We start from the raw sequence: 60,948 nt of genomic DNA on the forward strand, positions 1-60,948 counted from the left end.
CACCCGCCCACCTGCCCACAGGAACAAGTCCTCCCTCAGGCAACACAAGATATCCTCCTGCTCCTCTGCTGCTCCCAATTGGAGGCAGGGTGCTAGAGCGCCCCCACCCCCGAGAAGCTACTTCCTCAGCCATTGGAGGGCTGAGCCTAGGGGCTGGCAGTGCCTTGTTGGCCATGTCGCCCCAAAGATGCAACCAGGGCCCTCTGTGCTGATACAGTGCTTAGTTTAAAAAAATAAAAAAATAAAAGGGGTGGTGTTTTATTGTAAATGATCATACCAGGTGGCGCAAAAGTAGGTATACAGTTGTTTAGAATGTTGATGGGAGGGGGAGAGAATGTGTGAGTAGGCGGTGTGTGGGTGGAGTCAGAATGACAGTTGGGAACAGTGAGTGACAGGGAGTGACAGTTAAATCAGTTAACTAAGTTAGCTAAGCTGTTAGTCAGTGTAAATGTAATAAACAATGTAATAAAATGCAAATAAACTATACTGTATACCTACTGTTGGGCCACTCTGTATTTCTGCTACGAAGATGTGTGTGGGGGTTGCCTCTTCATTAAATAGAAAATAGGGGGGAAATGTTTTCCAGTTTACGCCAAACCTCAGCCTAGATCTGCCCTTGGGTTTGGGGGTGCTGATTGCATGGTTCGCCTGGAGCGCCAGTTGCTGGCAGCTAGTCTAGGGCCACCCTTATCCCAAGAAACTATGCATAAGACTGCAAAATGTTAATACTGTTGTGAATCCCAACTACCTTGTCCCATTAATTTCAATAGGAATTTGTAAAATGTTTTGAATAAATAATTGCATATTATTTTCTTGTCTACACTTGACTCCATTTCCCTCCCCTTCCTCTATTGCCTCCATTGTGTCTATTTCTAGATTGTCCTGTCATCTCATTCTTTGTAAACACACACACACACATCTCATGACATGGATGACATCATCATCATCACTACTACCTGGGCATTACAATCAGTGTCAGAGTCCTTCCTCTGAGTGCCTCCTCTGAGGGAAGCTTGGAAGGTGGCAACAAGGGAGAGGGCCTTCTCAGTGGTGGCCACCTGATTATGGAATGCTCTCCCCACTGAGGTTCTCCTGGCACCAACACTGGCATCTTTTCAACGCTAGTTTATGACTGTCCTGTATTCCCAAGCATTTGATGGTACATGATGGGGCATTTGTGTCAGATGTTTCTATCAGGTACTTTATTGTAAATGTTTTAGCTGTTTAAATGGTTTCAAACCACTTGGTTACCCTCAAACTCAGTTCGCAGAGAAAAATAAAATCTAACGAAAGATTTCACTTACAGTAACTGTGTTTATTGAAACATTCAAAGTGTTACATCTTTTATCTTTACAAAACTTCCTGAAATATAATGTTCTTGGTGTAAACTCCACTGCGGCCACTGTAACATCATTGTTCTGGTCCATCAACGACTTGAATCTTGAGGTTTTCCAGTGAGTGCACACAGCTCATGGCAACATTGAATTGTCCATGGCAAAAGACAGGTGTGGGCAGATAGATCCCAACTTGGTCCACAGTCTGTCCTTGGGTCTTGTTGAAGTTGATGGCAAAGGCCAGACGAATGGGGAACTGGCTTGAAAAGCAAGGCATCGGAGTGTTCGTTAACGTGTCAATATTGGTTGCAGGACACATGCCGACAGGCACGGTCTGCCGCCTACACCTGGGCTGGTTTGAGATATTGACCGATGCAAGGCTGGCCAGAGCTTTGCTGTTGTCAAAAGGCCAACAGGTCGCTTGCTTGCTAAAGTGGGCACGGCAGCATCTAGCCAGGGGTGCAAAGCTTCTTCTCTAGGGGCTGGAGGGTTAGAATTAGCATGGCAGCATGAGTAGGGATGCTGGAGAAATCTTCTGTGGACTCCAATAAGGCTAGATTCCCAAGAATCTGACTTCCAGAGTGTGCAGTGGACCAGCACCCTCTTACCTGTGCATCCTTGGATTTCATGTGGGGCAGCTCTCCATCTTTATAAAAGGCGCAATAGGCTAATGGAAGCTTCCATTAGCCTATCGTGGGAAAATTATGGCTGCAATTGGCGTATGTTATGCCATTTGAAGCTGTAAAGCACTTACTTCTATGTAAATTGCAGCTGTTTATCCCATGGCAGACTACAGAGGTTTGGACGTTGGGGCAGTTTGCCCATCCCTAAGCATGAGGTGCATGTAGACTCGCGGTTTGCCTGCCAGTTACTGTTACTGGAAAGCGTCTGACATTTAGGCATGTTAGTATTGCATGGAATATATGAATGTTGTTTTGTTAAATTTAACAGCTATAGACTTCCATTCTGAGCAATAACTAAATTTGACTGGGTTACTTTTAAGTGTAGATGTCTCTTAATCCCTTCATTATTTGTTTACAGGCCGTATGTTACTGGCATGTCATTGTACTTTGGCCTACACCTCTGTTTATAAGGGTGTACAGATATATTTTGTGTTCATATTTCATTTTGCTCCAATTTGCAGCTAATTATGTTTGTTTAATTATACTCGATATTTTTTATATTAAAAATAAAACTTTATAATACATTGTTATAGAACATAGCCTAATTCTTAAAAAAAAAAAAAAGCTTTATGGACATAAATAAACTCCTGACTTTGAATTATAGTGAAAACCACTGTTATTCGTGGAATCTACGTGTCAAGAGCTTTCCAGTGAAGTGTGTTTCATGAGAATCGGTCAGTGGGAAGGCAGTCAAAAAGGGATGACCAACTACTCCCAACATTGAATATACAGTCAGGACCAGAAATATTGGAACAAAGATAACTGTTTGGGCAGTTGGCCTCTGTACACCACCACATTGAAGTTGAAAGGAAACACACCCAGATGGGAGTGAAGTCAGGACTTCCAGCTGTAATTCAAGGGGTTTGACAAAAGTGGGGCACTAACCATTCAGGAAGTACAGCCAGTGGCATACACACACACACATCGTTGGTGGCTCATAAGTAATGGAACAATGGCTGACAAGCAGCTGCACGGCCAGGTGTGGCCTGTTTCTTGGGTAACCCATGACCAATCAAGCATATAAAAGGCCTGGAGGTGGTTCTGAGTGTTACATTTGCATTTGGTAGCTGTTCACTGGAACTCCCAATGTGAGGTCCAAAGAGGTGTCCATGCGAGTGAAGGAGGCCATCATTAGGCTGAGGAAACAACATAATCCCATCGAGAGAGATAGCAAAAACAGTGGGAGTGGCCAACACAGCAGTTTGGAATTTTGGAACATCCTGGAAAAGAAGGACTAACTGGCAAGCTCAGCAACAGCAAAAGGCCTGGAAGACCACGGAAGACAACTAAAGCGGATGACCACAGAATTCTGCTCAGGGTGAAGAGGAACCCTTTCATAACATCTAGCCAGGTCAAGAACGCTCTTGAGGAGGTAGGCATGTCATTGTCAACATCTACAGTCAAGAGACAGCTTTATGAATGTAAATACAGAGGCTTCACAACAAGGTGCAAACCACTGGTAACGCTCAAGAACAGAAAGGCCAGATTAGCCTTTGCCAGCAAACACCTAAAAAAGCCTGCCCAGTCCTGGAATAAGATTCTTTGGACGGATGAAACCAAGATTAACTTGTACCAGAATGATGGGAAGAGAAAAGTATGGAGAAGGAAAGGAACAGCTCATGATCCAAAGCACACCACATCATCTGTCATGTCAAACATGGTGGAGGCAGTGTTATGGCATGGGAATGTATGGCTGCCAATGGAACCAAGTCACTGGTATTTATTGATGACCTGACTGCTGATCAAAGCAGCAGGACGAATTCTGAAGAGTATAGGGCTATACTTTCTGCTCAGATTCAGCCGAATGCTGCCAAACTGATAGGACGCTGCTTCATATTGCAGATGGATAATGTGCCAAGACATACAGCAGAAGCTACCCAAGAGTTTCTCAAGGCAAAGAAGTGGGATGTTCTTCAATGGCCAAGTCAGTCACCTGATCTCAGCCCAATAGAGCATGCTTTTCACTTACTGAAGACAAGACTGAAGGCAGAAAGACCCCCAAACAAGCAGCAGCTGAAGGCAGCTGCAGTAAAGGCCTGGCAAAGCATCTCGAGGGAGGAAACTCAGCGTTTGGTCATGTCCATGGGTTCCAGACTTCAGGCAGTCATTGACTGCAAAGGATTTTCATCCAGGTATTAAAGGTGATCCTTAAGTTTGAAATGATGTTGGTTTGTTCCATTACTTATGAGCCACCAACGATGGGGGTGTGTGTATGCCACTGGCTGTCCTTCCTGAATGGTTAGTGCCCCACTCTTGTCAAACCCCTTGAATTACAGCTGAAAGTCCTGACTTCGCTCCCATCTGGGTGTGTTTCCTTTCAACTTCAATGTGGTGGTGTAGAGAGGCCAACTGCCAAAACAGTTATCCTTGTTCCAATATTTCTGGTCCTGACTGTACATGATAGATAGATAGATAGATAGATAGATAGATAGATAGATAGATATTTTATATTATGTTTTTATATTATGTTTTTGTGTTGTAATGTGTATTTTTTGTGAACTGCCCAGAGAGCTCAGCTATTGAGCGATATAGAAATGAAACAAAATAAATTATCATCATCACTGCAGCTTTTTCTGGAATACTTTTATTTGGATTATGCAGTATTGAAATGGTAAAGCAAGGTTTGGAGCCCCATAAAACTCTTTATCTGGCTGGGTGTTGGAAATGTTTTCTGGTCTGTACTCCGTCATCTTCGCTACTGCCATGGATTGCCCCAGTGGTGGCTGGTGTCCACTGGGATGGTGGGGTAGACGGCAGGACAGCTAATGCTAAGTGGAACCAAGGGATCACAGTAGGCACAGCCAAGGGATTTGCTCACAGCAGGAATCAATTGCACAAAAAGGGCAAACTGGGGCAAGTTAATTTAAAATATTATGAATGCAAAGCAAAGGTTGGTGGCGGGGTGTGTGTGTGTGTGTATGTGAACCTGACCCACACAAGATCACAAAAGCACTCCGTTGTACCCAAATGTCTCTGCTCCACAGCAGGAACAATTGCAAAGAAAGGGCAAGCAGAGGCATGTAAGTGAACTAAAAGATCATGAGTTCAAAGCAAAGATTTGGAGGGGGTGTCTCTGACCCATAGAACAGCACAAAAGCAGTCCTTTTTAATCCATACTTTTGTTACCCCAGCAGCAACCCATTGCACAGAAAGGGCAAACTGGGGTGGGTGGGTTTAAAAATAGCGAAATTTGGGGAAATGGGGAACTCGGCAAAGGGGTGGGGCCATTTAGGACACCTGACACACACCTCACGATCACTGCCATGCCCCCAGTTTAAAAAACAATTTAAAAGTGGAGAAAATGGGGGAAATTGGCAAGTGGTTACAGGTTCATGGGTCATGCCACATGCACAATTGCTCCTGTGCCTCCAGGCAGCCATATATTAAGCGGCTCCCCCCTCCAATAAAAACCCACAAACCATTATGCCTACCTGCTGGCTGCTGCTTCCCTTCAGTCTGGAACAGGTCTCTTTCTCTCCCCCATTCTTATTTTCTTTACTTCTCTCTCTCTCTCTCATACGCACGCACGCATGCACGCACGCACGCACATGCACACTCCCTCTCTATGCTGGTGCTGCTTGGCAGTGGTCAAAAAGGAAGTAAAGTAAGAGGCTAAGTGTCCATACCATGCACACTACTCTCTCTCATGTTCTGGTCTGGTCTGAGCTCACTTAGTAAGTGAAAAAAGAGCAAAGGACCATTACGGTAGGGATGTTACCTGGTTTTGTCCAGGGACATCCGCAGTGGGGGGGGGAGCTCCGTCCTTCCCCCCAAAATTCTCCCCAGCTGGCTCCGCTCTGCAGCGACTCTGCGGAGCCGCTGGCCAGGGCTGCCCGCAGCCGGACATCCAGCTGCTGGGCTGCGCAGGGATGCAAATGGCGGCTGTGCGTTAGCCATGATAGGCTACATAAGTATTTATGTAGCCTATCACGGCAATAACGAAGAAGTGAATGGCAGCCGCCATTTGCGCCCCTGTCTTTTGCCGTGATAGGCTATGTAAATATTTACGTAGCCTATCATGGCCTCCGCAGGGACGCAAATGGCGGCTGTGTGTTAGCCGTGATAGGCTACATAAGTATTTATGTAGCCTATCACGGTAATAATGAAGAAGCGAATGGCGGCCGCAGATGCGGCCGCCATTTGCAAAGCAGCGCAAACGGCACCAGGTAGGTGCTCCATTTCGAGCGCCTTTCGCTGGGTGTTAGGGAGGGGGGCTTCATTCCGCCACAGATTTCGGGGGGCCAAATGCACTGGCATTCAGCCTCACTGAGATCTGTGGCGGAATTCTCCAACATCCCTATATTACAGTCCTCTGCACAGGGACAGGCATAACTGTAAAGAAAATTCAGCACAACTGTTGGTAATAGATATCCTAATGGACATCCTATTCCCAAAGTAAGTGCAAGAGAACCTATCATGGCCGGGTTTGGGAGGAAGATAGAACAGTTCTCGCAGACGCCCTGCCTGCCTCCTCTGCTGACCATAAAAAAGGAATGTTCTGAGCATGTGCATACACTGCGTATGCACAATTGACAGTGGCACTGGAGAGCAGAAGCAAGTGGCAGCTGGTATGTGTACACTGCACAAGAGCTGAAAAAGCAACACAGTTGCGGGTGTGTGTGTGTGCGTATCTAGATCTTGTTCTTAGTCCTGCTCACCTCTTAGTCTCGCTGAGGCCTGGGTCAAGCTGGCAGGGGGGATGCTGTTCTCGCCACACATAGTAACAGACCAACACTGGGTTACCCAACTTTGTTGGCAGACTTTCAGTACTAAGATGGCAGAAGGTTAGCTAAAACAGATGCTTATCTTGACAAACAATCTCAAGAAGCCTCTCTCTCTCTCTTTGGGCATCTCTAAACCGGCCTAAAATACTGCATTTAAAACGGGGCTTTCTGCTTCCGTTTTAAATGCAGGATCACGACGACTCCCTTCTCCCACCCCTTTACCCCGTATCTGAGTCTTCCGTTATCTTTCATTGTTCCCACTCCTCTTCTTGCCGCTTTTACTCTTTTCACAGAGGAAACTGAAGTGGAACACAACAGGGTAATTTGGTAGCTCATTATCTGCGATCTATTTAAAAACAGAATGAAAGGCATTTAGTGCAGGCATGCCTTGGATGATCACGGTGTCATCTAAATAGCCCGCAAACGTCAGTGAAGGAGCAATTTCAATTGCTGGATAAAAGCTCCGTGTAAAGAAAGCCTTTCTCTCTCATTCACACACCTCGGTGACAGTAGGACTGCCATGATGCAGTTGCACCAGTATTGGTGCCACAATGTTTGCACCCAGTGGCAGCAGCTTAAAAAGAAATCCAAGAGGGAGGAGCTAAAATAGTTTGGGTGGGGTAGAGGAAAACTTAGTTTTGCATATATTAGGGAAATGGTACTTGAGAGTGAGCTGAAGAAACAAGTCACCTGATCTTTTCTACCTTTTGCCTTGTGTAGCAGATGATAGAATTTGCCTCTTAGTATTATTCAAGGAGTACCCCACTCCTTATGACAACTCTTGCTTTAAGCCACTTGGGTCAATTACATTGCATTGTGTGTATATAATTCTGCATTGTTCAGTCAGAAGGTATTTGCTACTTCCTCCTTCACTGTTGTTTTTCAATGTGTGCCCAGTGGTATATCTGAAAAAATGATTCAAAATATAATATTATCTTTCTTATGGTTCCCTGAAGGGAACTAACTGATGTACAGCAATGGTACGTATCACCCTGCAGTTCTTTAACTTCATCATTCACAACCCTGCTTAATATAATGGTATTTGTTCTCTGTGTGGTTTCTGTCCAATGGTTTGCTTAGGTTAAAAGCCTCCATGTTGATCGAATAATCGTTAATTACTGGTGCATTAAACTGAGGTGCACTGAGATTCCACCTGGAGAGATGTTATGGGCTCATATTGTAGATATCAATTTTTAATAAGTTTTAAAGAGATTAACGTAGCCAAGCTTTAAAATATCAAAAATCAAATAAAACGTGTGTTTTAAAATGATTGTTCAAAAACATTGTACAGAATATTTTAAAAGGTCAGGTTTTTAGCTTTCCTGACTACCCAAGTTATATTCTAAAGCAAACCTCCTCAACTTGGTGCCCTCCAGATGTTTTGGACTACAATTCCCAGCATTTCTGACTATTGACCTTGCTGGCTGGGACAGATTGGTGTTGAAGTCCAAAACATCTGGAGCACAGCAGTTTGGGGAAAGCTATTCAAGATCATCATTTTTAGAATCCTGTTTGCTGCCAGCTTAATTTTTCCATTTATTTCCATTTATTAAAATATGAGTAACCCACTTTTCCTTACCAAAACGACCCCCAAAACCAGCAGCTAAAAACCTGAATTTTAAAATAATATAAATTGTTAGCTTAATGTTGATTTCAAGTGGACTCAAATTGTTTTCAAAATTAAGTTTTATTGCTTTTTTTTAAAAGTTAGTATTTGTATTTTTAATTGTTTTGTTAACTGTCTTTGGTGCATTCTGTGGAAAGGCCTGATACATGTTTTAAATACATGAATAAATAACAAAAATACTCCCGCAAGGTATTTGTGCCATGTCTGTTTTGTAGCAAAAAAGAGGAATAACTAGCAGACATTTTCCATGAAGCTTTTGTCACAATCTCCTAGTCCCCTTACCACTTACTTTATTTCAGTTACATAAGGATATGTAACTGAAATAAATGCATACTCTTCCTGTGTTTACTCCTACATTCATCTCCCCCATCTTATTGATCACTGTGGTGAGCAGGATGCTAAAGTAGATGGACCTTTGGTCTGATCCAGTACAGCTCTTCTTAAGTTCTTATGAAAAATGTTCACCTGTTCAGTCATGAGGGCTAAAAGCATGTAGACAGACAGGGCTGTGCATTATGAACCCACCCCAGCCCTCTGTGCATGCTGGGACTTACTCCCACAGTTTCCAACCTCTGTGAGTTGCACAGGGAGGTCTAAAAGGGAGTTCTAGACTACTCTTCGGACCTTGCCACACCAGGAACTGGGGTACATTAGGGGCAGGGGCAGTGTGCATGACCTCATCCCTCTCCATACATTTAGCCTTTGTGAGTTTAGATGAATCAACACTTAAAATGGGACAAGTACATTTATGTATGTAGTGAGCAGGGCCTGCCTTAGGGATAGGTGCTAAGCTAAACTTAGTGACTTGGTATTTCTTGAGGGTACTGTTTCTTGAGCGAGCTAAGGCCAATGAAACCATAAGTGTCTTTAACCTCCCCCCCCCCGTGCCCCCAAAAGTTCTATAGGTTATTTGGGTACTAACTATAAAAATGAACTTCCATCAATTAGCTTTGAAATATATTCCTTTTTCAGTTTCCACTTTAATGTCATTTATTCTAGATAAAAATCAGCAGAACATGGCTTTACTTTGAGACAATACTATAAAGTGCTATAAGGGTGCAACTCTATGCATGTTTAGGAAGAAAAAAGTCCTACAATTCCCAGCATGCCCCAGCCAGCATTGCTGGTTGAGAGATGCTGGGAGCTGTAGGGCTTTTTTCTGTCTAAACATTTTATTTCTTCAAAACATTTGTATCCCGCCCTATATCAGGGCAGTGTACAATGGAGGGAGCAATCCTATGGCCACTAGACAGCAGCTAGATGGCCATAGGATATCTGGTTTTCTGGGAACCAACCTCGGAGCTTGTGGTCTGAGGTTGGTTGCCTGAGAACCGACCTCCCCCCACTTCTGTGCTGCCTCAGAGGCAGCGCGGAACAGCCCTGTCCTCCGCACTCGCAAGAGGAGCGTGAGAAAAGGGGCGTTCCAGGGGGCATTCCAGGGCGGGGAGGGCGGAAATGCCTGTACAACACATCCTATGTGTCGTACAGCAGCCTCCTCCCCTGCTCAGACCTCCCACAGCTAGACAGCCACAATCAGCAGTCTAGCCGAAAATGCAGGGCAGGAGAAGCGCAGAGGGAACAATCCCCTCCGTGCTTGTCCTGCCCTGCTTTGGATAGGCGTCACCTCTGAGTTTGGAGGCGGCCGCCTATCTGAATAGGATTGTGCCCTTAAACAGTATAAAACAATAATTTAAATAGCTAAATGGATATTAAACCATTAAGCAAGCTAATACCAATTAAAAATCTAAAACAATAAAACAGTTAAAACAGTGTGCAACTTTAGGGAATTAAATTAGCCCTCAAAGTTTGTGGTGAAAAGCTATGTTTTAAACATACATAGGGTTGCACCCTAAGAACTGCAAATACCATTAAGGACTATAGATAATAGAAGAAATGGTAAGTTGACCAGGGAATGAGCACGGAGGCTTCTTGCCCAGGGCACTATTTAACCTAGGGCCGCCCTGGTAGTGAGATATGGCACATATAAGAGAACTTTGTTTCAGCTATTTTCAGTTCATTAGGGGCAGCAGGTCTCTTAACCCTAGAAAGCCATTGCCAGACAGCATAGACAATATTGAACTAGATGGATCAGTAGTCTTACTTGTGATATAAGGTCGTTAGGAAGCTCTTCTAACTCTTCTTGTGCTCAGTTTGCACTTCACTGATTTGGGAGCCAAACAGTTTAGCAATCTTTTCCCTTGAAATCTAACTACAAAGGAACCCAGCATGGAGTTACTGTCTCTCTGTTTCCCCACGTCTTGGCTAAGATCATGTGAAGAAAGTAATCTGTATTTATCTTAAAAACATCAACAAAAAAGACACTTCAGAGTTTATACTTGGACAAAAGCCAAGACATTGTCCAAAAATGTAAATCTTTGCTAACTTCTGGCATTTGACCTTATTTTCAACCTGTTACAGATTTGTAAGTAAACTGTAGCTTTTTATTAAAGTTAGTCACATATATAGATTTATCTCATTCTAAATGGTTCGTTTTTATTTTATAATGGTTAGTATTTTAAACCAACTGTTGAATAGTTCAAAACTGCAGCTGACAACCCAGCTGGTTTGTACAATCATAGAATCATAGAATAGTAAGGTTGAAAGGGGCCTACAAGGCCATCGAGTCCAACCCCCTGCTCAATGCAGGAATCCAAGTCAGAGCATCCCTGTCAGATGGCTGTCCAGCCTCGTCTTGAACGCCTCCAGTGTGGGAGAGCCCACCACCTCCCTAGGTCATTGGTTCCATTGTCATATTGCTCTAACAGTCAGGAAGTTTTTCCTGATGTTCAGCTGGAATCTGGCTTCCTGTAACTTGAGCCCATTATTCCGTGTCCTGCACTCTGGGATGATCAAGAAGAGATCCTGGCCTTCTTCTCTGTGACAACCTTTCAAGTACTTGAAGAGTGCTATCATATCTCCCCTCAGTTTTCTCTTCTCAAGGCTAAATCATCGTAGGCTAAACAAGCCACGGCGGCTCGTTTAAGCCAAGGTGCATGCCAATGCATTTTGGATAATCACTCGACCAAGTGCAGTTTGCTGTGTCATCCAAAACTGGGCAGCATGTCTTGTTTGAGGGGAAAACAATCCTCATATAACCCAGCAACAGCCCATGGGTTATTTGAGAGCTGTTTCCCCTCAAACAAGCCATGTTGCCAGGTTTGGACAACACAACAAGCTGAGGCCAGGTGGGAGATTATGGAAATCACACCTGGCACATATCATGGCTTAAACGAGCCACTGTGGCTTGTTTAGCCTACAATGATAGTCTGAACCAGGTCACTGTGTTTGAATTTTTTAAAAAATCTGCCTCTCTCTGAAATATATGTGAACCATAGGGATGTGCATTACAGATGCCATGTTCCGGGAAAGGGGTTAATACTGCATTTCTGCATTATATAAATGAAACCATAACCTCTTCAGTGCCTCTGCTTTATTTTACACAAAAGGCCTGTACTTACGAATAATGGTTTGGTGCCCTCTTGTGGACAAGACTATTTGAATGTAAAATATATAAATAAAACTCACACAGTGAATACCTTTTCAGAGATTAAAACTGCACTAAGGGTCTCAGGCGAAGGGTGAAAGTGGAGAGTGCAAAAGCTGGTTTGAAACTCAACATTAAAAAAACTAAGATCATGGCATCTGGCCCCATCACTTCCTGGCATATGGAAGGGGAAGAAATGGAAGCAGTGACAGATTTTTTTTTCTTGGGCTCCAAGATCACTGCAGACGGTAACTGTAGCCATGAAATTAAAAGACGCTTGCTCCTTGGGAGGAAAGCTATGGCAAACCTAGACAGCATAGTAAGAAGCAGAGACATCACCTTGCCGACAAAGGCCCGTCTAATCAAAGCTATGGTTTTCCCAGTAGTAACGTATGGCTGTGAGAGCTGGACTATAAGGAAGGCTGAGCGCCGAAGAATTGATGCTTTCGAACTGTGGTGCTGGAGAAGACGCTTACGAGTCCCCTGGACTGCAAGGAGGTCAAATCAGTCAATCCTAAAGGAAATCAACCCTGAGTGCTCATTGGAAGGACAGATACTGAAGCTGAAGCTCCAATATTTTGCCCACCTAATGCGAAGAGAAAACTCTCTGGAAAAGACCCTGATGCTGGGAAAGACTGAAGGCAAAAGGAGAAGGGGACAGCAGAGGATGAGATGGCTAGATAGCATCACTGATGCAATGAATATGGACTTGAGCTTGCTCTGGGAGACAGCGGAGGACAGGAAGGCCTGGCGTGCTATGGTCCATGGGGTCACGAAGAGTCGGACACGACTGAACGACTGAAAAACAACACAAAAGGTCTCAGGATCTGTAGGAGTATGTTAGGTCAGAGAAGCAATGGAAGGCTCTCCCTTTCAATAAAAAACATAATCAGAAATTACTGAGCTGTTTCTAGCACCTCAAGAGGGATTTTATATTCTGAGGCGAGGGTTCATCCAACCACTAGGTTGTTGTTGTTCAGTTGTTAGGTCGTGTCCGAGTCTTCGTGACCCCATGGACCATAGCACGCCAGGCCTTCCTGTCCTCCGCTCTCTCCCGGAGTGTGCTCAAGTTCATATTCATTGCATTGGTGATGCTATCTAGCCATCTCATCCTCTGCCATCCCCTTCTCCTTTTGCCTTCAATCTTTCCCAGCATCAGGGTCTTTTCCAATGAGTTTTCTCTTCGCATTAGGTGGCTGAAATATTTGAGCTTCAGCTTCAGTATCTGTCCTGCCAACGAGCAGTCAGGGTTGATTTCCTTAACCACTAGGTAATACTATACAACTTGGCTTCAATTGGTTTATCTAGTACACCACCTAAAATTAGTATCTGGCTTTGCTAATAGGAAGACTGTCATGTTTCTCTTTATTTCTACTCTCTGCCCACTCAGGGACCTGTGTGTCTTAGCCAGGGCAAGAGACAGACTTGGGTTATAGTTGGCCCTTAGGTTTTCAGAAATGGGAGTCAGCCATTCCTTCTTTGTCAAAATGCAAGTGTTATCTCATACCTGCAACACCTACCCGTGATTCATTCAGTCCACAACCACCATTTTAGACCTCACGGCCACAAGATCTGACCTAATTTCTTTAACTTTTCTGTTACTTCTGTCACCCTTGCCTCTTATACCACCTAGTCTGATGAAGAGTTATGGAGAACTCAAAAGCTTACACAATCTTTTGTGGCTTTTTGGTTGGTCCTGATAAAGGTATTGCCCAACTATGGGTTTTGGATTCTTTTCGTGGAGTTTAGATGTTTTACTCATATAGAACAGTCTGGCTATCTGTTTCTTATGCTTTGGATCACTTTAACATTCAGTTACTATTAACTTTCAAGGGAGACTACAGCATGAAACTGTAGCAGCCATATCGGGGGTCAGACTAAGTAGCCTCATGCAGTCTCATGCTTCATGTTCTTGCTGAGCTCTTTCTCCCTTGAATATATTGTTGTAAGCTGACGAGACACAGGAATTCCTTATCTTGTCAAAGGTCATACAATTGTATATCTTGTTCTCTGCTGTTCTCTTCTGTTCTCTCCTTATCATGGCTACCCTATAACCCAGTTCTTGTATTATAAACAGTGGTGCTAGGAGAAGAAATGTTGAGAACTGCAACCCCACATAAGAGGGAGAGGAGGAGCCGTTTCCTATGTGTCACAATATCTATAAAAACAATGTGCTAATGAAAATCGGGGCTTCTGGCTCTTTGGAAAAGATTCCAGCCTTAAGCCCGCGCGTTAAATAAAGAAGAATCTCTTTTTCCTTCGCTCCGTGGTCTCTCTGACTCTGATTTCTGCTACAAAACTGCTGAATGAGAATTAATTTTTATTCTATCTGTTTGAGCATAATTGAGGCAATGGTTTCCAGTCTCACTACAGCTGTAGCACAATCGTCCTAGAACCGTTATTTACCATTAGTTATTGCTCATGTGAATTGCTGCAGCACTAATTTTAATTGAATTGTCACAAACTGTACAATTCATTAATTTAGGACTTGAGACCAAGGTTTTTTTCTCCAGTACAAATCTTAAATTAGTATAGCACGGCAATTGTGCATTCTTGTATACATGTGCACAGCAATGTCACAGATTGTTTCACTTGCATTTAATATCTACAGTCAGATATGCATCCGCATCAAATCCTGCTGCATGTTCAGTTCCTGATCTGGTGTCCGGAACAGCACACAGCCATGAATGCAGGAGATTCACGTGCACATCATCCTATGCAGAGCCTGATCTAGAAAGTGGATCTGTATGTGGAAACCTACATGTGTACTTATTTCTATTGCTGGATCAGGCTGGAGAACCACAGAGCCAATTGTCAGCAGAAAAATTGCAGCTAAAAATCTGGACAACTTCCAAACCAGTGAGAAGATCCAGAGAATGACTGCTAGGTGCTTGTTTTTCTGCTAAGGAAAAACACAGATAAAATAGGATAATTTTAAATATTTTCTAGATTCTCTGTATAATGTGAAGCAGAAAGTGATAGTAGCAGTGGGGGAAGCACTGTCCCGCCTGTAATGAGAACTACAGAAATGTCAGTTTTGAGCCAGGGACAAAGTAACCTGAATTCAGTAAAATTCTGCAAACGCTACAAAATCAGAGGTCTAGTTTCACATGAACAATAAGCATAAAATGGCTTTCAATGATACGACTTTTAAAAGATACTTAAATTTCATAGGACTGCATATTTATGGTTTTATTTCAAAATATCTATAAACATATATAGTACATAGCCTATTAGAAGTAAATACATTTTTGGAATTAAATATAAATACAATTTATATCTCCTTTTTAGGTTTGATATCATGGATATTTATTTTGTTTTATGTTTGATAAAAATATTGTCTATCTCAAGTTCAAATACTGTGTTGATACTTTAAAAATATATAAATACTATTTACAAAAATGAGTGAAAAAATAAGAAATGGTATCTTTCAACCAAGTGATGCCTTGTTAAAACCCAAATATTAACAAATACATCTAAAGTCATGAAGTCATATTTATGTATTCATAAAGAGGCATCTGTTTGGATTTTACAAGGCTTGCTGCAAAAGTAAGTTTAATTTCTCAGATTCCTCCAGCTGAGGTAGTGCCCATTTCTTCTTCACGTACTTAATGTCTATTATTCCAGATTCTTTGGCCAGCGCAATCCCCAGGAGACCACTGGGTTTTTCAGGCTCACCCAGAACAGCCATAGTTATAACCCTAAGGGAGGAAAAGAGCTTTTGTTTAACAGAGGAAGGGAAAGAGATGAAGACAGTTGGACTTAGACAATTAGACTCTGAAAAAGCAAATCCTCTTCTATCAGTCCAGCTAGGACCAACTGCCATTTAGTTCCTCCCTTTGCAGTATTACCTCCATAAGATGCCATTCCACTTGCCGAGCAAGGACCCCTCCATTGGCTGCCCATCTGGGACCAATTGCCTCTTGGCTCTTCCCCTCCCAGAACTATCTCTATCTCTACCCTACTGCATCAAAGGGAGAGGAGACACAGTCCTTTCCGTAAGCCTGACTGGAGCAACAGCCGACCGCCTCCTCCCATCCCATTGTCTCACGCAGTGCCACGCCATGGGAATTTGCTTATTTTCCTCTTCTTGCCTTGTCCCTTTTGTATTGTGCCTACTGAACTGTAAAACATTGTTTCAAACTGTAAACCACTCCTGGCAGAACGGCAGGACAGAAATGTAATTTAAAGGAGAACTTTTCTGAGCAAACCCAATGACTGAGAGTTGCAGAAAAGTAAAAGGTGTGTTATAGCACATCTCTTGTTCATACCAATGGGCCCTGTGACATGAAATATTTACTTTTGGACTACAAAGGAAAAAAAATCCTAAGCTTTAATTTTTCAATCTTCCGCAGACTGTCTACATGGGTGCTTAAAACCATCCTAAAAGTCAGCTGTACTGTGCCAAGGTGCGTCCTAAATAGCCAGATATAAAGCCATAAGCAGAAGTATGAGAAAAAAAGGCATCCTGCTAGGAAGACCAGCTAAAAATGTAATTAAAGGTAAACATTCAGACCAAGTCTAATTATATTCCTAATGCTGCCTACCACAATTCTGGGAACTTCTCTCTCTCTCTCTCTCTCTCTCTGGTATATACTTATATAGTATACGACATGGCCCCCGGAATTATGCAGACAGAAGGTATCAAAAGATCATCTATTACTGCTCCTTTCTAATGTAGTGTGATTCTCTGTGATCAAAATTAGCACTTGGCATTAGTGTAGCACTTCAGACTGTTCAAAGTCAAATATTATCTCAATAATCCTTACAACATTCTTGTAGGGCAGACGTAGGGAATCTTGGGACTCCGAGCCAAATCCAGCCCTCCAAGGTTCCCCAGATGGCCATGCCCCTTCCCTGGCCCATCCCTTGATCATTTAGTGGTTTCCTGGCTCTGGTGCAGTATTTCCCCCATTCTAAAAAGTTGAAATGCCTCTCCTAAGGCTTAGTGACTGGCAGTAAGAGCTTTAAGCTACAAAGTGCTGGCATTTGGGTGGTGTGTGTTTTTTAAAGCTGACCCCACTTATTTTGCATTTGGCCCTTCCCCCTTTGCCTTTGGCCCCACCCACCACTAGAATACAGCTTATGAGAGCTTCTCCAAAATGGAATTCAGCTCCTGGGCTGAAAGAGGTTCCCCACCCCTCTTGCAAGGTAAATCAGCATTACCACCCCCAATATTGTGGATAGGAGGTGCGACTTAGGCTGAGAGTCATGGCTTGATTAGGCCACTTAATTCATGGCAGCAGAGAGATTTGAACTGGGAACTGCCTGGTTCATAACTCAGTCACTATGTTGCGCTAGCTCCCGAACAGTCATAGTAACTTCACAGAATAACACAGAATCTAAGTATTCCTCGTACTTCTAGCAGGAATGTTGTTTGCTTGAGATTGCTTGTTTGAAGTTGTTTTAGATATATGTTTCTTGTGTATATTGTCTCTTTCTGTGATTTATGCAAATGGCTTTTAATCTCTGTATACTGTATTTTTAATGGTTTTAATCTTTGTAAACTGCCCAGCGAGCTTTGGCTATTGGGCGGGATAGAAATGTAATAAATTGTGGGGCCCAAAGACAACACTCAAGAGTTGCTTGTGTGGTATGCAAAATCAGCTGTCTTAAGAGAGCCATCTACACCATGTACTCAATGGAAGGGAGAAAAACTATTCCCAGTAATGTTATCTGCCAATGTAAAGGAAAAATGAAGGAGGGGATTTCGTTCCTGATCCCAAATATGGGGATTACCTGGACCACAGCCATAATATTAGCATGGATTAAGGAAGCAGAAAGTTTATAAGGATCAAAGTTTAACCGCATTCACTTGGGTCGAATTTGTAAGATTGTGATCAAAACAGCATGTTACGGACTTACTTGTCTGACCAGATAGGTTGTTTGGCTACAGGTGACAAGTCGTTTTCCAACAGGTCCCAAATGTACACAACAGACATTGCATCCAAAACAAAAAACACGGCTGGTCTGGTCAGAGCCCACTGGAGGGCAATTATTGGCTGCCCTGCTGTGCTGTTGTTCCACTGCATCAGGGGAAGCTCAGATGTCATTTGGTGCAATCTTATACTCCCATCTGAACAGCCCACCTGAAAATATTAAAAAGAAAAAGCCCCTCATTACAACAGCAGCAACAACACCACACCGCTCATCAACACAAGTAATCCTCTTATTAATTAAAATGTCAATCAACTTCTAAAAGGGGCATACAGTTTGCCACTCAAGTGCAGCATGTAGCAACTGCACTAACAACCAGATGAATGGCAAACTACAAGTGCACCCTAAAATGTTCTCTTGCCAGGCTGCCTGCTGCTGTCTTACGACTTGCACCACCACAGGTATCCCTAGTAATAAGAGATAAGGCTGGCATTTATTCCATCCCTGCATTGGGTTCTACAGTGGCAACGTATCATAGCACTCTGCCAGCTGTGTGAGTAGCACTCTGGCTCCCTTGTGCCTTAATAAGAAAAAGAGCAAACACAAGTAAGTAAGGGCACTTGACCTTTGTTTCTACTTAGCTTGTTTGTAGCCGCATGAAAAATTACTAGGAGACACTATTATGTCCTCATCTTAGCTATCTCTTAGCTCACTAATAAGCTTAGTAACAGATTTAACACCTCTAATATAAAGGACCTGAAACCCAGTCTTGGGCAAAACAGGCTAAAATCTGAGTCACACTAGTAGTGTTGCTCCAGTGGATTGCAAAATGTTAATGCTACTTGCAAAACTCAGTACAGAAATGCAATGGCCACTCCACAATAGGGTACATTATGTGTGGCTACATATAGTTCAAAGTAGGGATCTGAATCTTTAGCTGAATTAGGCCCCATCAGACTGTTTCTGGTGCTTCCCAAGGGGAAGCGGGCTTCCTTCCCAAGTGACCAGGACCGAAGCTGGACCTTGCTTGAGGTTTCGTTTGCGATTCAGCTTCAGAAAAGCAATGTTTCTTCAAAAATAGTGTCTTTTACTTTCTCTCTCTAAATGCTGATGAGGTGGGGGAGGGGTTGAGTGATGAAGGGCGCAATCCTATGCATGTTTAGACAGAGAAAACTCCTACAACTCCCAGCAATACTGGGAGTTGTAGGAGTTTTCTCTGCCTAAACATGCACAGGATTGCAGCCTAAGTGACTGTAGAGCACATTTTACCAGGGGCTTTCCAATTACTTGGGGGAGAGCAAGGATGGGACCATGAGATGGCTCTTCTTCCAACACCACCAGGATTCACTATGGAATGTGTTATACAAAAGGTGTCTGTATACACATGTTTATTTTTTGTCATACCTTTTCTACACTAGACCATGTCCTTTGTACTAGACCACTGAGGAAGACTTTATGTCGAAATGTGTTTGGTTTATTTGGTATTGGTTACCTTTGGTAGGCTTTTACAGCACAACAACACTGTATCCTCTCTTATTGTTTTGAGGTATGCTTTTAAACTATACTGATAAAAAACATTTATCATTAGATTTTGCAATATATATTTATTATCACCAGTAAGCCCAATCCAGTTGTTTTGTTGCTTCTTGCCTGAGGACACCGCTATGATATGTGCTATGTTCATACAAATGACCCAAAAACTAAGGGGAGGAGGGAAGGGGAAATGATCACACCCCACGCCCTGCCAAATTTGAGGACTGCCCTTCCACTTGAACCGCTGCACTTATTCTTCTGAAACTTTGCAGTTTTCTTACTTAGGGCCACTGTGCTTTCTGTTGTTTTCAGAAGAATGGTCTATGAGGAACATAAGGGGATAAGTGTGTCCGTTTTGGGATACCCGCAAAATGTAAAGGCTGCTCTTGCACAAAACCCGCTGCATCTATTCATCTGAAACTTGGCAAACTCAGTCCCCTCAGAAGGGGCAACTATCCCTGCAAATTTCATCCAATTTTTTAAATCAAGATATAAAAAACTGATCAACAGTTCTCTTTAAAAAAAATCAAAACATAAAGACACATAGCAGAAAAAACACTGAACCTTTTTTCCTGGAATTTGGCAGGCCTTATCCCATCTGTCGAACAGAAAAAATGGTACTGCTGTTCTTTTGTATTTCCCATGACAGCCAAAGGGAGACATGAAGCCTTGGATTTCCAAATCTCAGCTTAGGTTCAGTACCCAAGTTTCAGTGAATGGCCGTCAAATCAAGTTATTTTCTGAAGCACCAAATCAGGATCCAAGTCGAATCTTGTGGTCGGTGCACATCTCTAGTTCTAAGCCAATTTTCAGACACATTTACCTCCATCTATATTACCAAGCAAGAAATGCAGAAGGTGGTCCATACCAAAAATATTGGTTTTCCAAATGGGGAGAAGTCGATTGCATTGACTCTGGTTGATCTTGGTCCCCCCTGCTGGGGTTTGAACCACTTGGGTGGTACTCTTAATTCATGCCTTGTACCATGACTCACTATAGCCTGTGGATTTAATACAAAATAAAGTATCTCTTATCTCTGCTATATTAAATGAAAAATGATGAGAAATACATTACAGAGAAATATTCAATTAGACTTTAAAATGCAGCAACTGAATGCTTTGCAGTCATGGAATGAAGGTCATCTTATGGATCAGTAACTGGTTAAAGAACAGAAAGCTGAGTAGGAATAAATGGTAAATTCTCCCAATGGAGGGATATAAACAGTGGGGTCCCACAGGGATCTGTACTGGGACCAATGTTTTTCAAGTTGTTCATAAATTATCTGATATTAGGAGTGAGCAGTGAGGTGGCTAAATTTGCCGATGACACCACATTATTTAGGGTGGCTAAAACAAAAAGGACTACGAAGAGATCCAAAAGGTTCTTTCCAAACCAGAAGAATGGGCATCAAAATGCTAAATGTGGTTCAGCATAGCCACATGCAGGCATTGAGATCTGTGTAGAATCAACATGCAAGGAGAAGGTCACTGTAGCCCTGCCCGCTTCCTTGCCCATTTCCGTTGCCCTGTACTTGTGTAGGGCAATGGTCCAAAGAGGACATCCTCCTGTATCCATAGAGGCTCTCCATATGATCTAGGACCCCAGTATCAGTGAAGGGTGATGGAAACACGTGAGCAGGTGGGCAGGGTAGAGTACTTCTTCTCACTGCATGTTGATGTTACACAGGTCCTGAAAGCCTCAATAGAGCTCCTAAGCAAATGTAAAATGATACACACTGGGGCAACAAATCCCAAGTTCACGTATAGGCTGATGGGATCTCAGCTAGCAGTGACTGGCCAAGAAAGAAATCTTGGGGTTGTGGTGGACAGCTCAATGAAAATGTCAACCCACTGTGTAGCTGCTGTGAAAAAAGGCAAATTCCATGTTAGGCATAATTCGGAAAGGAATTGACAATAAAACTGTTAATATCATACTGTCCTTATACAAAACTATGGTGCGACCACATGTGCAATACTGGGCACCACACCTAATTCTGGGTACCACACCTAAAAAAGGATACTGTAGAGTTGGAAAAAGTACAAAAAAGGGTAACTAAAATTATCAAGGGGCTGGAGCAACTTCCTTATGAGGAAAGATTACAACATCTCAAACTGTTTAGCTTAGAGAAAAGGTCAGTGAAGGGAGACATGATAGATGTGAACAAAATTATGTATGGTGTGGAGAAAGTGGATAGGGAGACATTCTCTCTCTCTCTCTCTAATAGTACTAGAACCCAATGGGATCATCCCATGAAACTGATTGGTAGGAGATTCAGGGCAGATAAAAGGAAGTACTTCTTCACACTGCACATAGCTGAACTATGCAATTCACTACAACAAGATATAGTGATAGTCACCAATCTGGATGGTTTTAAAAGGGGATTACACAAATTCATGGAGCATAAGACTATCAATGGCAACTAGTCCTGATGACCACATGCTACCTCCAGTATCAGAAGCAGTGTGTCAGTTGCTGGGAAACACAACCAGGAGGATGCTATTGCACCCATGTCCTACATCTGGGTTTCCCACAGGCAGCTAGTTGGCTACTGTGTGAATAGAATGCTGGACTAGATGGACCTTGGTCTGATCCAGCATGGCTCTTCAAATGTTTTTTACATTTGGGGATGTTACCTTTAAAAAGTTAATATATTCAAATCTGCAACAATTAGGAGAGAAAAGGAGGCAATAGTGGAACTAAAATTAGAATATTACTCACAACGTCTGTTCCGACAACAAAATGATTAGGATTTGAAGGCAGGAATTTAATATTCAGTGTGTGGGGTACCCCCAGGAACATGGTATCTTTGGGGGAAAAGCTGGGGAAATGCAAAAGAAATATAAATATATATAAGTAAGTGAAACCTGCAATGAAGTGTTGCAGTGTAGGCTGCTATTACAGCTGGCCAGCCATGCAATTTTCTACAATAATTCATTCTATTCCCCTGCCTAATTTTCTCCTCAACCAACATGTAGCATTCTGTAGGCACTGAGCATGCTCAGTCCTCCTTGAGCTGTTTGCGTGTGTGTGTGTGTGTGGCAGATCTGCTTCCTTAGGCTTTTTTTTCCTAATGATTATTTTGTACTTCTCCAAATTTTGGGTTTCTCCCAAGACTGTGGCTATCTCCCTCTTGTTTCTCAGTAGTCTGGTTTCAGCTACAATCATGTCGGCACTTACTAAGTTTGTTCTTAGAGGGAGTGATAAATGGGAATTCTTCTCCCAAAGGATTTTGCTATTCTGCTAAAAACAGAAAGCTCAGTCTGCTCTCAGGGTTAGTTAGGAGTCCATAGCTATAGATGTGTAAAGCATATATGTAACCTAAGTAGCTTTTTTTTACTTTAATAGGACAATGCAAACATCTGACAAGTGAGCATTTTCAACAGTACAAAACAACCAAGTACACTAAAACACAGATACTAACAGCAATATGACTGATTTGGTTATAGGGAACATTTATTTCAAGAAGAAGTGTACCATATTTTTTACCTGCAATTCAGCTGAACAGTAGAGCTATGGACCAACTTTACTTTCCCCCCAGGAATTAAGCCTGAAAGTAATAAAACTGGACTGTAATAATAGTAATCACTTATCACTACTGATTTAGTTAGATGGCACCATGATCCCAAACATAGCCACAAATGAATTGAAGGTTCTAGTTCACAAAGCAATCTTGGTAGACAGAAGATACCATCTCAGTGTTTAGAGTAACTCTATCTTCACAGAATTATTGTTTTAATATTTTTATTATTGTAATTTTTCGACTTCCAGTTGGAGTCATGTCACCCTGGCAAGCATCCTGCGGAGGCTCCGCAGGTTGCCTCCTCTAACATTTTCATTTCCCCCTGGAATTAAAAGGGGAAGCTAGAGTACCATCTGGATAAGATCTTGGAAGAACAACTCCTTTTGCGGAGCAGCAGAAGAGCTGGACTCTGAGGTCAGTTTTCCGGAGCATCATCTCCTGAAAGCTGTTTTGAAACTCCTATGTAATTAGGAGTCTTCAGGGCTGACGAGCTCCAAATGTATTTATGAATTAAAAATACCAACAATATCTGAGGACCTGCAAAATCTGTTGAAGTGACTGTTTGCTTGTAATTATACTATTTTGCTTTCTTTACGGAAGAGGAGGATGGCAGCATCAAGGGGAAGGAAAAAAGCCCCAGGACCACCGCCAATTCCCCCAACCCCTCCCTTGGCAAAGGTTTCTAGAGATGCCGGAGATGTAGAGGAGTTGCTGGCCCTGATAAAAACCTTGTCTTCTCAATTAGCAGAACAGGCTAAGAGGCTGGATACAATCCAAGATTCTATTACTAACCTTCAAGGGGCTGTGGATCTAATTAATAGCTCTTTGCAAAAGATGGAAGTGAAGGTTAATGCTCTCCAAGACCAGGTATCTGCGCAAGAGACGGCTATGCATGCCTTTCATAATACCCTGTCTGCGAGAATTTCCCAACTGGAGGCATATACTCGTAGAGCGAACCTGTGTATCCCTGGTATCAAAGATCTGCCTGCTGATATAAGTCTGTCTAAATTCTTGGATAAATTTCTGCATGAGCTACTCACTCTGCCATCTGATTATTTACTCGATATTCAGCATGCATACTGTGTTCCAGGTCCAGTTCATGGTATCAAAGGAACTGCCTATACTGTTATAGTTCAATCTGCAAGAGTTTCTACAAAAAATCATATTTTGCGCTTGGTAAGAGAAGTGGGAGAACTTTTTTGGGGGCCAACACGAGACAAAGCTATGTTATTTACGGATTACACTAAAGAAATCGCTGACAAAAGAAGGCAATTTACCATGGTGAGAAATCAGGCAAGACAAATGAATCTGCAATATCATATCAAATACCCTGCTATACTTTGCATTCTTTTTGAAGGCCAGATGAAAAAAAAAAATTAAATCATGAAATGTCAGAGGCTTGGCCAGCTGGCGTTCAAAGTAAAGCATGGGAGACATCTTCCACAGCCTCATGAGCTGGGAACTTTTCAACTATTATTGTTTTTCGGATTTGTTTGGGTTATAAGGTCTGGGCAGTATGCCAGTCCAGAGGACTGTTTACATATATCCCCCGCCCGCTTCTCTCTCTCTGTCTCTCTCTCTGTCTCTCTCTCTCTTTTTCTTACTTCCTCTTTTTCTATACTAGACATGATATACTGTATAGTAAAATTCCTGTTTGAGTGTGTATAGATATGTATACACTGACACTATCTAAAATATGGACAGTATAAAATATATTAGTGATTTGTTATTATTTCTTATCCTTTTTAATTTCCTTCCTTTTTATTATTATTACTATAATTATTATGAGACTTTGATTAGTAATATTTTTGGCTGGTTAAATTGTTAAGCTTTACTATTATATGTTAACTGAAGGGCAATATATAGTTATTGGAAATGAATTGTAGGCTTGCTCCCTTGCTATAAGACTGATGATATGATACTGAAATGTAAGGTTGATTATCTATGCTGTACTGATAATATTGGCAATGTTTTAGATATAATTTTTAAGTAGAATGATATTTGAAGTTTGTGTGTAATGCGGTTTAAATTTAATGCTTTTATTTAACTGTTTAATATTTTTTCTTTTTCTTTCTTCCTTTCTTCTTCCTTTTCCTTCTTCTGTTTTTTTTCTTTTTCATTATTGCTGTGTCATGACTAGGTTGTTGGTACTGTTTATTTCATTATAAAGATAAAAAATAGAATAAAAAGTATTTTAAAAAAGAAAGTAATATTTCAATTAAATGTTGTATGCAACTGCACAGCTGACTGCCCAGAACAGCTTCAATCTCCTGTGATTACAAACAATGCTTCTCTTTCAATTAACTACTTTCTGTCCATCCCATTCCATAAACAGCTAGTTCTGTAATGAGCTTTACTTACCTAAATCACTTTGTGAACCAGCCAAATCCCCTTTTTGAAGTTCCACTACTACCTAGAAAATGGCAAACATTAACACATAACAGGAGGTGTCACTGCAAACATTCTTTAAGATAATTCTATTGTAGCTTTCCATGTCTTTTCCCTAATGAGGAGTGGGGAACCTTTTCAGTCCAATGGCTGAATTCCAACCTGGGAAAGGTCTTGGGGGCCGCAATTCATCTGTGGGTGGGGCAAAAGGCAAAGTGGGTGGGGCCAACATGTGATTTTTACCAATTTAAGCATACCCAAAAATTAGCAGGACAAACCTCTACATTTGTATTCAGAAGCAAGCAGGACTGAATCATCCAACATCACTTTCAAATAGCATCCCAAATACCAAGCCTCTGTAGGTCTACTCAGAAGTAAGCATGGGCAGCGTATCTACTCACAAGGAAACAGGATAAGCCTCAGAAGTAGGATTGAATCACACAGCAGCTTCCTCCAGAGGCTCTGCCCACTCTCCCCTGTAGGGAAAAGCTTTTATTTCCAATAGGCAGCTGATGGGAGATAACAGCAGTTCCCCACTGAGCCCTCCTGGGAAAAGCTTCTGGAAGTCAACCCTCCCTCACAGCAAAAACACTGCGGAAAGCTGGGGGGGACAGGGACAGATCCAAGCTAAGAGTGGGTGGGGGATTTTAAGACTTTGCAAGCTGGAGATTCCTTGCCCCTGCCCTAAAGCTTGTCTACACAGCAGCTTACCACAGCTAAAACCTGTATTGTGTTGGTTTTGATTTCTTTATTTACTGCCTATTCAAAATAAACTTTGCAGGTATACCCCCCCAAATATGTGCTCAGGTCAGTTTTTCCTTCCCCATCATTTTGCCATGGCTTTGCTTGCCTGATGCTTAAATATCTCATTTTCTTTACAATTATGATCTCTCATAAAATGTGCAATTGTGCACTTCCATAATACTAAAATTCATAAAGTACAAGTCATAAAATACATAAGTATAATAAGTTTAATACTGAAAGATTATTGGCTGTTCTTCATAGTGCTGTGGGAACAATGAAATAGATGTTAAAAAAAATACATGAGTACTCCTAAGCTTTAGTGAGAACTCAACTTCAGAAAATTAACACAAATAAAAGTTTACAAATACCATAAGCATGGCAGAGATGGTGACAGAGCAGCACACATCTTTTATAAACTGAATTGGAAATCCAGATTTAAAAGCAGGATAATTAAAATGGCAAAAAACAAATACTGCTAGTGTTTTCACAGACACCAATCAAACAGTGCTCATGATCCTTACGGACAGTACTCACAATTGCAAAGGGTGCCTGCGAAGAAACTGAATTTTTGTGAGGTAAAAGTTTAACTGTTATGTTTTGTTTAAATGACTGAATAGGTTAACAATAGAAGGAAAAACGGATGTGTTTTACTAGAGGCTTGAGTCAGAGGAGAGACTGGTGAATATGAGGCCAGGTATTATGGCCTTATATATGGGAAGATACCACCTGACTGGAGAATAACTGAACTTTCTAAAGTTGCCCATTGGTCCTGAGTTTAAACAGAGGCGGTGTGATGGAATGTTGGTGACACCAAATCTGACTGGCTGGAGGTTTCTGACTGGAGTAAATATAAGGAGCTGTTGAGAGCATCTGGGGGGTGTTTGCCTGGAGAGTTTTGCCTGAGGGAGAGTGATCAGGAGAGGCTGGGAGCCTGAGAAGACATCAGCCAGGAGGAAGAGCAGCCGCAAGGCTGGGAAGCCAATCTGAGAACACGTGAGGCAAAAGCTGAAGGAGGTCTGCAAGTGAGAAGGAGAAGACTTCTGGAGCAGCCTTTGGAGAAGAGAGCTCAAGCCTGAGTGTCAGCTGGTGGCAGTGATCTGAAGACAGAGTAGCAGCTGGACCAAACGGAAAACTTCAAGGGAAGCCTGGTGAACAGCCTTCAAGGTTCCAGGTGGAAGTCAACCCTACCAGAGAGAAGACTGCCTCCCAAGCAATCGCTGCTAGGCCTGTGGGTTAACTGTGGTAGAGATTGATAAGAGAATTGGCTTAGGGCTGGTTAGGGCTAGGAACTGGGGCTTCTAATACCTGATTGGTGGCAACAGTAACCATACAGAAGTATGGTTTAAAGTAACAGCATAGAAACTTTGTTTGTAAAGTAACAGCTAATCTTAAATAACAAGCTTTTTTGTTTTATTTCTTTTAATAAAATACTATATATCTTTGTTTACTTTCCTCATCCTTCTGATCTGTTTATCTCACACCTAATGACAAGCTTATGACCTTAGGCAAAAGGTGTATATTAAATAAAGGGGTGTAGTTTAATGGTGGCAGCAGAAGTGAAGGGAGGAATTGCCCAGTGGTGAGGGCTGATTCTTCACAAGTCGTGGCTGTAGCAGTAGGAATGCCCCAGTAAGAAGAGGTGTTCCTCCACGTTTGGTGATAGCAGTGGGACTGCCTTAGAGTAGAGGGGCCCACCTACACAAGTTTCTTACAATGCCTTAATTAGGTGGAGGAGGAAATTGCATAAGTTATAATATCTTTTGAGTAGGAACTAGATTTAGGCACAAGCAACTGAGCTGGCAGAAGTGGACATCCTGGCCTCCTCGTCTCCATGGCAGCCTCTCTAGCCCCCGTAAATGCTACACAGGGGGTTAGGTGACCCTGCTGAATGAGATGAGCTGTGTTGTATGGGGTGAGAGTGGAACCACAAAAATTGGGCAGAAGCACCTTCTGAGAGCAGAACCTTTCCATCTATGGAAGGCAGATCCTAGATCTAACCCTTTATTTTAAACATTTATATAAAGTCTCTCTCAAAGAGGGCCAAGGTGGCTCATAATACAGGGAAAATGCTTCATCCCTTCAATGAAAGCACTACCTGGGAGAAAATCTCTGAGTAACTTCTACCAAAAAGCCCCAACTCACCCACAGACTGAGAGTCCCATTTTCATCCATTGAAGCAATCTGAAATGAAAGTCCTAACATTTCTGTAGGGGAAAAAAGATATATTTGCATAAATTATGGACAACTATTCTTATTCTAATTTTGTCTACATAAACCTGACCCTTATAAAATAAGGTAGGCAGAGATATTAACTTGCCCAAGGCCGTGGAGGAATTGTATCCATGCTGAAAAGAAACTCATTATTTGATTATTAAAGGCGCAATCCTATGCATATTTAGACAGAAAAAAGGCCTACAACTCCCAGCATGCCCCAGCATGGCTGGCAATGGCATGCTGGGAGTTGTAGGCCTTTTTTCTGTCTAAATATGCATAGGATCATAGAATCATAGAATAGTAGGGTTGGAAGGGGCCTACAAGACCATTGAGTCCAGCCCCCTGCTCAATGCAGGAATCCAAGTCAGAGCATCACCGACAGATGGCTGTCCAGCCTCATCTTGAATGCCTCCAGTGTGGGAGAGCCCATTACCGCCCCAGGTAATTGGTTCCATTGTCGTATTGCTCTTACAGTCAGGACGTTTTTCCTGATGTTCAGCTGGAATCTGGCTTCCTGTAACTTGAGCCCATTATTCCATGTCCTGCATTCTGGGATGATCGAGAAGGGATGCTGGCCTTCCTCTCTGTGACAACCTTTCAAGTACTTGAAGAGCGCTATCATAGCTCCCCTCAGTCTTCTCTTCTCAAGGCTAAACATGCCCAGTTCTTTCAGTCTCTCTTCATAAGGCTTTGTTTCCAGTCCCCTGATCATCTTTGTTGCCCTCCTCTGAACCCTCTCCAGCTTGTCTGCATCCTTGTTAAAGTGCAGTGCCCAGAACTGGACACAGTACCCCAGATGAGGCCTAAGCAGTGCTGAATAGAGGGGGACTAGTACTTCCCAGGATTTGGAGGCTATGCTTCTATTAATGCAGCCCAAAAGACCATTGGCCTTTTTTGCAGCCACATCACATTGTTGGCTCATATTCAGCTTGTGATCGACAACAATTCCAAGATCCTTCTCGCGTGTAGTGTTGTTGAGCCACGTATCCCCCATCTTGTACCTGTGCATTTGGTTTCTTTTTCCTAGGTGCAGAACTTGGCATTTATCCCTATTAAATGTCATTCTGTTGTTTTCCGCCCAGGATTGCACCCTAAGTTTATATGTTGCCTTTCCACCGATCAAGGGCCCTCACGACAGTTCACACAAACCATTTCAAATATCATAAAATATAATTGTGCAATAAAACACCAGACAAAAATATAATAAAACCACTGTAGTAATGAAACTCAACAGAAGCAGCAGACAATGCCCAGCTGGTCCCCTTAAAAACTCTAAGGAATAAAAAGGTCTTGAACTGAGGTTGGACTCGATGGTCTTATAGGCCCCTTCCAACCCTACTAGTCTATAATTCTACTATTCTATGATCTCTGAAAGACATTGTCTGATTAATATCTTTTAGCAAGGAATTCCACAAAAGCAACAACTATGGGCCCAGACAATCTCTCTAAGTTATTTACTGATTTCTGGAGAATAGTCCACATACCTTCTTGAGATGAGAGATAGGAAAGCCCACAATTCTGCTCCTTTAGGACAGATGTTGAGACAGATTCAATTGTCAGTACAGGACATGTGTGGTTTACTGAGGCGAATACTCCATCTAGAGTTAAGAAATAAAACATAGAATAGTATACTGTTGTAAGGGCCAACTCAAGACATTTTTCTGCCTGAGGCAAAGAACAAGGTGGCCCCCCTACTCCACTCCACCCCTTCCACATACAGAAGCCAACTTCACTGGCAGCTGAATCTTACTTCAACCCCGGCAACAAGATAGCATCCTCCACCACACCTGAGAGCAGCAAGCTAGTTTAGGGGGTGCAGGGCATGGTGCGGGGTTAGGGTTAACCCTAACCCTAATCCTGGGGGAGCTCAGGAGGAAGAGCTGAAGGGCTGCCACTGCTGTCCTGCAGAGTATGCCATCTGACGCATTTGCTTCACTTTGTCTAATCGTAGGACTAAACCTGACTGTTGTCAATAAGTAAGTCCATCCCCAGTCATATGTTATTCAGATCTGCGATGATTGCTAAATTCTCAAAAAACATATCTGAAATAAGGTCTCCGGTCATTTTAAGTTATGTTTCTATTACTGCCTATGATAATAGAAAAGGTTCACTAAGTGGGAATCACCGTTCTTTTAAACAAAAAGCACCATGTCCAATGGATTTCAAGCTGGGGTGATCTTCATCAGGAGACACAGAGAAATTAAAGATAATTAAACTCTCTAATAGAGAACTCTATTAATCATGAGTTACCATTAAAGAGGCCTGAGTGGTGAGGAGACACCCTTTTCTCTCTCTACTTGGGAATGGTATTTAAAATTGTTGTTAATATCAATCTCTATGGAAGAGTACCTCAGCTTGAAACATGTCCGAGTTGGTATTTCCTACTAAAAGAATGTTGATACTTGCTTAAAGAGCAATCCTACATATGTCTACTCAGAAGTAAGTCCCACTGAGTTCAATGGGGTTTACTCCAAGGTAAGTGGGTGTGAGATTGCAGTCTTCATGAACTTTTATCCGTCAGCTTTAATTACACGGGTTCATCCTTTGCCTTATCCTATTACTACATATAGCACACATCTTTTGCACAGAATGAAGAAAATGCCTAACACAGAACTGAAAACGTGTCCATTTTTAAACAAGCATTTGACAGTGCTGTTGCTTAATTTTATTTATTGCCTGTTTTGGTTTACTGTGATTTTGTTTTTGCAGATGCTTTTAGTTTGTGGTGAATGTGTTTTAATGACTGGTTATTGTTTTTATTGTTTTTCTATTTTGTAAGCTGTTTTGAGGAACTTCTTTTTTGGAGGGGAAGAGCAGGGGTGGGGGATACTTAAATAGATAATATGTACAAACTGTGCTTGGCATATGTTATGAGGCTGCTCTGTTGGGTCATAACAGACGTGGTATCATTCAAGGCGGATTGACTAACCAGTAGAAAATGTTGGAGATCGAAATGTCCAATCTGTTTCATTGACTTGCAGGCAGTGATGCATCCTGGAATCTTCTCTGAGATCCCATACCAACACTGAACCATCAATTGTTCCAGCAAACACTAGAGTAGCTTTACTAGGACTAAAGCAGCAGCAAGTCACCTATATGGCAGGACAAGATATCTCAGAGTCACAAATTAGAAAAAGGAAATAGTTACGTTGCATATGCAGTTTTCCTTCAAGACGTACAGGTCCACAAAAATTACTCTGGTTACACATAAGTTCCAATTAATTGAAAAAAAGAACATTAGAGAAAGCTTCCTATCTCCTCTCTAGAGCATATCTGACATTAGCACTACCCCAATGATAAAACTATAAGCATACAGTTAATATTTCCAATGTACAGCAGGAGTGCACAACCTGCAGTCCCTAAAGGCATTAACTGCACGATCACCCCTCCAGGGTGCTCTGATGCCCCCTGCCACTGAATTCCCCAACCCCCCACTGATTTCCCACTGGTTGTACCTCTGTAGTTGCAGCCAGCCACACTTCTGCCACTGCTGATTGCTAGCTTTCTCTCCCCCAGATCGCTCTTTCCTCACTGGTAGCAGCAGTGAAAGGAAAGAACAATCTGTATCTGGATGACTGGGGGCAGGGGTGGAGAGAAGGCTCTCGACTCCCTCTCCCAGCAATCCTGATACAGATTCCAGCGAGCAAAGAGAGACCTGAATCAGAATCGTTAGGATCTGTGCATGCATGTGCCCTGCCCTTAACTCCAAGCCAGCATGTCATGCAACCCTTAGGCCCCAAAAGGTGGTGCATCCCTGAAATACAGCAAAGACTGTAGTGAAAGAAGTTGTAGCATTGTACCCTTAATCCCACACTTCTAAAACCCTGGATAAAATATGATGCAAAGCAATCTCTCCTTCACTTGCTATACAGTATGGGTGAGGACTATGGAATCAAACTGAGCCTGAACTAAGAATTGGAAGGAACCTTTATTTTTTCCCCCAAACAGAAATAGAACTGGAACCATTATCTGAAAGTTTGTTGAACCTGAAATGCAAATAACAAAACAAAAAACCAACCAACCAACCAGGCTATGAGTTCAGAATAAAAGTTCGACCAAAAATACCTGATGTGACACACTCACTGGCTCCACCAGAATGAATCAGAATGAGCACATAAAATAAAACCAGCTTCTGAAAAGATTCCTATCTTTTGGGTTGTCCTGGCTTCACCCTCTTCAAGAAGGCTGGGCCTGGAAAGCATCAGGTGGGGACTGGACTGGAGGACTGCTTTTTCCCTAAAGCAGATAAATCATTGTAGCAGACTAGAAAGATGTTGTTAACTTGTATGTTGACTAAACTCCAGTCACAAAGGGAAGTAACACCCTGGTGCAACCGTTATCCAGTGCTTCCAAGGCCCATCCCTTGAAGAGGGCATCACATAGAAGCATGTACAAACCCAAAATGTATAAATCCTTCCAAATATTGTTTTTATTTTATGTGCTCATTTTGATTTTGGTGGTGCCAGAGAGAGTACCACATCAGGTGTTTTGTTGAACCCTGATTCTGAACCAGTACTTTGAACTTTTCCCCCCGATTCTGTTCTGATTCAAGTTCAACAGAGATTTTCAGATAATCGTTCAGATAACTGGAAAACTAAAGGTTCGTTCCAGTTTCAATTCAGGTACAGGTTCAAGTTTGACTCCCTGGGCATAATGTCCTTAAGGTATACCTGCGATTCACAAAACAATAATTTCTGAGGACTAGAAGGTTGCCAGACATTCCACACACAAACGATGTATTTGCTGTCCAGTACTAGGTCACTCGCTGTTTCAGGCAACCCATGAACAGAAAGCAGAGCCTGCCTCTGAGCCTGTGAGATGTGCAAACAGGATATTTTTCGACCTGAGGGAAAAACCAAAAACCATAGATTACATTTTAAAAATCTATGAAGGCCAAGATACATGAGATACAAGTGACCTGAGACAGGATCACCCAATGTTTCTCGTTTTAGTTAAAAAGAAAACATGAAGGCAGGGGCTCTGGTTCTGATTGGGCAGGAACACTGAGCGTGGTGGGGATTAACTCTCTCTAAAGTTCTCTTGTCCCCTGAAGCTGCTATTTGCCCTGCCAGGGAAAATACACAAGCACTTCAAGGCTTTTACACTGCTACCTGCAAAGTGCCTCAAGAGAAGAGAAGTGCACTGGGAAGAAAGATCCACACTTGAAGTCAAATTATCGAGGTAATATTTATTTTCTGTGCAGCTAAGTTGTAGTGGAGGCCTCAGTGTGTATGAAAGAGAACATAAAGGGGTAGCTGGGATGAGGCAGGAACCCGTCAAGCAAGCATGATCTACAACTAGAAGTGGGCAGGTTTCAGACTCGTGGAATTGTTGCTGTTTTTTTTTACTAAAACCCTGAGATCCACCAACTGGAGCCTGGGGCGAAAGACATCCATTTAGAATTAAAAAATGGAGTCCAATAATTTGTTTTGAGTACCAAAACTGAACAGAGCTCACAGTCCTGTGACACAAAAATCTACTCCTGGTTATCCCAAGCTGTCTTCATTTCAACATCATAATTTGGGCAGGGGTGGGGGGTATTTGCTGCTGCTTTTCTTAAACAACTGGGAATCAGACATTCTTGCCAATCTACTGCAGATTTACCTTCTGCCCACCCCTTATCTAGACATGCAAAGATTTGCAAGTGAGGTTTCATCCTCCTGAGATTTGGTTTATCAATTTGCTTCATTTCTTCATAATAATTTCTTAGTGGATGTAGACAACAGGACACTACCGCCCCCTTCCCGCCCAGCCCCCACACATTCACACGGGTTTACATTTATAGTAGTAGTTTTCCTCCATATATATTGAGTTCTGGATGAACAGAGTTTCACTTGTCTTAGCTGCTTCACTTCTCAACACCATTAAAATATGGGGGTCGAAGACAAAGTAAGCAAGCTAAGGAGGAAATAATCAAAACTTACAGAGTTAGGATATGTATCATGGAAGAGCTGTGATTGAATCTCCTACCATCTTTTAAACTTAAAAGCAGCAGGGGAGCCTCCAAACTGCATTGGAATCATGGCACTGGGGGAAGGTTTAATCCTTTCCTGCCAGTGCCATTTTCCCCAATTTAAAATCACTCCCCTGCCAAAAAAAAAAAGTGCTATTAGCTCTGGAGGGCAAAAAAGGCAGATACCCCTATTGTGCCTTTCTTTTCCTCCTTCCATGGCTAATTGCTGCAGGGGGGGGGAGGATCAGGGAAAGGTTTTGGGGGAAAGGGCTAAAACCTGCCCCCCCATCACTGTGCTCTTAATTCAATATACTCCCCAAGATGTAAGTGTAAAAAGAGTAATTAGGGGATCCAACCACAGTACTCCAACATCCCATCTAGTTTGGTCCTCCATTTTGAAGTCAAAAGAGGCTTCTTTGCAAGGCTTGTACCTTGTGTATATCTGGAGAAACTACCAGACATGCTTCTATAATCATGTGCATGGGCTTTAACTTTGCAGAGAACTGCAGATGAATCAAAAGCATGTAAAGGTGATTGTACACTACATAAGCATTGCCTAGCTGAATCAGACCAAGACCCATCTAGCATTCTATTTCCAGCAAGAACCAGCCAGGTAACTCTGGAAACTCAAAACCAGGATCTTCTTCTCCTACCTTTTGTTCCTGGGATCTGGTATTCAGGAGGTATACTGCCTCTGAATACTGAACATGGAGAGTCTTCTGCACAATGCCCCACATCGTGACTTTGTTCAATCATCAGCATAAGATCTAGCTACTTCTGCAAAAGATTAGAAGTTCCCACTGACCACTAAAGGAGGTCCCTGAATCCCAGTTGGTGGCAAGCAACAACAGGAGAAAGCTATTGCTCTCATATGCTGCTTGTGGAATTCCCATAGGCAGCTGGTTGGCAACTGTGGGAAACAGGATGCTGGACTAGACAGGCCTTTGGTCTGATCCAGCAGGGCTCTTCTTATGTTCTTATGATGGAGATGAAAAATGTCTTACCATTCAGGAAAGGAAGATTGGTATTTAACTGGAAGCACCTATCGCTAATAGACAGACTGGATGGTCGTGATCTTAGATTCCGTCTGGGCTGTGTGGCTACTTGATCCTCCTCAAGCAGAACTTCAATCACCTTTTGAAAATAATATATATAGAAATGTGGAGGAAAATACTATTTCTTTTTTCCTTCAGTGCGGATAACCTAGCCCTAGACTCTCAAAATAAGTAACTGGGCACAATACTTGCAATGCTTAGCCCAACTAAGGTGATGGTGGGATAGTTTTTCTGGTTCGTTCAAGGCATGCAGAAAAACTGAATCTGAAAAAGGATCAGAGAGGAGTTTATGCTTCGTCAAGTATCCACTCCTGCCTAATTAGGGAAAACCATCCCATATAATGACTGCTGGGGGGTGACGGGCACACATACATAGGAAAAATATTTCAAATGATCATTTTATCTCTGTATATGCAATGAATATATTACGCTCCAAACTATATGTATTATTAATTATTATTGTAATAATAATACATTTAAAAATTTAGAAATATACCTGGCAAGCAGATCGCAGAAAACTTGCTAGTCTCTGGGAATCAATTTTTGGTGTAAGGGCAGATACATCAGTGATGCTTTTTGGGCCTGAAATGAGACATCAAGTTACATGTAAGGACCAAAGCACCGTAATAGGTTACCCAGAAAGCTCCATGCTACCTTGTGACACTTTTAAGTTTTGTGCTGTTGACACTATAGAAAATGACACTAGAGAAGATGGAGATACACAGTGAGGTTTATCTTTTTAACATTTTCTTGAATTATATTGCACTTAATCACCTCTATATATCTAATACTAATCACCTCCAGACACAAGGGCAGTTTCTCCAGGATGCTGTGTCCATTTCTCTTGAGTCTCTATTTCCTCAGTCTGAACATCCCTGTCCAGATTATCCTCATTCCACTGAACATAGGCCTAAAGTAGAAAGATGAAGTTACTGGCCAGAATTTCCGGCTAGCTACGAATATCTGCACTTGTGCACCACTTAATATATGAATCTGCTGGGCTCCAACATATTTCTTACTTCACACGATATTCAGCATACTAAGTTATATTAATTCATTTATTTACAATGATTTTTAGGCCACCTTTAAGGGTAGAACTCTTATTACCCTAGTTCATAATTTAAAGAAAATATATTTCTTTTTTGCATTGTATGTATAAAATAAGATAAAATCTGAATGAATAAAATAAAATCTGAATGTGATTACTAGCAGCCTGCAAACAACTTTTTGCACAGTCTTAAAATGAAAATATTTGTTTGGAATCAAGAAGAGTCTTCGCCTTAAACTTGTCTCATCTTGCTGAATTCCATGGAAACCAGGATGTCTGAATGATATTTTTGGATTATGGTGAATGAAACAGAAGGGCTATTTTGTTAATTTTGCTGTGTTTTCTCTAGGGATGCGAAATGGAATCTGCTGACCAACAAGGAACACTGTATTTCACGATTATGGACAGTAATATCCAAACATTTCTGACCTGGCAAATTCAGTCAAGGCACACAAAAGGGATGTGTGTGGATGTGCATATGAGCGCTCAGAGGAAAGTACAGCATAGTGGGCAAGGGTAGAAATGTAGGGTTCTCATAAACCACTGGACAGAGTTCAAAGAGAGTTATAAGGTTATAAGGAGCACAGTGAAGCACTGAAGTTTAACTAATTTCATTTTAGTGAGACTAAGTATCTAACTTTGTCAAGACTGCACCAACTGTGAATGTTCTAATGGTTGTACTTCTTGAGTTCAAAAAATACTAGCACTGGCAAACATCATATTTTTCTCTTGCTTTGTTTCATCTGCAACATATACCTTATTGTCAGCTCCATTAATGGAAGTTAATGCTAGTCTTGAGGCACTGCTGATATTGATACACCGTTGCCTAATTATATCAATGGAAGAAAATTATGGTTCTGCTAAGAAATGTAACCAACTGGAATGAATATGCTTTGCTCATACCTGCTTAGTGTTTGTTTTCCCAAAGTTACGGATATACATGTCATATTCATTCACTGGAGGCAGATCGAACAAACAGAAGCTGACGGAAAAGTCCAGGTCAATAAGTCGGAGAAGTTCAAAGCTACGTTTCCTTGAAAACATGCCACAAGAAAGCAAAATGGCTAATGAGCACAAATTATATAGGGACATATAACTAGAAATATTCTCACTCCCAAAGGAATAAGAATGGAGTTCAACACTGAGATACAAACATTGAAGGAATGGTTGATGTTGGTCATTCTAGACTACTCTGAAGAGAATCAAGTGAAGGTGACTGTATGCCTTCTGGATAGGAAACGTTTTCTTTCTGGGGACTTTACAGCACTTAACATGCTGTTGATACCGAGGGCTCTTTCATACATAACACACGGAGCAACCTGGATTTGCCACCAAATATGTACTCAACAGGGAATTGCAGAAAATCACAGCTCCCTGACATGTGTATCTGTACAATCCATCTGCTTGCAAACACGTATTTGCATTCTTACTTTATATTTTAGGTGTACTGTTAAAACATCTTAGGTTTTAAATGTGATGTGAAAAGTGGCTCTATGTTAAATAGTAATAAAAGTACGCCACAGCTAATACTCCTGAAGAAAAGGTATGATGGACCTAATTATCTATACACTTATCTATAGCAGGAAGGAAACACAGAGCTGTATCTTGGAATGTGGTCACTGGATCATTTTCAGAAAAGCTAAAACTAGAAAACCAATAAGGACATAATTTTTAACTTCCAAAAGAGACCCTGCGATGTCCCAACATTACACTAGAACTGGCCCTAAGCCAAGAGTGAAAGCGTTACAGTATCCCCAAGTGTAAGGAAGGGAAAATATAGCAGCTTTGTTTCTTACTGGGGATACACAAAGCAAAGCAAAAGCAGTACACTGGGGACACAATACAGTTCTCTGTATTATACAAACTGGCATTGGCTAAAATGATTACATTACGCCGAGTCCTAGAATTATGCAAACACATGTCTATTTCTATTCCTACTGGATGTGAGGTATCCAATCAATTTAGACCTATTACACATGATTTCCACATTAAAATACTTTATTGCACTTTGTTAGAAGTACAGCACTTGTAATATTACAAACACTATTGAAATGTTACATCTTGCAACAATTACATGTAGTGATTTATTTTAATACCACCTACTTCTGCTGACTGGCAATCTTTCTGATACTTTGCCGGTGTTTGGCAGTTTGGAAATCAATGAATTTTCCGGAAGCAGGGCTCTGAGCGTGTGAACCTTGCCTTTCTGTAAGATAATAAGGAAGTATATTAATTAAATATTTAAAACATAAGTGGATAACTCCACTAAACATATATGGAAACAAGTCTCATTAATTGCAATGGAGCTTCCTTCCACCTTAGGATAACAACCTGAGGGCCAAATCAAATCTACAAAAGCTGCACCTGGGACAGTCCTTCCTGGACTGTACTACCTTTCCCTGCACATGGAAATATAACATGTTGGGGAAATGGTTTTAACCTAGTCTTGTCCACTATTTGCTAGCTTTCCATAACCAGGGAGTTGCTGATGTGGGGAACCATTCAAATATACAATCCTGTAACTGCAGTCTGAATAGTAATAGGAAAATAAGATACAGATAAAAGATGCAAATGGCAAATAATTGTCATTGTGGCCTATAAGATTTACCCTGAAAAAAAATCTTGTATTGGTTCTCCATCTCCAGAATCTCAGAGGGCTGTAAGGGGTATGGGACATAACGCTGAAGACATAGAGTAGAAGAAGAAAAGAGGTAACACTTTGAATGACAGCCTGAGTAAAGAAACATGACTGCAACCCGATCTCCTGGATTTATGTGATCCCTAACAATGGGCTAACCCAAGAAATCTATGAAGTCTACAAAGGCTGCAGCCCTATACACACTTAGCTAATAGTAAACCTCAGTGAACTCAATGAAACTTACTTTTGATTAGACATGCATAGGATTGAACAGTATGAGGAGCAATCAAGCATTAACAAGCAACTTAGCATTGGAAGCCCTCCCAGGGTTGTTCCCCGAATCCCAGTTACTTTAGCTAAATAACAGACCCTACCTCTGCAAAAGATCCCTTGTACTGAGCCCCCAGATGTTCTGATGTTAACTTGAGGATATTCCAGCAACAGCAAAGGAGACATGTGGTATGAGGCTTTTTACTAATGTGCCTTTGGAAAGTCATAATGCAGAATAAGGCCTACGGACAAGGTGACCTGGTGTGCACATCACAGTGGCACTTCCTGGGTCGCCAGGGATCTGCGAAGAGACGAGCACACTGCCTCTTGTGCACTCATAGTTTCCCCTTTCAATTAACAATTGTTTCATGATGTGTAAACCTCAAAACTCTGGGTTGTTTATGGGTTAAACAACTCAGAGCTAACCCATGGCTTGCTGATGGGTTAACTCTGGCCTGTTTAATCCCCAAACCACCCAGAATTTCTGGCTTCATGCATTATGAAGCAATCCAGCACTCCTGGGTTGTTAATGAAAACTGGTAAAACAGCCCAAGAATTGCTGCTGTGACATGCAGCTTGGGTCTCTGACATAACAAATAGCAGAATGAGCGGTAATGACCTTAAATTGTACTATCCGTTTACACCTATATTGAGCTCTTCTCATGATTTTGAACCAAAACAAGTCCCTAGTCACATACCCATTCTCATTTTCTTCTCACATTCTTTTGGGAGAAATTCCTTCTTTCTTTGCTTGGGGAGGAAGGTCTCAATCTTTTCATTTTCAGCATTAATTGCTTTCTGAATTTCTTCTATTTCTGAGTTCTTGGCTATAGGAATTTTTCTTACTCTTTCTTCTGCTTCTCTTTCATCCTGTTCTTGCTCCTGACTATTTTCCTCCTCCTCACCATCTTCATCATCTATCTCATCAAAATCATCTTCATAGTCCTTCCAAAAAAATAGCAGTAATTATTCTTTTCAAGTACAAATGAGCATCCCAATTCAATGAGGGCACTTCAGATGCCACAGTACAAAGGTAAGCCATTAAGCTCTACTGTACTCCTAATTCTGCAGCCTTAAACCCTCCAAGTTTTCTCTTATCACTACAAAGTGCTTTACAATGATGACTGACATTTCATAAATTCTGCATCGATCTTGTATAGGTAGCATTTATGTAATTTGCTTTAAAGAAACAGCAGCCTCCTAAAGGCTCTTCACCTTAATAGCAACCTTGGGTAGATGCCTATATAGAGAACACACAGGCCTCCCTGCAACATGGGTTCAAGACCACTAAGGTAAGGAAGGAGCCTTTGGGGAAGGGCCATAGCTCAATGGTACAGAAGGCCCCAGGTTCTATCACTGGCATCTCCAGCCAAGGCTGGAAAGACCTTTCTAAAACCCTGGAGAAATGCTGTCAGTAAGTGTACAAACACTGCACTAGATAAACCAATAGTCTGAATCAGTATAAGCCAGCTTCCTTCCTGTGTTCCTATGATAGCAACTGTCAGGATTTTTCTGTTAGCATTCCCCATCATGTACTTGCACAACTCATAAGTGACTGTGAAGTAACATTTGATTAAAACTTCTCGATTCCTATCCCTTTTGGATGAGCTATGCTTATTTCATCCCTCAAGCCTCTTCAAAAGACATCTATTTGCACTTACCTCAAAATCATCTTCATAGTTCACTGAGTAATCATAATCAGTATCTGGGTAAGAAGTGTACTTTTTCTGTTCCTAGCAAGAAAGAGAATTAAACCACAATGTAACTGCAAAACTGAAAACATGAATGGAATTTATTTTACAAGAGAAATTATTTGGCACATCTGTGCTCTTATGAAAATAATATAATGACATGTAGCCCTTACGTTTTCTTCTCCTTCTTCATTTGATTGCGCTTTCTGACATGGTCCCAGTGCTGAAAAGTCATCACCTTTATGGGGCTAATGTATCAATATATAAAACAACTAATAAGAGAAAAGCATTAAAATGTGGATGTGAATTTGACTAGATGAGTTAAAGTTAAATAATTAAAAACATTAAAACAGCACAATAAAATAAACAAATAGAACCATACATATCAGTGGAACAAATAAACAAAAAAATCCTGCCTACATCAGAAATGTCACAAAACAAACCTGTTTCAAGAGCTCTAACTGGCCTGAAAAATAAGATGGTTTTTACTTGCCACTGAAAAACTGGAAGGAAATGCACAGTTGCATGCAGTCCCTTTGTTCCTCCCTTCGCACCTGCAGCAAAACAAGCCAGGAAGCTGGAATTAATAATAACGTCCTGTTATGTCTTGAACCAAGAACTATGATTAATGACTTCCAAACGAGTCAAGACTGGAAGGGAGCTTTAAACCATGGTTTAATCTTGGCTTATGAATCCTGGCTTGTTTGGAAGCCCTTAACAATAGTTCCTGGTTTGGATGTAACAGGAAGTTATGATTATGTCCAGCTTTCTGTCTTGTTCACTTGCTTACACCGAGAGAGTAGTGAAGCAACCACAAAGGGGATACAAGAGGGTGCATGTCAGATGTGCATATTCTGGTTTATTAAGCCAGGATTGTTGGTTTAGCATGATGTCTAAGTCAGATCAATGAATCTGTTAGAGTTTAATGTGTCACAAGACTTTTTGTTGTTTTTGTAGCAACAATGACAGCTTTATATGGAAAGTTTCCCTCTACTGGACGGAACCAGTAGAGCCAAGAATAATACCCACAACATAGTGGTGCCTAAGCTCAACAGGGAGAAAAACATGCTGTCTATGCCCTCAGAGAAGCTGCAGGGGAGATACCCAGCAACGGGCAGTATAAAGGATACATTGTATCATTTTCCACTTGTTTTCAAGCTCAGACTGCCTTATTTAGGATCTGCTGTGAAACAATTTTATTCTAGGTCAGATTGGCTGGCAGTTCCGAGAGATTTTTATCTCCTTGTACCTTGCTTATATCAACCACCAAGTATGGTCATGCTAAATATATGCCTTATTGTAGGACTTGAGACCAAGGTTTTATCTCCACTACAGATCTGAAATTAGCACTGCATAGGTAGTCAGATTGTGTAAATTTATCACCATTACTGTTATCACGAGCTTACCTTATATGCATCTGAGCTTTGCGCAGAAATGTCAGAGACTGTACAATGCACATGTCATGGTCTTTTGGCACCAGTTTACATTTTTTTCCTCTATAGCCATGTGTATATATAACTGCCAACTGAAAATAACACTCATGTATCTAATGAAGTTGGCAAGTTACACCACAATAAATCTGTTAAAGCGCTACAATACTTTTTGTGTGTTTGCTGCAACAGACTTGACACCACTACCCCAATGAATGTTGTTCTACTTGCATCACTACCCCACTAGAAATTAGGCCCTGCTGCTTTCCAACAGTAACTGCTATGACACGAATGGGATAGCGGGGTAATCAGTTTGAAGTGTCTCAATGGCCGTGTCTTTTTTAATCTTAAAATATTTATTTCATTTCCTCATTGGGTATGCGCTCTGGAATGATCAACTTCTGCTAGTTTAAAAAGAAAGTAGTAAAAACCTGCAGCCAGTTGGATGCTAAATTCTTTTTAGATGTATTTTATCTACATTCATAAATAATTTCAAGCATTTTAAAACGCTGCAGAGGAAGAGACTACATGAACAGTTTCTAATAATATTTTTAATACATGGTATGATACAGGGTCATTTCTTAAGGTGATAATCTTACACTTATCTTTTTGGTAGTAAGGCCTACTGAACAATGGAACAAACTTCCAAATGAACCACCCAGACTTCAGCTACTGGATGGTATAGAAATGTAATAAATAAACAAACATACAAACAAAGCATCAAGCTCTAAGACTCCACAGCCTGGTTTGTAGGTAACGGCAGCAAATTGTGGCGAAATTAACCCACAATTTGCTGGGGTTGCATGACATTGCCATTTTGAATATGCAATCTCTGATCAGAGGTTATTTCGTGACGTGTGAAGTTGGACACTGTGGCCACATTTGGACGATCAGCAGGGGGAAAAACACAGCGCATTGTTTCCCCCAGCCCTGCATATGCCAGTCATGCGACCGGAATTACCCTAATTACCCACGGCATGGGTTACCGTGTCATCTGAACCCAGCATGGGCATAGTAACTTTTCACCCACCGTACAACCCATGGCTTGCAGTAATCATAGTAACCCACGATTAACACATCGTGTCCAGGTTCGCACATCACAAAATAACCTCTGACTGGAGGTTGCATATTCAAAATGGCATCGGCATGCACCAGGCACATGCTGCGTCGAATCTCGGGTTAATAACCCATGATTTGCATCATTACGTGCAAACAGGCCCAGTGTGAACCTGCAGAGATACAGAGCATTAAGTATAGCCACAATCCAAATAAAGGTAAGCACTTCCAGGTTCCACTAATTTAATCTAAAGAAAGTTAAGTACATAGTTAACACTTCAGTTGAAATCAACAGGATTTAAAAGTACATAACTTTGGCTGGGTCATGTCTTATATTGGCAGTTCTCTCTTTTACTCTTCACTTCTTGCTTCTTTGTTTCTTCTTTGGTGTATTACCTATTCCTACAGCACACCTGTATTCTAACACCACAGATAAAAAATATCTTACTTCTTGTTTCATGTCCTCTCTTACACTCTTGCTGTGTTTCTTCACTTTTTCTTTTGTACTCCTATAAAGAAAAAAAATACACCGAATTAAGGCTGCCTACCCAGCAAACTTTGTTTCCATGGAAACCAGGGGTGTCAGAGGTGCTTTACAGCTTTACAAAGAAATTTGAAAGAGGAAGCGGATGAGTGACTTGTGCTTCATCTTTTCCCACTTCTGTTGTAACATGGGACATGTAATCTGTGGTTCTCGCACATGGTGAAATCCGTGTCCTCAGTCTTCTTTGCCAGCATAGCACCAAGCTACTTTAAATTGCAATGCTCTGTTCCTTCGTAATGTCTAACACAGAGATCATGCACTTTTCATGCTAGAACATTTCAAAGAACAATAGATGTACTTTAGAGTTCACCCTGACTTTTCTTAAGTATCCATATATTAGCTGCTGGCAGAAAAACCCAAGACCCTTGCTTACAGAGTTATGAACAACTTTCCAAGTTAGGTGTGATGGTCAGGCCACTTCTTACAATCACCTTTCACTTCTCATAACTAGAACATTTTGATGGCATTTCAACAAGTCTTTTTGAATGTCATTTTAAACAAGTTCATCCTTTACCAAATAAGATTTTTTTCAATTAACAAAAAGATATACTCAGTGTTTGAGTCCAGGACCATTGCTTCAATTTAAAGTGCTGGTTTTGACCTTTAAAGCCTTAAATGGTTTGGGGCCAAATTACTTGAAGGACCACTGTGACAATGCTTGCCATGTGGAGTCTATATTAAAGTTTATATGTGTTTGCTGTATTAAACAGAAGCCATGTAAGTTAAGAGTTAATTGTTTAGTAATGAGTGAGTGAAAGGTAAGAAGAGCTTGTGTGTGTGTATGAAGAGAATGTGTTTATAAAACGGAGGAGCAGACAGTTAGTCGGTTAGATAGGGAGCCAGGAGAGACAGGTTTGATGAAGCTACATCTAGATAGTGGAATTGTGAGAATAAGAGTGAGAATGGGTAGAATAAGCAGGTAAGACCAAGAACTGAGTGGTTAATTACAAGATATAACATTGCTTGTATTAAATAAACTTTAATTTTTTGAATTTAAATTATAAAATCCCAAATCTTGCTCATCTTTCTGTGCTACCAGTAGTGTTCATATTTCCTAGATACTTCTCCTAGTTGAGTAAAAAAAACAATTGTGCATATTAGGTGGCTCTTTTACCTAGTGAATTTAAAAGCTGAAGCTTGTGGGACAGTGAAGACAGCTGTTCCAAAGCAGAGACAGACAGACCTGAGAGGGGGTTACGTCACAACTGCCTTCACCCATATCAGCCTGCCCGCACTTTAAGATTATCAAGAGAGGCCCTTCTGTCTTCGAACTTCCGGTTGGGACTGATGTTGCTCTGGTACCGGTCTCCATGGGAGCTTTTCAAACAGCTTTTTAAAAGGTTGAAAAACCTTTTCATCTCCCCCCTGGAATGGAAAGGGGGGGGCAAGGCAACAGCTCTGGACAACATCTTGGAGAAAGGTAACTCCCACGCGATAGTGGGGGGAATGGATTCCAGGATTATCTCCCCAGAGCTTTACCAATGCAAAAAGCTGTACTGAGACTCCTACTTTATAGGAGAAAACAGGGGGGACGTGTTCCATAATAATATATGCTTTAAGAAATATCAATAACCTCTGAGGGATGATTTACGAAACGTTAACAATATTTGAGAACATCTGAGGACCTGTAAGATCTATTTGAGAGAAACATGTCTGCGCCGAGGAGAAGAAAGGAGCTGGCATCTACTCCCCCCACAGCCTCTGTGTCAAAAGTGTCGAAGATAGAAGATACAGGGGAATTATTTATGCTGATAAAGTCTTTATCTTCGCAATTTATGGAGCAAGTCAAAAGGCTGGATTTAATCCAAAATTCCATCACCGCCCTGCAAGGAGCTGTAGATTTAATTAATGCAACACGGCAAAAAATGGAGACGAAAATTAATGAGTGGCAGGAAATTAAACTATGTCACAAATCTGTTTTAAAAATATCTCTGACAGAATCTCTCAACTGGAGGCCTTCACAAAAAGATCCAATGTACAGATTATTGGGATTAAAAATCTGCCTAATGATGTAAAATTGCCTATTTTTGTGGATAAACTTTTGCATGAGATACTCCCTATTTCATCTGATTATTTACTTGATATTGAGGAGGCATTTTGTGAGCCAAATGTTAAAGGGACTGATTACATCATCATAGTTCAATTTGCAAAAGTCTCCACAAAGAATTATATTCTGCGCTTCGCAAGGGAGGCTGGAAACTTTCCTTTCCTGGAAACAAGATAAAGTTATGTTATTCCCAGATGACATCAAAGAGGTGACAAATAAAAGAAGGCAATTTATCAATGCAAAGAATATGGCAAAACAAATGAACTTACAATATTACTTAAAATATCCTGCTACACTTTGTATTGTGTCCGAAGGTCAGATGAAGAAGTTTCTAAATCATGAAATAGCGGAGGCTTGGCTTAACGTAAAAATGCGTGAGAATTCTGTTACAACCCCATGAACTGGAATCTTTAAACAAGCTTTGTTAACTGTTTGTGTTTAGTCTATATGACTCAGGCCAATTCAGAAGATAAATGATTATATTTATATTGGTTTATTCTCTTTTTTTCTTCCTTTTCTTTATATTTTTTTATTTTAAAATAGATAATATATCTAGTATAAAATGTATTACTGACGTTTGAAAGTTTATATTAAGTTTTATTATTATACAATACTATATATATATATTTCATTATTATTATTATTACTAATAGTATAGGCTTTTAGGAATGAATTGTAGACCTGTTTCCTTGATATAAGATTGATGATATGATATAGAAATGTAAGGTTGTTTATTAAACTGTAAGATTGTTAAGGTTATAGATATAGTTTTTAAAATAGAATGGCATCGGAGGCCGGGGGGTGTTGGAGTTCAAACTTAATTTTTTAAGGGGGAGGGAGGGGGGGAGGGAAGGGGAGGGGAAGGAATTTCCCCCCCTTTTTTCTCCACTTCCTTTCCTCCTCCCTTTCCCCCTTTTTCTCTTTTTTCTTTCTCTCTTTTTTCTTCTCTCTTTGTTATTGTGGTGTCCTCATCAGAATATTGTACTGTTGGGAAATTGAAGGTTGTTGGCAATTTTGGTATTATTTATTTCATTTATAAAAATAAAATAAATAAAAATATATTCAAAAAAACAAAAGAGAGAGAAAGGCCCTTCTCATTTGCCCACATATAAGAGCAGTTAGGTGAGCAACCACATGAGAGAGGGCCTTTTCTGCAGTGGCTCCACACCTCTGGAATAAGTTGCCATCAGGGGTCCACCAGGCCCCATCATTGCTAGGGATGGCAGAGAATTCCGCCACGGATCTCAGTGAGCATTGGCCCCCCGAAATCTGCGGCGGAACTGCCTGCCCCCCCCGCTCCCCCGGGACGAGACTTACCTGGGGCGGATCTTCCGGGCGGCGGAGGCTCCAGCGGTGGCTTCGGCGGCGGCTGGTCTTCTGACCGGCTGCCGCCGCCGCCATTTGCAGTTTGTTTTTTTTTACCCAGACGTGATAGGATATGTAAGTTTTTACATAGCCTAAAACGTCTGGGTAAAAAAAAAAGGCGTATGCAAATGGCGGCAGCTACGGCCGCCGCCATTTGCGTTCCTTATTTTGGGCCGTCTTAGTCTATGTAAATATTTACGTAGACTAAGGCGGCGAAAATAAGGGGAACGCAAATAGCGTCCACTACGCTATTTGCATTCCCCTTATTTTCGCCGTCTTAGTCTATGTAAATATTTACGTAGATTAAGATGGCAAAAATAAGGAACGCAAATGGCGGCGGCTGTAGCCGCTGCCATTTGCGTACGCGGTTTTTTGTTTTATCCAGAGCCCTCTGCGGCTGGAAATCCAGCTGCAGACAGCTCTGGCCTGGCCAGCTGCTCCGCGGAGCTGCCACGGAGCACAGCCGGCCGCGGAGGATTCCGGAGGGGAAGAACGGAGCGCCTCCCCCCCCCGTCGAGGATTCTGGGGGGAGGGACGGAATGCCTCCCCCCCCACCATCAACATAATCTGCGAAAGGTAAGTGACTTTCGTACATCCCTAAATTAATTGCAGGCTTTTAAGAAAGCCCTGAAAATGTACTATTTTACTTTGGCCTTCCCAATATGTTTACTGTTGCTAGTGTTTTGATTGCTGTTTTGATTGTTTTTAGTACTGCATCTATTTTTATTATGTGTGTTATTGTTGTACACCACCTTGGGAAGGCTCCTGCCCTGAAAGGCAGCCAATAACTAAAATAAATAAATAAATAAATAATAAAAAAAACAATTGCAGAGTTTTCACACTTCGTTATTTAAAAAAAAAGACCTATCCAGTGTTAATAAAGATCTGCTACTGGCATCCTAAGAACAGAGCTAGGCAGAACAAAAGGGGGGGGGAGCGGAAGCAGCATCATGTGGCCCTATGGCAGGCTTTAATTTTTTAAAAACATGGGTTCCAGGGAAGCCAAAAGATTTGGAAAGGAAGTCAGATAGTTGCTGTATTAGCCTCAAAAGGCTAAAAAAAAAACCCAAGTCAGGCATGATCACCAAAATGCCTAAATAAAAAAGCAAATGCTGGTGTCTAGGATTTTTTTTAAATCCCCCAAATCTGTACAGTGCTAGGGCAGTATCTAACGACACCATTCTGCTCACTCAACTTACTTTGCATTAGCAAAAGAGACCTTTGCCTATAGAGTTAGCTTGTGCAACAGGTATCCAGGGAATCTTGTTGTGTAAGCTAACACTACTGGCACTGCGCTTGAGGTCCCTTGCGCTAGCTCAATGTAATTTGCGGTAGCAGAACGGCATCATTGGATACTGCCCATTGTGTCTAAAAAATATGATGCTTCCAAAAGAAAATAAGCAAAGCAGAAGCCACCAAAATGCCCACGTTGCACTGACTACTACAAAGAGGTAGGTAAGCATTCTGCCTTTGCACTGCCTTGGTGATATACTTCAGGGAAAAAATATCAGTCAGAAATAAAGCAAACAGTACAATCCTATGAAAATGTTTATCTAGAAGTAAGTCCCACTGTTCAATGGGGATTACCCCTTAGTATATTTGCATAGGTTTGCAGCCAAAGCATCTCAAATATTTAAAAAGAGCACACCTTTCATGTGCCTGGTCTGTTTCATCTTCATGCCTTGAGCTTCTCCCTTGGGTTCTGTGTTCACTGTGCTGGAAAAAAAAAAGAATTTTAAAAATATCATGACTCACAGCGTTCAACACTTTCAGGTATCTTCTTATCTGGGCAAACACACAAGTACTCTCTTATATCAAAGGTTCTTACCAAACACAGCTTCATTCTTATATTAGACACAAACTAAAAGGGAGTCTCCAGAATTGGCAATGTCTAAAGCTACTGCTAATGTTGACTAGATATGCTTCACATATTATGAAAACAATAGGCACATGCCTGTCTGCAGGCTGTATTCACAGCATTCTTGGTAACATACTCCTTTCTTTTCATTTTTAATAAAGTATACGCTGTGTTTATGCCATGGGGATCCATCATTGGCCTGGGTCCCCAAAACATGTACCCAAGGTCAAAATGATTGGTAAGGCTCTGATATATTTCGAAAACACTGGGAATAAACCTGGCATACAGGCATGTGCCCATTAATCTATATCATGAAAAGCAACCTTAATACTAGGTAAGGGCTATAATCCTATACACAGTTGCTTGTGTATAAGGCCCACTGAACTTAGTGAGACTTACTTCCAAGAAAACATGCATAGGATCAGGCTGTAAATTAGTTTACACCAGTGCTTCGGCTACAAGGGAAAGTGCACTTTAGATATAGCTAGATTTGAGAGATTACTAAAGGTTGCTTCATTCTGTACATTGTGACTTTTCATTGCTTTGTTCACAGGTTGATGCATCCTGAATTGACTGCAAAATATCAACATGAATTGAGATCACAAAAAAGAAAGCAGAAACACATTTGACTTGAAATTATGAGTCTGCTTTAGATGTAACAACAAACCATAGTTTGCTGTTATGGGCACGCCCTGCATGAGTGGAACCTTGGATTTGCATGTTTTCCTCTTTCCTTTTCTCCCTCTCTGTATGCAAGAGGAGGAAACTAAAAGCTTCAGTTTTTGAGTAAACCATAATTTCCTGTTGCATTCAAATTCAATAAACTATGGTTTATTCTAACCATGATTAGCTGAAACAAACCAGGATCGATCTGTGGTTTGATATCTTGGTTTGTCTTAACTACGTATGGTTATAATAAATCATAGCATCCAAGCTCAGATATAACAAGAAACTGTGGTTTATTCAAAAGCAAAAGGGGAAACTTTTACTCTCCTCCTCTCATGTGCAAGTGCAAAGGGAAGGGAGCATGTGAGTCATTACTTCATTACTTCATAAATGAAGACCATGCCTCTAGATCCTTATATCAGATTATCTCAGAGTCTGCAAGTAGCAAATTTCACAGATTGTTGACGATAAACAAGGATAATCCAACATATGCTGCCATCTGAAATTTCTTGGGAGGAAGGGTGGGATACAAATGGAATTAATACTTAATAATGAATGAAATCAATCAATCCATATACTGACTTTTCATCAAATTATATATTGACCTTGGGCTTAATACCAAGAACTTTCCATTGTGGAAAAGTATCATATAATACTTTCAAGCCACAGTATTGGTTGATTTTTGTTTTCATCATGTCAGTACTTGTTCATGGTAATAAATCAATTCCAACACAAAATGGCTTCCTAGGCAATTTTTTAAAAATTCCTGTATTTTGTTATGGATTTAAAATCAATGTGAAGCAAACCTTATGGTCTCTCTTCTTTCTTTCATTGTCTTCTTTCTGTCGTCTTTCACTGTTCTCCCTATGATGCCTATCTTCATACTGAGACCGGTCTTTATGTCTCCTAGATGTATGTCCTTCTTCTCCATCCTTGACACATGCTAGATTTCTTAATTTCAAGTACTTCTCTTTTCCTTCCACAGCTGAGGGTTCATGTTCTTTCTTCTCTCTGTGCTTTCTCTTTCTGTCCTTATCTGATTCTTGTTCCTTTCGTGACTTATGCCTGTGCTCCCGTTCTTCATCTCTGTTTGTTAAAACCACTCCCAAACTGTTCTTACTTTCTTCCTTCAAAGAAAAAAAAATGGTTCAAAACATTTTAATATATTCAGTTGGATCCAGATTTAGTCAGAGCAGACCCACTGAAATAAATGAGGCTTTAGTCAGTCATGACTAACTTAAGCCCCATTGATTTCAATGAGTCTATTTTAATTATGACTAAATCTGGATCCAACCCATTAATTGGACATAATGATTAAAAATCAGATTGGAACTTTAAATAAGTTAGGGCTATCACATGAATTCTGATTGCTTCATAAGTCCTAATTTCAACAGGGCTTATGATCTTCCATAATATTTGAAGGATGTATTCAAGAACAGATTTTGCTCTTAGGAAGCCATATTCAAACTTTTAACATCACTGCTGGAAAACTGAAGTGCACAAAAATACAATAAATTGTAATAGTTAAATATTCTGGACAGTATTCTTATTTATTACATTTCTATTAAAACATAAAAAATGTAAAATTTAAAAATATAACAAACACACAAACAGACAGTACACACAAAGACAACATATATTTAAAAACAACTTTGAGCAGTCAGCAAAACCATAAAACAAATCCAGGATCAATTAAAACGCATCACATGCTGCAAAATGCCTGGGAAAAGAGAGAAATCTTGACCTGGCGCCGAAAAGATAACAATGTTGGCGCCACCCGGGCCTCATCAAGGAGAGCTCCAAAATTGGAGGGCCACCATCAAGAAGGCCCTGTCCCTTGTGGCTGTCTTCTGAGCCTCCCTTGGAGTAGGCACCCAGAGGAGGACCTTAGATGTTAAGCGTACTGTATGGGTATGTTTGAGCCAGGAAAGGTGCTCCATCAGGTATTACAGTCCCAAGCTGTGTAAGGCTTTATAGCTTAAAATCAGCACCTCAGAAACATAAAGGCAGCCAATGTAAGCAGGCCAGAGTTGGTCTTATAAGTTTGGACCTTCTGATCCCCGTTATCAATCTGGCCACCACATTTTGCATGAGCTGCAGCTTCTGAACCATCTTCAAAGGCAGCCCCACATAGAGTGTATTGCAGTAATCTAACTTGGAGGTTACCAGAGCATAGACAACTGAAACCAGGTTATCCCTGGACAGATAGGGGTGTAACTGGGCCACCAACCAAATTTGGTAGAAGCCACTCTGAGTCACTGAGGCCAACTGAGCCTCAAGTGACAAGGATGGTTCTAGGAGAACCCGCAAGCTACGAACCTGCTCCTTCAGGGGGAGTGCAACCCCATCCAGAACAGGTTGAGCATCCTCCATCCAGTCAAAAGTACAACCTACTAACAGCATCCCAGTCTTGTCTGGATTGAGTTTCAGTTTATTAGCCCTCATCCAGTCCATTGTCACAGACAGGCAGTACTCCTGAAATGCCATTGAAGTCCATGGTATAGTGGTGTGGTGGCTGGAGTTGGGTCCAAAATAGATGTTTTCATGTCAAACGGATTTCGATGTCCATAAAAACAGAGCAAATGAATTGTATTTGAACATGATGGCTGGGCAGTACCTACTTGCATGTTGTTTACTTTGGTATCGGAAATATGCTTGAACTATTCACTTTTATCTCACATTACTATGCAACACTTCCTGCTGCTTTGCCTTCTCTTACCTTTCTTTCTGAATGTTTTCTCTCTCTTTCTTCATTTTTTACCTTTGGGCGATCTACAATACAATCACATGAATACAATCAAAGTTTATCTTGAGTACAGTTCAATTAAGAAGTTTATCTTGAGTACATTTTTATTACACTGCATCAGAGTAAACACAGTGCACACTATATCTCTGCAAGAAGCAGCTCAGGTTTCTTGCTGCAATTTCAAGCATATTTCAAAAGAACAGTTACACATATTCTGTACAGAAGTTCTTATACCATCCTGGGTTAAAGAATTACCACAAACTTGAAGAAAACAAATATACACATCACCTAACTTCTCCCCACAGTCTACCTCTCTTTTTTAGGTTTCCCACTCTGTCCTCAAGATACGTTCCAACCTCTCTTTGGGCCAGTTCGCACATTGTCCCTGCATGTACGTTCTACATATAGTGAGACATGAGAGGGAAACATCCCCCTATGAAGGCCAACCTTCCTGAACAAACAGCTAACCTTCTTGAACAAACAGAAGCCTGGCTCTATGGATTAAAAGACAGAGCTTTCCTTCACATCACTGATGAGTAAACAGAGAAGGAAGACAGGGGTAAACTCAGAAACATCTCCCTCCTAACTGAGAGAGCACTCAGAAGATGCAGTGGTGAATTTCACCCAAAGCAGAAATACTCACGGGGATGCACAAAACTCTGAAAAGAAAGTTGATTTTTTAAAAACCAAAACACCTATGGATAAGAACTTCCTAGACTCCTGAATATGTGATCTTGTTAAGACAGACTGGCGTTACAAAGTAGGAGATGGGAAAAAAAATATAGTTTAAAGGAGCCTCCAATCAGGGTTATTAACATGCTTCCAGTACATGAGAATAGTATTGGTTTGGGCTTATTTTCATCTTCATCTAACAGCCTTCTCCAATTTGTTGCTGTCTTGATGTGTTGGACTACATCTCCCCCCACCCCAGTCAGTATGGCCATGCTGAAAAGGGATCATAGGAGTTGTAGTCCAACAAATCTGGAGGGCAACAGGCTGGAGAAGGCTGATTTACAACTATCAAGAGGATGATTTCAAAATACACGCAGTAAGCAAATCAATTCACCTGCATGATCCTTGCTGTCTCTTCTTCTATAATGTTCTTGATCTTTCTCCCCATAAGCCTCTGTGGTATTTTGCACCAGTATTTGATTGGGATCATCTTTCTTATGCTTCCTCTCTCTTTCTTTACCACTGTGTCTCTCTCCACTTTTTCCAGAAAAATGTTTTTCTTCTTTGGCATATTTTTCATGAGTCACCTTTATGTTCTCTCTCTCTCGTTCTTCAGGATGATCTTTTCCCCTCACTTTCTCTCTCCTTTCATCTCTATGTCTTTCACTTGATTTAAATCTCACTTTATCTCTTGCTTTTTCTTTTGATTTTATTCTGTCCTTTTCTTGATCTTTCTGCAACCTCTCTTTGTAGTCATCAGCATCATTACTGTCACCATCTCGTGGTTTTCTTGGTCGATGCCTCCTGTCTTCAGATTGACTATCTGATCGAGACACCTGAAAAAGGGAACAATGAAAACATATTGCTGTATGCCAGTTTTTGGATAAGAAGTCCTACATTTTGCTTGTTATGCTCTGATCCACAAACGACAGAAGAACTCTATAAGCAATACTGAATTAAGTACTTCTAAACCATCTTAAAATTTGTATTTCTATATTGCTGTTGCTATTGTGGTTGTAAACAACACGCCTCCAATTTCTCTCCCAGTACTCAGGTTCATTCTGTGGCAGAGATGGCCAATTTATGTATTCTTGGAGGGCTCTTTAGTTTTCAGACACTAGTCTGGGAGCTAGAACAATTCAAGTCCCTCAGGTGCATAGTGAAGATCTATAACAAAGCTGGCATCTGCTAGAAGTGAGACATTACAGCTACAGACAACAAATGCTTGGATGGGATAAGGTCATCATTTGGGGAGAGCTGGCTAAGGAATTAATGGTTCCTGAAAGATCCTCTCAACAGATAATTTGACAGTTACCATTTACCTTTCCAGAGTGCAAATGCAATAGTAATACAATAAAACAGGTGAGATACACACAGAGAGTACCTTTAGACATAATGCTAAACCATGGTTTGGTGTTAAAAGAATAAGCCTTGAGAAGCCTCACCTTCTGCACTTCCTCTTCCTTTCCCTTGCAAACAGTAACTTTAGATCTTTGAAAAAACAAACTATGGTTTACATTTGCCCTGGTGCAAGGGCAAACCATTGTTTGCCTGTTCAGGCAAAATGGAAAACTATGGCTTGCCCCAAACAAGAATTGGAAATTACTAATCATGTGTGAGGAGATGAGCGAGGGAGCACACAAACCTGAGGTTCATTCGCATAATGCCAAGGCATTGTTTGGCATTACTTCTGAATGGCCCCAGATGTCTCATTCCTTCTTTTTTCTTACAAGTGAAATTATGAATGAATATTTTATTTTTACCATGCTTTGGTGGCCCTGCCACATTTTTAAGCAGAGGCCAAGGATATGGCCCACAAGCCATTTGGCTGGTCATCCCTGTCCTATGGCAAGCATTTCATTTTGAGGTAAGGAAGTTCCCACTGCTGGTAGGAAGCTAAACATGTTTTATTAAGAACCACTTAGGCCAGGGTCAAAAATATTGTTCCTTCTATACAGAGGGAGAGGTGATGCAACTTGACATTTCTACCCATGCACACCAGTTCTGGTAGTCTACAGCCGGTGTACAAGAAAAATGTGTAAGTTAAACGAGACGTAACACTGCACTAAAAGCCTTTCTAAGGCCTGTTCCTACAACAAATGGATGAGTATGTGTGGGAAGATCCCTCAGTAAGCAAGCATCAAATTCACCCTCATGCGTAGCTTCTATAACCACATGGTGCACCAAGTAAGCATTTATGCTTTTTATTTCAGACGCCTCCTTCCAGTTACTTCACTGGGACAAGTCCTTGACATGAAGGTAAGGAATTACACCTTCTCTTCTCCCAGGTTAGTCTTAAGTCCTTAATGACCAGTCCCCCTCCTTCAGACAGGCAGGCCTCTTAGATGTTTCCACCTCGTGTTTCTCCTTGGGCAAGTCAGGGACCACAGACCACTGGTCCTAGGTCTCCAGCTTCTCCTCTCCTCTTCAATGAGCTCCTCTTCTGGACTGGCTTGCCTTATTCGGGGGAAACAGCTGGGTGAAGTAATCTGATGATGCGACTCTCTGGGCTCTTCAGTCAGGAAGGCTAAGTCCCATGTTGGATGTAGGAGTTCCAAGTTGGGACAGGAACTGGCTGCTCTAGGGCGTCTCCTGGCTGCCCAAACACCATGCCAGGTAAATAGCCCTCTCCCAGTTCCTACATCCTGAGTTCCTAGCTCTTCCTTCTGGGTTCCATCCTGTGGCCTCCTCTCCATGTGCTCGCCAGTTTCCACCGCTGCCTGCTCCCACCTCTGGGTCATTATAAGGTCAGCTTGTTTACTCACAGCTGTAGCCAAAATTCAGCCTTCTTCTACCTGCAGCATTTCTTTCTGGTCAGCTTAAGCGGCACTTCATTGGGATTAAATTGTTCTGCCTGGGCATTTCATTGTGGTGTCTGAGGTGGACGGACCTGGTGACTCCTGGCAGCCTGTTACAATATGCTACTATTCCTTCTCTTACTTAAAACATATATATGTATCCTCTTGAGAAGAACCTCAGCTAAGTAATTTTGAATTTCACTGTAAAACTCAAATTCTCCTACAAATCCACATTAACCAGGGTTTCTTTGAATGCTAACTTATAAATTAGACATATTGGCTGGAATCTAAAGACCTGTGCAATTAGTTTACTACATCCAAGTGGGACTTTGTGTTTCTTTTTCTGAAACAGTAAATACACATGCCACATGATAAACCATTAGGGGGGGTTACCTTTCAAAAGCATTTTGTGATCTAGCATGGGTGTCTGCTACTCACAGAAACAAGCAAAAAATCCCACTGGGAATATTTGAGCATGCCAAGAAAGTAGTTGTGTAGATCTTGGCCACTAAATTTTCTATAAAATATCCAACAAATAACTGGGGTACATCTTGCCTTAAGATGCTTCTTTAGTTCATCTGATTTCCAAGTGTCATCTTTGGTTCTTTTCTAGAAGAAAAAGATAAGACATTCTTAACTAGGGCATTGTATTAAGAGGATCAGGACCTATAGTGGCAACTTATCCACATTTGAATGAGCTCTTATCCTACAATGCTAGCAGCACTCAGGGGACAGAAAGGTGTAAAGCCTGGAGATGAAAAGAAGACAGTTAGCTGGGACTGAAATGACCAGTAGTGTGGTCTTCAAACAACTGAACCCAATGAAGCTTAACCCAATGAAACTAGATTGTTTCGGGGTGGACTGCAGATGCCGAACCCACATAGATGTCTGTTATGTACAGACATCTGTACATAAATGTTTAAGGGGAGGGCTGTCCCAGCACAAGACCAGGTTTAAGCGATGACAAGAGGTGCAGCACATAGGAGAAGGCAGCAGCAGCAGCAGCTGAGAAATGTGGTGGGATGTTGGGAGGGCTGCTGCAGAACTAGAAGCACATATTCTAGATTCAACTCCCAGCATTCCTGACCACTGGCTATGCTGGCAGAGGCTTCTGGAAGTTGAAGTCCAAAAGATTTGGAAACCTCCCTTCTGCCCACCCCTGCTCTAGGCCTTGTACTGAAGATCAGTTGCTCCTTAACACCCTTTAACCACCTTGTCATAGTCATACTGAGGTCCATGCCTGTCTGCCATCCTTTTGAGTGCACGCTTAGGGTGAAGTGACAACTATCAGGCTAGTGTCATATGTACACTTAAATGGGAATAAGCCCCACTGAACACATTGGGACTTACTTCTGAGTAAGTCCCAATGTGTTAGACAAACCATTTTGCATCATGGTTTGTCTAGGATCAGGCTAGACAAACCATTTTGCAGCTTGATCCTATGCATATTTACTCAGACATGAGTCCCACCAAGTTCAAGTGGGGCTTACTCCCAAGCAACTATGAATAGGGTAGCAGTCTTACAGCATGACCCTATGCATGTCTGCTAAGAAGTAAATCCCACTGAGTTCTTCAATGGGGCTTACTTCAAGCTCAGTGGTGGAGCACATGGTTGTGTGCAGAAGGTCCCTGGTTCAACCCCTGGCATATTGGATTAAAAGGCTCAGGTAGCAGGTGATTGTGAAAGGCCTTGGCCTGAGACCCTGAAAAGCCACTGCCAGTCAAAGTAATCAGTACTGGCTAGATCAGAGATAGGGAACTTGAGCCCTCCAAGTGTTGCTGGACTACAACTCCAGCCATCCCTAGCTGAGACTAATGAGAGTTGAGTCCAACAACATCTGGAGAGCCACAGATTTCCAACTCTGGGCTCTATGGACAAACAGTCTGACCTCGTATAAGGCAGCTTCCTATGCTCCTATGTATACTTATATGGAAATAAGCCCCATTAAACTCAGTGGGACTTTCTTCTGAGTAGACCTACATAGGTTAATTACTCTGTGCAGTGCCATGGGATGAACTGTTCTGGATCGTGAAGCTGACTGGTGGCAGATTCAGGACAGATAAAAGGAAGCACTTCTTCACATAATGCATAGTCAGACTATGGAACTCGCTACCACAAGCAGTAATGGCCACCAATGTGGATGGGTTTAAAAGGGGTTAGACAAATTCATGGAGGATAAGGCTATCAATGGCTACTAGTCCTGATGGCTATATATTATACCTCCAGTATCGGAGGCAGTATGCCTATGTATGCTGGAGAAGACTCTTACGAGTCCCCTGGACTGCAAGGAGGTCAAATCAGTCAATCCTAAAGGAAATCAACCCTGACTGCTCATTGGAAGGACAGATACTGAAGCTGAAGCTCAAATATTTTGGCCACCAAATGCGAAGAGAAAAGTCCCTGGAAAAGACCCTGATGCTGGGAAAGATTGAAGGCAAAAGGAGAAGGGGGCGGCAGGGGATGAGATGGCTAGATAGCATCACCGATGCAATGAATATGGACCTGAACACACTCCGGGAGACAGCGCAGGACAGGAAGGCCTGGCGTGCTCTGGTCCATGGGGTCACGAAGAGTCGGACACGACTGAACAACAACAACATGCCTATGTATACCAGTTGCTGGGGAACATGGGTGGGAGGGTGCTGTTGCATTCATGTTCTGCTTGTGCGTTTCCCATGGGCAGCTGGATGGCCACTGTGTGAACAGAATGCTGGACTAGATGGATCCTTGGTGTAATCCAGCATGGCTGTTCTTATGAGTACAACCTAATCCTATGCATGCTTATGCAGAAGTAAGTCCTACAATGTTCAACGGGATTACTCTTAGGTACGTTTGCAGCCTAAGAGAAGAGTTACATGAGTGTGATTTTGTGTGTAAGAAATGCACTGGGGAGTGGAGCGGGGGGGATATTTATTTATTTACTGAGAGCAGGCGAAAAGACAAAGAACAATGGGTCAGTTTATACTGAGAGCATGCGCAGAGACAAGAACTGATGGAGAAGTATTGAGCTGTTGGGGGGGGGGTATAAAAAGATGGGACGCGCCATGTTCTGGGTCCAGACTGCTCTGCACCCGTTTTGCAAAACGATCAATAAAACTTTGTTGGCTCCACTGTCGCCTGCCTGGCCTCTCATTTGACCAGAAGCAAGAACTTTTTCTAACACCGTCTAGGTTGCAGGCTCTCTTGCTATCCCAGAGCGGCCCCGCTCCCTTGGTCAGAAAGAGCACATCGACCCCTTCCCCGGCCAGATTTCTACAACCTAAACCCACCGACCGACCGACCCCCCCCCCCATCCATCCTCGCAGGCTGACCCTCACCTTATCGCCTTCCATAGCGGAGCGCACTTGCCTCGAGCTCCAGCATCCCCGATCGCCCCAGCGACTTTACGTCGGGTTCTGGAAACCGCAGGCCGCAGCTGGGTTAGGAAACCTAGGCAACTGCGTTGAAATTCCGCCTAGCAACAACTCGGTAAAGCGAGGTCATAGCCGATAGGTCGAGTCGATCTCGGGAGCCAATCGAATGAAAGCTAGAATGAACGAAGAAAGGGTAAAGCCGCAAAGGATTCCGGGAAATAAAGTCAAGGCTTGCTTCACCTCCTCTCCCTCTTACAATGCGTAGGAGCGTCTCGGGAGCTTTGGAAGATAGAATCGTCCGAGTGCCGTCGTTATGAGAAACTCGGGAGAAAGCGCCGTGATCGGCTGCTACAGTAAATATAGCAATGAGTCTTGAAGGTGTTGCCACAGCGAGACTCTTCTTCTCTTTGAAGAAATAGTTGTTTTTCTCCACAGTAAACGTTTAACTTTTTAAAAGCAAGTGTTGTCCCAGCACCTGCAAAGCAAATACTGTTCTTTCACGTTTGTGCATTAAGGCTAGTTCACTGAGGCGTAGTACTGCATTGTTTCCTACCCAACCCACATTGGCAAAGAGTAGTTTGGGGTAAATACTCAGTGGTGCAGCTAGGTCTGGACTTTGGAGGTCAAAGGGGTGCCAACAGACTACGCAGACAAACAGGCGGGTGATCAGGGCAGCAAAAACAAACTCCATTTTATTCCTGTATAGCGCTATGTTTTAGGGGAGTTTAAAATGTTAAACTATGTGTCCAGAGTTGTTTTTTAAATCAGGGTTGGCAAGCCGTTTTGTTGCTCTTAACATGTCAGGAATGTTCTAACATGTCAGTTGTAAACCATGGAATGGTGAGGTGGAGAAGAGAACTGTTGTGAGCTTCACAACTGAAGTAATACATGTTGTTGTTTATTCGGTCAGTCGCTTCCGACTCTTCGTGACTTCATGGACCAGCCCACGCCAGAGCTTCCTGTCGGCCGTTGCCACCCCCAGCTCCCCCAAGGTCGAGCCCATCACCTCCAGAATATCATCCATCCTTCCATCTTGCCCTTGGTCGGCCCCTCTTCCTTTTGCCTTCCACTTTCCCTAGCATCAGCATCTTCTCCAGGGTATCCTGTCTTCTCATTATGTGGACAAAGTACTTCAGTTTTGCCTTTAATATCATTCCCTCAAGTGAGCAGTCTGGCTTTATTTCCTGGAGTATGGACTGGGTTGATCTTCTTGCAATCCAAGGCACTCTCAGAATTTTCCTCCAACACCACAGTCCAAAAGCATCTATCTTCCTTCGCTCAGCCTTCCTTATGGTCCAGCTCTCTCAGCCATAGGTTACTATGGGGAATACCATTGCTTTACCTATGCGGACCTTTGTTGTCAATGTGATGTCTCTGCTCTTCACTATTTTATCAAGATTTGTCATTGCTGTCCTCCCAAGAAGTAAACGTCTTCTTATTTCCTGGCTGCAGTCAGCGTCTGCAGTAATCTTTGTGCCTAGAAAGACAAAGTCTGTCACTGCCTCCACATTTTATCCCTCTATTTGCCAGTTCTCAATCAAGCTGGTTGCCATAATCTTGGTTTTTTTGAGGTTTAACTGCAACCCAGCTTTTGCACTTTCTTCTTTCACCTTCATCATGAGGTTCCTC

The 60,948-nt window shown here is 41.7% G+C and overlaps 1 protein-coding gene across 4 annotated transcripts; it reads right to left on the bottom strand.

Annotated features, from left to right (window-relative positions):
• Nucleotides 1-15,008: 15,008 nt before the first annotated feature.
• On the bottom strand, nucleotides 15,009-59,794 carry DYNC2I1 (dynein 2 intermediate chain 1). 4 transcript variants are annotated; one of them, XM_084859275.1, is made up of 25 exons: nucleotides 59,284-59,794; nucleotides 56,521-56,574; nucleotides 53,562-54,003; nucleotides 52,469-52,521; nucleotides 50,556-50,876; nucleotides 48,874-48,941; nucleotides 43,718-43,778; nucleotides 40,957-41,031; nucleotides 40,754-40,825; nucleotides 39,791-40,037; nucleotides 38,288-38,390; nucleotides 37,088-37,217; nucleotides 35,935-36,046; nucleotides 35,633-35,718; nucleotides 35,086-35,215; nucleotides 32,799-32,971; nucleotides 31,058-31,220; nucleotides 29,613-29,726; nucleotides 28,057-28,118; nucleotides 25,144-25,195; nucleotides 22,749-22,809; nucleotides 21,981-22,080; nucleotides 20,131-20,262; nucleotides 17,718-17,941; nucleotides 15,009-15,553 (listed from the first exon to the last, which is right to left on the bottom strand). In XM_084859275.1, exons 1-25 carry the CDS (start codon nucleotides 59,296-59,298, stop codon nucleotides 15,382-15,384), a joined length of 3,222 nt encoding a protein of 1,073 aa, XP_084715401.1. In that variant the 5' UTR covers nucleotides 59,299-59,794; the 3' UTR covers nucleotides 15,009-15,381. The 4 variants fall into 4 exon arrangements, 2 of the variants coding, with proteins under 2 accessions (XP_084715401.1, XP_084715403.1); XR_014792454.1 differs by having other exon boundaries at nucleotides 15,031-15,553; nucleotides 19,827-20,262; XM_084859277.1 differs by lacking the exon at nucleotides 40,957-41,031.
• Nucleotides 59,795-60,948: the final 1,154 nt, after the last annotated feature.

Source organism: Heloderma suspectum, chromosome 5, assembly GCF_057233095.1.
Source record: "Heloderma suspectum isolate Gila_16-S chromosome 5, 16-S_ref, whole genome shotgun sequence".
Taxonomy (NCBI): domain Eukaryota; kingdom Metazoa; phylum Chordata; class Lepidosauria; order Squamata; family Helodermatidae; genus Heloderma; species Heloderma suspectum.

Bases quoted from the DNA above. Each gene is read 5' to 3' on its own strand.
- DYNC2I1 (XM_084859275.1), bottom strand. The intron at 41,032-43,717 runs GTAAGATATTTT...TTGATACATTAG, and splicing joins GAGAGGACATGAAACAAGAA to CCCCATAAAGGTGATGACTT. The intron at 29,727-31,057 runs GTTAGTCAATCC...TCTTAACTCTAG, and splicing joins ATCTCCAACATTTTCTACTG to ATGGAGTATTCGCCTCAGTA.